Raw genomic sequence first — 60,948 nt, forward strand, 5'->3', positions numbered from 1 at the left:
TGTTATAGCTGTGACGTTTCTGGCAAAGGGGAGGTACCCGACAGGCACATGAGCTATGATGTACACCTACAGAGAGAAGGCACCAAATCCAGGTTTAAAGGCAGGTTCAATTCATAGAAAACATATTGAAACATGTGAGTTTTGAACCTTTTCCAGGCTCTGAGCAGCTTTCTCGAGCGTTTTCTGCAGCCACTTGTACTGCCCAGCAGGGTCGGTCATGTTACTTGTGACTTTATCAGGACCGTAGTAAAGGATGGTGTTCAGACTGATCACCCGCAAGCCAGGCTCTACCAGCTGAGTGTAGTACCCACCTGCAGGAACAGAGCAAAGCAGCTACTGGCAAAAAAACCTCAGTGGTAACTCTGACTTCTGTGATGTGTGTCATCATACCTTGTGAGAGCGTGGACAGAGCGTCCGGCTGCAGCCATGGTTTCCACAGCTGGGCCGCAGCCTGGTAGATGGCGTTAGTGGAAGTCGGCATCTGGTCCTGAGAACAACGACGGAAGCACACTCCTTTATATTTAGAATATGTGTACAGCAGACCTGGTGCAAACAGTTCCCTCTGAGGTACCTCTGACCTCCAGAAACGTATCTGTAATCCATCCCAGTACCTGTGGCCAGTAGTCGTGGTTTCCCAGAGCCGGGTAGACAGTGAGGTTGGGGAAGTGCTGCCTGATGGTCTGTGTCATGTTACTGATCACCTGGATCACTATGTCCGTGGAGAGCTCGTCCACTGGGACGTGAGGTGGACTGTCACTGTGAGAGACAGAAAATGTTTTAAAATGATTACTGTAGTTAAATTAATAAAACTACAGCCAGGGCTGGATTAAACTGAGAATCCTCTGATGATAAGAGATCGTAAATATTTGCAGCAATCAGGTCAACACTCTCTGGAGACATTCTGGATTCCCTTCACTGCATACCTACTCCATCAACATGTCACATCTACAAGCGCCCCACACTGGTTGCACTCCTTCGGGTCTTCATGACTCGTGTTCATTGGCAGTAAAAACCATGGACGAAGCTTTCATGACGTCACGTCGCCATGTTGGCACAGTCGCACTCCGCCAAAACTCCAAATAAGGAAAAACAGGGGGAGAGCAAGGTGGGCAGCTGCGGAAGCAGGAAGCTCGCGCTGTGATACGGCAACTTACCCGTCACTCAAAATGGATACACCCATAATTATGTGTCATTTTAAGTCAGACCCTAGCGGCGGTGATGGGCTTCCACATTGGCTTCAAGCCCGAGCTGTTTCACAGTTATTGTGACATGTTGGCCTTTGAGCATGGAGAGTGTTTCCATCATTGCTCTGAGGACCAGGCGCTGACCTGGACTAACGCCATCCACCCGGCTGCAGCACAGCTGTGGAAACCCTGCTTACAGACAGACACTATGTTCACACTCTCACAACTAAGAGTTGTAACCATAGTAACAAGACCCAAACCATGTTTTTTCTAATCCTGCAAACTTAATCTCGTAGCCTAATCATGGGGACACCTGACAACAATATAACAACTTTTCATGACACCTTCTACCAGTGCTGAGTGTTTAGAGGCCCTCAGGTCATCACTCTATGAAGACATTTTGGAAATAAAACCCTGGTTTTTACCGACTCCTCTCTGCATTACTTCATCACGTACTTTCTAAAACCGCCCTGTACAGTATTGCAGATGTCCTGTGAAGTCTGCTGGACTTCCCCTGGAAGTGAAAAGACAAACTCATGCAACAAAAACCCATGAAAAAGAGGAACAAAGCCCCAAAAAATCTGCTTGTACTGTATGTTACTTAATCCTCCACCGCAGGGAGCCGTTTTAGGTTTTAAGCGGCAAGCTGTTCTCTTCAGACAGTTTAATAAGCCTGTAAATTCCTGGATTAGCTGATTAGCTGCAGATTAATTGTGCGTCGTTATCACTGAACGTTGATGCAGAGCTCTCTTTAAGCTACTTTTCAGGGTGGATGGATGACTCTTACTTGTCTCTCCAAGCCTGGAGCATCAGCACCAGGATGTTGCGGTAACATATTATATTATTAGAGCACCATGCAGAAAGCAACACTCAAGAGGAGGCCAGACGTGTCTCTGTGTGTGTCTGACGAACAGTGTAACCACTTGGTGGTGCTAGTAAACCATCGTCGAGAACATTAATATTTCTCTAACCAAAAAAAACAGGTGTGAATCTTTGGGGTTTCATATTCAGCAAGCGCCAGACTGACTATACAGGAGGAAGTAAAACCTCTGTTTGGTGACACACATCAAAGCGCACAGGAAACCACACGACAATGACATATCCGGACTTTAACCCCTTCCCATTTATGCTGCTGTGCAATGTTTGTACATAATTCCTTTACATTACTGCACTATATCACATGACCATCTATGCTGGTGTGCAATGTTTGTAAATAATTCCTCTTATCTTTTATTTTTTTATTGCACTATATTCTATTTTATTTTATTCTATTTAACTCTTGCTCTGACTGTAGTCTGGCTGCTGGTACCCAAATTTCCCAGAGGGACATTCCCAAAGGGATTAATAAAGTATATTCTATTCTCTATTCTATTCTATTCCACCCCAAGCCATTACAACAGAATTATAACCACAGAAAAAAAAAGTAGAAACGTAATAAAAAAAAATCTTTAAATTGTATGTTTGGACATTAAATGAACAAATAAAATAAACATACTGAGAAATGCTGCCAAAGACAGACACACACACACACACACACTGTGGTGAAGGGACAGGAAGTGAAACCATCACAAAACCACATCTATTGTTTCTATGAGCTGAAAAAGGAGAAGAACAACAACAACAACAACTCCTCCTCATCAGCGCGCTCACCCGGTCCATATGATGAAGTCCTGCGGCTGTGTGAGCGTGGACATGTGACTGAACGCTGACTGGATCAGGCTGTAGGGAGAGTCACACAGGAAGTCTCCAAACAGGCCGGCGTGGGCTGCTGGGACTCCCTTAGAGGAGAAACACACCTTGGTAGGGTCTGGGGCCAGGTGGTAGGTGGGGTCCAGGTGGAGGTCTGTGATGTGCCAGAACCTGCCTGGACGGAGGAAGGTGAGAGAGTATGATTAAAGATAAAAGATTTTAATTTAAATTATGAACGTGTGATTTGGAGATGTCACTTTATGAGTTTCTATCCTTCACACAACACAAATCATCGAATGTTTAATCTAGATTGTCTGTGCACAAACTCGGCGGACATGGGTTCGGTCCAGAAACCCTACATTTAAGAACATTTCGATGTTTATTCTTGATCCAAAAAGCTCCGGACAGCTTCACCTCTCCGATAATAACACAGGCTTTTATTTCACTCTGTACATTCAGCCTGTGACTGCGGAGAGGAAACACACAACATGCACAAACCACCACAGCACGGTCCGTCCCGTGGTCCAGATCAGAGGGGGAGCCTCCACTCACCTGTGCCCGGCAGGTAGCTGCTTCCGGTCGGTGCTGCCGCGAGCGGAGCAGCGCTGAAACACATCAGCCCCAAAACAACAACAAAACAAACAAACAAAAGTCGAACCATGTTCAGAGGACGACGTCTCACACAGACACACACACACAGCGGTCCTTCTTCACAACACAGTCACTGTTCACGGAAGTAAACAGGAAGTGCACAGACCAGAGGAGCGGGTCACGTGACGCCCGCGTTTTTGGAGCCGGATCAGAGGGAGGAAGTGACGACAAAGCATTTGTCACAAAAAATAAATCAGAATACTTAAAAAAAACTGAGATTGATTTAATTTGATTTGATGATTCCAAAGGTGAGTGTGAAAATAATTAAAAGTGTAGTAGTAGTAGTAGTGTGTATTTATTTATTTGTTTATTTGTTTGTTTGTTTATTTTAATATGGAGGAATGTCACTTCACTTGTCACAGTGTTGTTCCTTTTTGAAATAATAATATTGATTTACATCCACTTAAATAAAGCAGAATGAACACAGACGCCTCTGAGAGCAGGTTTCTGTACATCTTTGGTGTAATGTAGAGACCTGCAGCTTATCCAGCCTTACAGAAACCCTGCTCTGCTTGCTAAAAAATCCTAAATCCTTTGGCAGCTGAAAGCACATATATTTGCATGGCTGGATTCCAGAAGAGCAGAGAGAGGAAGTAGGTTTGGCTGAACTAACCTTTAAGCCTGAGTAAATGCATGCTTGACTCGTGCAGCTGATTTACTTTCTCACTATCAGTTTCTTTTGTTCACTCCTTGTGCAGAAAGGTCAGAGGTCACTTGGATCTTCTTCTTTTTTTTTTTTACCGAATTTCAACACACCAAAGCAAAAGACAAAGATTTCATCTCTGTGTTTTTTTTTCTTTATTTCATGTTTCACACAGGTTTGCAAAGATCTATCCATCATGACAGAAATTTATTCATATAAAAAAAAATCTTACAAAACATGTGCAGCTTGCAGGCCTTACACACACGTGGAGGAAGACGAAGTGCAAAGAGAAGCAAACAGTCCACAATAATTAGAAATTCTTCTTGATTGGCCGGTTTAGAGGGGGGGGGGGGGGGGGCAGGCGGTCGGAGCGCTCATGCCTTCTCGTAGGTACGCACCGCATGGATGTCTTCAAAGGTCAGATTCTGCAGAGGGACAGGGATGGTTACCACGGTTACCAGAGTTTCCTCATTTTACCAACAAAACACAGTAAAAAAAAAATAACAGCTGATGTTTATTAAACTGAGTCCCAGTATATGTGTAAGTGTTATAACAATAGACTGCATTTCCCTGCAGAACCTATAGGGGGAGTGGTAGACTACACTATAATGCAATAATTTGCATTATACATTCTTATTTTATGTAATCAAAAGAGTCCCTGGATGTCTAAAAAGCTGTGCGCTGTCCACATAACCTGAGGAAAAAAAACATTTTCTGTATTTTTACGCAGGAAACAGACTGATATGTAAAAATGGCAAAAGCTAGGAGGAAAGAGAGGCTTTCTGTTTTATATTCAGAGTTTATCTATGATAGGAAATTGATCTGAAAAGTCATCTGCGCTTTACTCATCTTACCATGACCATCTTGCCATCCTTAATTTCTCTGACGAACTTGGTCTCTTTGCCGTCCCACTTCTGGACGTGGACCAGCTTGTCTCCATCCAGACTCACTGTGGACTGAGAAGAGGGGAATTTGTTTGACAAAGGAACGTTTAAAAAGAGACTGTGGTTTCTTTCCAGAGGAAACATAAGAACACAACGCCGCTCCAGTTTTTCTGTAAAGTTTCACTTTTGGACTTTTTGTATTAGTTTTATTTTCTGCTTACTTTGCAGTTCCTGTCATCAGCGGTGGATTCGTCAAACTCCTCTCCCAGCTTGAAGGAGATCTCTGTGTTCTTGAAGGTGCTCTGGGTGCGGATCACCACCTTGTCTCCCTCCTGGCTGATGATGACGGTCGGCTTGGTCACATTACCGACCTGCCTGGTGGCGAAGCCCACACCTGGGAGAGAGGGAACGACGGGAAATGTGGCAAAAATCTCTGAACATCCCTGCTTTGATTTGTAAAAGAAAGAAAAAAACAACAACAACAACAGAAAACAAGCAGCTACTCACCGAGAGCTTTCATGTACTCATCAAAATTCTCACTGTCAACCAGCTTCCAAGTGGCACAGAAGGCGTCGGCCATGGTGACGGTTTGCAGAGAAGTTATCCCCAGAAAGCACGGAGCAAAGCTGCAGCGTTTGCACGGTTAGCCCCTTGAGTTATTTTCCTGCCTCTTATTATTATGCACACAGGTGGGCGGCGCCGGGCGCCCCATTGGCTCAGGAGATGTTCCACTGAGTTGTGATTGGCTATTTAAATTGGGTCATGTTCTTAGAAAGAGAAAGGCCAAATTAGCTCATTTGTACACTTAATGATGTAATTACTCTCATTCACAGGTGTCAGCTCACACATCTGACACTTAGTTAGTCAAAGTCTCCTCTCATCGATAAGATGGATCATGTCTGAGACGCAGAGCCGATCCATCTGAAAGTCCTCCTGTGCGTCTGGAATGTGTCCCGTGTGGCAGCGCCACTGGAGCAGAATCAGTGTGCTTGACAGCCCTTTGTCCTTCACTGCATTAACGACCCCCCGCGACCCAAACTGCACATTTCTTCATGCTCAACACACACATTAATTACTGCCACTAAAGTGTGCAGCAGACATTGTGCGTTCCCACACTGTATAAACGTACGACAAAGTTCATTAAAGGAGGACACATGTTTTATTTATTTTGTCTCTACATCCTTTATCTTTAGGAAAACGTGACCCGCTCCTCTTTTAATAAATCTACTTAAATATCTGCTCTCCGTGTTGTTTTACTGTGAATTGTTGTTTTAGTTTAGATACACACTTATAACACACATAAAACTTCCTCCCTCCCTTTGTCCTGCTCCATCCTTTCATCGTTCCTTTCACTGCCATTACTCCAGTAGTTTGGGGAGTGAAGGATGACTGCTCACATTTGCAGGGGTGTCTGCAGACTTTTGGTTGTGTAGTGTGAACGTACAGAGACCATTAGCGCCACTCCCTGGTGACACACAGAACATCAGCTTTACCTTCTTGTCATCCATCCGGCTCCTCTGTTTTATGAGTGCAGGGGGTGGGCCTGATGGTGGTGATCATTTGACCTGTATGTATGTGTGGCTGTGATGTGTTGCTGTTGTTCAACATTGGATCTAAACACAACATGTTTAAAGCTCATTACCAGCTTAACATGATGCCTTTTTAATATTTTAAAGAGCAGTTATGATTTGTGTCACGAGTGTTTTGCTGCTGCACATCATTTCATGTCCTATTATACTATTTATGTACTATTTATTGCTCAGATTGAAAAGCTGCTCAGGTCTTACATGTGGATAGTGAACTGATGGTGTGTGTGTGTGTGTGTGTGTGTGTGTGTGTGTGTGTGTGTGCTCTTTTACTGCATGTTGGTTCTCTCTCTCTCTCCTTCATGTTCTCTGTCCTGTCTACCTCTAAACCTTTATTTTGAAAGGCTGACATCGGTCAAGCTCCTACTGTTGTTCATCACCTGGAATTAAATCAAGGCTTTTGTTCTGAAAGTCGGATGTCATTCATGCACCCAGACTTACTATGTGCAAAACAAGAAATACATTTAAATATAATATACAAAAAGAGACGTAATAGGAGAATAATTAACACAGAGTTCATTGTTTTTTATAATAAAAGTCTCTAACTTATAAAGAGACAATAATCTGTGGCTCCACAGTAACCAGGACCTTCAAAATAAAAGCCTCCATGTCATTACAGGACATTATTGATGGACACCACAGTAACTCAAAGTTTTAAAAGTCAAAGTCGTCAAAGTCAAACAGTGATTCATGAGAATGAGAATATTTTTAGCAGCTTAGTTATCTAAGATATCTATATCTATATATCTATAGATATATATAGATATAGATATATCTATATATATATTCTCAATTACCTGTTCTGTTTAAGTCATATTATATCCATAAACTCGGTTGAGCTACTTCCGGTGTTGTATATTATGGCAGAGTTTTTATCCAATCATATTTCAGCTAGCTTCTGTTGCCAGGTTGTATAAAATCTGCCTAACGCCTTCAGAGTCAACAGAGCAGGCTCCCGTGCGCGGTAAGTGAACGGACACAGCCAATAGCCAATCAGATCTCGAGTCAGCGACACCAAGGCCAATCAGAAGGCCTGACGCTGAATTGGACATGAACGAGCCCTGTGATTGGATAAGCACTCGCGAGCGCGGAAACGGCGGCACTTTGCAAAATGTCTGAACTAAACCCGGAGACCGGATCGATACCAACAGCTACAGATATGTTTTTAAATTCATAATAGCTGAGGGAGAAGAAGAAGAGAGAGAGAGAGCTGGTTACAGATATACTGGCGACGCCATTTTCAAGACGGACCTTTCACGAAAAGCTGGATGTTGTGAGAAGCGGTCGGCTAACCCCTGTGCTAGCTAGCTAACCTGTTCCAGCAGAGGAAAGGGCCGGACTGTGTGGCTGTGACTGTCCCTGTCTGTGGCTGTCTCTGTGTGGCTGTCCCTGTGTGGCTGTCCCTGTGTCCACTGCTTCTGCTGAGCGGTCCTTCTCTTCATTAAAGCGTATTAAAACTTATGCCGGAAACTCGACCGGGCAGACGCGGCCCTCAGCATGGGCCTCCATAAGCAGGGACTGTGGAGGAGCTCCGTGTTCGTGAGTGCAAGCATTTTATTTTAAGTTTACCTCTTAAAATCGCCTTTTATGTTGGACTCTGTCAGAGTCCATGATCTTAGCTGCCCACTCTTATTTGTTAATGTGTGCTTATTGGTTGTAAATGCTCAGGAAATCAAGCGTTGCTCGGCTAGCTTATATTCAGGTGATGTTATGTTTACATATGATTCTGTATGTATTCTACAGCCACGGTGTCATATTGATGTTATTATGAGGTGTATTAATTTAGGTAGGGACGTCATTGGAGGCCAAGGTGTGCGATGCACGGCCCGCCACTGTTAGTTACCGTCTATGAGCCTGAATGTGTCCGTTTATCCACCGATAAACTCTGCCTCCATAATAACGAACACAATCCTCCAAATACCGCAGTCAGCCGGTGTGTCGGATTAACTGGTGCCCAAATTAACTGGTGACCGAGTTGGTGCGATACAGATGTAACGTGGGCGTGTCTCTGTAGGACCCGTTTCTGTTCAAACCAGGAAGTAAACATCGGGAGTTCTTCTTCCATAAAATTCTATTTTTACTCGTTTTAGGAGCAACAATGAACGTGACGATGTCGGCCAGCATGTAACAGCATGTTCAGCGTCCTCAGCTGTGTGGAAAATAAATATATTATGAAGCCAAATTTAAAAAAGAAAACGCGGTCACATCTTGAACCGATGGAGGTTTGTTAACAGGGTCAATAGAGACCATACATAGAACCTGCTAGTTATGGTCGGGTAGATTTTCTATGGCCGTGATTGTTGATTCCTGACCCCCAGGAAAATAATCTTGCAATATACTTGAATAATAGTCCTGATTGTGTCTGTTATTAGAAGACAGAATCCACGCATCTTCTGTGGATGTGGGCTGTCACAGTTTAACCTGGCTGTGGAGGTGTGGACCACGGCGCTGCGTGGTATTCAGCCAACATTCATTGGGTCATATCAGTACTGTTTACTTTATGTGTAGGTTACACCACCAATCAACAGTGTCACTACACAAACGCTGCTGATAATGTTAACAATATATTTAACCATGAACCTGCATTCTAAGCAGTATTGTCTGTATCGGATTATTTGGTGCCGCAGTATTTTGAACAGGCAGATGCGCGGACACCAAACACCTCTGTTGACACCGCTAAACTTTTTGTTGTAATAAAAAACTCATATTGTTGTTTTGCTGGTCACGTTTAAACAGATGAACAGCAATAAATGAAAACGTTTATCAGCTGGGGCTACACTCATAATGCTCAGCTCAAGAAGCGATGACGTACGCAGCGATAATGTGCGAGCGTCTTCACCCAGGTTAACTGGTGACCCTCGCACCTGGCGTCTTGACGGGTGAGAAGCAGGTTGTGTTCCTACATGAACAGTGTGATCATTCAGTAACTCTCTGATAGCATTCACCAGTTATCTTAGAGTGTGTTTCTGAGGTCACCAATGAGTTCAATACTTTTACTAATAAACCATGTTTGTTTAGCCCTAAAATGGGCCCTGGAAGGAAAGTGCACTCCAATACAGCAGAAGAAGTTGGTTCTGAAGAAGGTGGGGCTTTGTTATCCGTACAAAGAAATACAGAAACACCCGAAAAATCCGGAGCACCTTGGAGCTGTTACCTGACCATCCCCTGCAGAGTTTAAAAATTGAAAAGTCTCACAGATCAGACCGAAACTCAAAAAAATGTGTTGACGTCACTTGACATGGTAAAGTTAAAATAAATAAGTAAATCAGATTTTGACTCTAGCCTAAATGCTAAATAAAAAGTTCCATGATATCATTTATTAGTGGGCCAATGCATTGCAATAGGACGTAATGCAAAGCCGCATGCGGCTCTTTCATCCCTCTGTGGCTCATGCAGCGAGCTCATGTTTGAAAAGAAGGAAAAAACAAAGAAAAATAACAATGTGAATAAATAATGGCCTCTAATTTAAATGTATTGTATTTATTAATGATGTTTTTGTCATAGTGTTGTTGTTTCTTTGGAGATTGAGATGCTCTCATGATATTAACATAAAACGTTTAATATTCTGTCAAACAGTTTTATCTGAGGGGTTTGTGGCTTTATTCGGTGAGAAAAGGCCCAATGGCTCTTTTCATGCTGAAGGTTTCTGACCCCTGCGTTCGGTGCTCGAGTCATCACAGCGGTCACAGCATGGACCTTCCTCCATTAACACACATGAAATACACACTTTAATGAGGACCATGTTTGTGTTTTATCAATGAAACAAATATGGACAGACACTACATGAGACTAAATCCCTATGAACATATGGATAATCAACATAATCACTGATTAATGTTCACAAACACAGAGCTGTGTGTGTGTGTGTTACAGGGTGGCAACTTTCTTCTGCAGGATTCAAACGTCGTCATTGGTCATATACACAAGTTAATAAGGAGGAGTTAAGAGTTATCTGCCGCTTTGAGCTACTTCATACAGAGTTGTTTGGACGCCAGGTGCCAGGGTCACCAGTTAACCTGGGTGAAGACGCTCGCACATTATCGCTGTGTACGTCATCGCTTCTTGAGCTGAGCATTATGAGTGTAGCCCCAGCTGATAAACGTTTTCATTTATTGCTGTTCATCTGTTTAAACGTGACCAGCAAAACAACAATATGAGTTTTTTATTACAACAAAAAGTTTAGCGGTGTCAACAGAGGTGTTTGGTGTCCGCGCATCTGCCTGTTCAAAATACTGCGGCACCAACTAATCCGATACAGACAATACTGCTTAGAATGCAGGTTCATGGTTAAATATATTGTTAACATTATCAGCAGCGTTTGTGTAGTGACACTGTTGATTTGTGGTGTAACCTACACATAAAGTAAACAGTACTGATATGACCCAATGAATGTTGGCTGAATACCACGCAGCGCCGTGGTCCACACCTCCACAGCCAGGTTAAACTGTGACAGCCCACATCCACAGAAGATGCGTGGATTCTGTCTTCTAATAACAGACACAATCAGGACTATTATTCAAGTATATTGCAAGATTATTTTCCTGGGGGTCAGGAATCAACAATCACGGCCATAGAAAATCTACCCGACCATAACTAGCAGGTTCTATGTATGGTCTGTATTGACCCTGTTAACAAACCTCCATCGGTTCAAGATGTGACCGCGTTTTCTTTTTTAAATTTGGCTTCATAATATATTTATTTTCCACACAGCTGAGGACGCTGAACATGCTGTTACATGCTGGCCGACATCGTCACGTTCATTGTTGCTCCTAAAACGAGTAAAAATAGAATTTTATGGAAGAAGAACTCCCGATGTTTACTTCCTGGTTTGAACAGAAACGGGTCCTACAGAGACACGCCCACGTTACATCTGTATCGCACCAACTCGGTCACCAGTTAATTTGGGCACCAGTTAATCCGACACACCGGCGCTAGTCCTCCACGGGGCTTCCACTACATATTCCAGGGGTTTCCGCATGTTAGCCCTCCTCTGATCCTGTGTGATTTGATTGACAGCTTGTCAATCAAATCCCCCCTCGCCCCCACGGGGCCCTGTGACAGCGCTGCTGGAAGCAGAGAGGAGCGGCTCGTTCAAAATAAAGGAGGAAGCACACACACTGCAGGCTGCAAGGGAAGACGGCAAAAGAAAGAAGAAGAAAGAACAGGCGAAACGGGAGAGAGGTAAGAGTCTGTGACACAGCTGAGCCTCATCTTACTCCACCACTGTCTTTTTCACATTGTATCACAAAACTCTTGTAGAGACGCAGGCTTCACGTCACTACAGCCTCCTTCATGCTGCAGCCTGAATGTTCACTGTGAGTCGCTCTGCGTACAAACGTCTGCTAAATGAGTTACAAACGTCAATATAATGACGTGATATACAACGTAAATGTATATACACAAACTTCTTACTGTGTAGAAGTGCTAACCACTGTACCACTGTTCCGCCCTTTTAACTGCACAGTGTGAACACATTTACTGTGACCTTCTAAAAGACGACAGACTGGTGTGAAGTTTAAATCTGATATTGATTTTAAAGAGTTCCTCATGTTCTCACCTGTTTTCTCACCTGAGGTCTGAGAGCTGAAGATAAACAGCTGAACTTCATCAGTGTAATGATTCTTCACTTTACACTTCAATGACTCATAAAACTTTGTCTTCTTCAGGTCAGATGTTGTAAATGTCACATTGGCAGAGCAGGAAGGTGATGATATCTGAATGTCTGAGGATATTTCCTCTTCATACAGCCACTCCACTGTGTGTGAACAGTCAAAATATGACCTCACAGAGCAGAACAAGCTGACTGTGTCACTGTCCTCATGTTCAGTCACTGGTGAAGACAACAAGAGTAAAATCAGCTTCATCACTGTAATCAGAGTTATTGTAATGTTTCAGTTTGTTGTTCTAACAGGACAGTTTGAACTGAAAATATTATGATGGAAATACTCACTGTGAACAACAGACAGATCATTCATTGAGTCTAAATATTGTCCTGATATGATCTGACTGCAGTAGTAACAACCAGCATCCTCCTCTGTGAGCTTCTCTATAACCAGAGAACAGTTCGCTGTAACACTCAGTCTGTCTGATTTATCTTTGACGTCTTTGTGAATCTTCCTGTTTTTAAACACAGTTACTGTTTCTGTGTTTGTTGGATTGTAGAACCAGGTAGTTCTGTCACAGTTATTCTGACCATCAGTCACATCTTCACAAGACAAAGTGACGTCATGTCCAACTCTGACAGTGAAGTATGACCACAGTTCTTCAGCTGCTGCTGTAGAGACAAACAGAGAAATGTGTAAAATTAGGGGTGGGCGATATGGCAAAATTATTATATCACGATTCTTTAATAGTAAAATCACGAGTTTATCACAATTTGTCTTTACATTGAGACTAATTTGCATGTTTCTGTGTAGATGACTTCTCAAAAATGATCAATTAAGGCAAACGACTCTGATAAAGTGCACTCAGTATTGGTATTTTCAAAAACATGAAAATAACAATTACAGAACAAAATAAAGTTTTATTTCAAATAGTTAACTTCCAGCGCGGCCTTGAGGTAGCAGCCAGCCAGAGAAGCTCCGCACACGGTGGGTGTATTAAGTTGTTTTTCGTAATTTATTTCTACTCTAAACACTCTACTTCGTACTAAATCGAAGTATAAGCGGTCAGGCACTGCAATAATGCGTCTTTTTTGGACATTCTTTGTGGTCTTCATTGCTTTTGGAGCACTTTTATCATGCCGCGTCTTGGCCGTGACGGAAACACGCCAGGACTCCATTGTTTACACCAGGGATCAGCTGATGAATCTCCAGCACAGCGGGATGTATGGCCAGCGACATGAAATCCCGAAAGAGCTAAGAAGGAAACAACATGGAAGCAGAGGGGGCAAAAGAAGACAGCTGAGGTGCTCATACTGCGTACTGTACTCTGACTGGATTATAGTGACACTTATACTCTTATACTCTGTACTTAACTGCATTTAATGTAACTTGATACCTCTGGCACAAGAATTTCCTTCGGGATTAATAAAGTTTTATCTTATCTTATCTTAATGCAGACTAATGTAATTCTGTAAAGTTTTAATGGGAATCATATCTGAGGAAAAACGGACCTGCTGCTGTCACTGTGTGCCTGTGTTATCATTGTTTTGGTGACGTCATCAGCTGTTGCCTCTGTCTGCATCTGATGTACACACACGTGCACGGAACTCCTCATACGGCCCCCCCACTGCACAGACACACACACACACACACAGGTGTAGAAGAGCTGCTGACTGCAGAAACAACAGCGAACCTGAATATAACGAGCTGGTAAAGTTCAGAGAGGTGGGCGCGTACGTGCTCGTAGCATGATAATACACACGTGTACACGCAGCCCTTCCACTACGACACGTCTCTCTCTCTCGCGCGCGCACACAGGCTTAGAAGACGCGTCGCTGCTGCCGGCAAAAACAGCACCGAACATAAAGGTGGAGTTCGTTTTAGGGACCAACTCTGTTCTCTTTTCGTTTTCAGCCGTAGCTTCTGTTGGGTGAAAGAATTTATTCTGCATGGTGTTAACATGCAGTGTGTTCAGATATATAAGTATTCATGTTTATATGTGTTTATCGCTTAATAATGTGATTTTCATAAGTGTTTATGTGTTAGGAAATTTTATAGAAAATCAAAGTAATTTGAGGATACTGAATGTATTAAGAAGTAATTTCATAGTATGTCATATAACGTTGTTTTCTGCAGTTCAGGCTGTGGCAGATGAGATCAGTTGTTTTTCTGCTCTCTGGAGCTCCGGTTGGTACGAGATGGTCATAAATTCAGACTAAGGACAGCAGCACCTTTGACCTGATAAAAGCCAGATTCTAAAGGAATGTGTTTTTCTCCTGAGTACCCAGTTTTATGGTCACCCCCAGATTGGACTCACAACCTATGAGATTTGAGGAATTGAAGTTTTACCTTATTTGGCAGTAAACACTAATGGTCTAGTTGCTGTATGAACCAGGGTCTGCAGGGGGGCGGTAGATGCCCCTGTGGGCCGGCAGGCAGGAACGCCCATGGGGTATATCAATGTGTGAATTCCATGTCCAGTTGTTGTTGCGTTGTTCGTTGTTGCTGTGTGGTTGTTTGTTCTTGTTGGTTGTCCTGTTCTTGTGTTGTTCTTGTTTGGTTCTTTGTGTGCAACAACCCAGAGCTCTGCGACTCAGAATTTGCCTCATTGTTTAATAAATTATAATTTTGAGACCAGAATTTATCCGCTCCTTCCTCACAAACTAATTCAGGGGGTGATCAGAAGGAAACAAGGGGATTTTCACCCCGACAATTTGGCGCCCAAACAGGGACACGAAAGGAGTGTGGGTCAAATGACATCTTGCCTGACGGAGTGACTACTGGCTGGCCAATAATAACAAGGTAAGCAGATACCTGTTTAATCAAAATTCTGCACATTGGACAATCTAAATTAAGTAGTCACTGGGATGGGTATGGTGTTTTAGAGTTCAAATTGTAAGAGGCAGATTGTAAGTCTTAATAAGTGAAGTAAAATGAGATGAAGTAAAAGAAAATGAGATGAAGTAAAAGAGAAAATGAGATGAAGTAAAAGAGAAAAAGGAAAAGTGACACTGAGAGAGATATTAACCAATTAAAAATAAAAAGAATAAAAAAAGGGTTAATACAATAACGTGAATGAGCGTTATGTCATTGGGAGTGGCATCCCCCACTATGTTTGGACGCGAGCATAGATAAGCTCGGTTGAGAGCCCGAGGGAATTTGATGACCCCTGAAAAGAAAGAATGGATTGGCAGTAATAAAAAAAGTGAAAAACTTGATGTAAAGATTGGGCGTAACCAGAACAAAAGCGGATTGGCAAAAATAACGATTGATTGGCAATAAGTTTAAAATGTTTTAAAACATTGGCAATAAGTTTCAAATATAGGCCTAGGTAAATTGAGAAAGCGCTGTATTGTTAAGGAAAAGATAAACCGGTGATTTGTTGTCTTGTCTTGTCGTGGTTGTTTTATGTACTCCGCGCTGTCGGAGAACTGTTGTGTTTGAAACTGATTCTGCGCTGGCAGAGAAGTGAGTTTGTACAGAGTGTTTGTTGTAAGTTGAATGAGTGACATGTATGTGTGAAAGTGTGTTTAAGTGAAGGTGTGTGACTCTGTTGCCAGAGTCACAGTGAGGGATAGAAGAAGGCACATATAGAAGGTACATTTTTAACATACAGCAGGTACGCAAGAAGGATTTGGTGAGTGGTAATCATGTCTACGTGGAAGACAATTGATGAACAGATGAGTAAGATGTTGAGCCATTGCTGCGGACAGGCAGGACCAGAGGGACAACAGAAGGCTGCAGCTAAGATGGAAGCAGCGGTGTGTACAGCAATGACAGAGCAGGGAGTGAAAGGAGATGATAAAAAGCCACTAAAAAGTGTGATTGCAACAGTGGAGAATAGAGTTAAACTAGAGAGAGAGAGGAGGAGATTATTAGATTATTAGTGTTAGAGACAGTTGAGTTGAAGGAGGCAGTGCAGGCTGATGAGAGATGTAAGATTCTATATCAGGCATATCTGTGCTGCATAGATGATGATTGTAAGGAGTCTGGTAGTACCACTGACATTAAACAGGAAGTAGAGAGCGAGGGAACTCAGGGGGCGGAGATACCGCCTGCCTATTCACCTGCCTCTGCTGTAGCTTCTGCTTCGCCTCAGACCCCACTTCCTGGGATGTACCCCATCATGACTGTCCCTGATGGGAGGGGGCGAGTAACAGACAGACAGACAGGAGTGAACTCTAGTCAACCTGGTGCCCAGCAGCACTGGTATAGAAAGGCAAAAGAGGGGGGGGGGCCTTCCCCTGTTGCTTCAGCAGGCCCAGAAAAATGACCCTGATTTACCAGGAAGTGATTCTGTTGCTTGGGAGAGACATGTTGTACACCATATGAATCTACACACAGACACAGAGACCATGGAGATGAAAGGGCTGCAGACACAATTATTAAAGCTGCAGTTAGCTCAAGCTAGAAAGGAAGCAGCATATCAGAGGAAAATGAAGAAATACACCCCTGCATCACAGAGGGTGGTTCAGCCTCAGCCTGCTCCCCCACCTCAGCCACAGTCCCCAGTTGTGGGAAATCTTGATATGTATTTAACCCCATCTTGGGTCACCCGCCCCCACTATCAAGGTGGGTGGGGTCAATATCATAGAGGAGGTAACTGGAGGGGAAAAGAGGGTGGCCGTAGGGGAGGGGGGCATGGAAAGGGTGGATACAGCGGTTTGAGTGGAGGTGACTGCTTCTATTGTGGAGAACCTGGCCACTGGGAAAGAGACTGTCACTACAAGCAGCCCCGTCAGTGACCTCAAGGGGCTCCCTGGTATCCTCCCCAGGGAAATGGCTGTCAAAGATCACACCGGCATCTCAAATCATTTCGTCGGTTGGCTTCTTTTGGGAAACCTTTGCCATTCACAGAACTTGTGAAACTGTGTTAGCAGCACCACAGACATTGTTTCATTCACTCCAGCTCATCACCAGTGAATCTGATGCCCAGAGACTGGAACCTCCATTATGTGCTCCCCAGATGGATTAATAGTGACTTTTCTTACTGGACAGACTTTTTATGCTTCCAGAGTGTTGGAGTAGCTGGACAGTGGCTGATGAGAACCACTATGATACAGATGTCTTGTGAAGATATTTGCTGGACTCGTTTTTACCTGAGTCTCCTTAAGGGGGCGGTCTCCTCAGTCTATTCCAGCTGTGGAAACCCTGGATAATGTCTTTCTGACCCTATAGGCTGTCCACTGATCCCTGTAGGTTATTCTCTTCTATGACAGGTGTGAGGATCTCTCCTATCAGGAGAGGTTCTACCTCCTAATGAGAGGGACTACATTGGTCCATCACAGCAGATAAATTGTTTGTGACTGAGGAGGGAGTAGCTGCTGACGTATAGTTAACACCAGAACAGTTTTAAATGGCTCAAAATGGCAGATGATAGTGTGCCACTTGTTTGCTTAGTCATTGTACCACACATAATATTAAAGAATTAAGCTCCATGGTTAGGAAATGTAAAGCTATTTCTAATAAATAGGCACAGAGGATAGGTGTTTAGAATTCTTCATCCTTTAAAGCTTATTAGGTTGCCATTCATACAGTAGAGGCATAATAAGGCTCAGGAGATGTTAGCCACACTACCACATAACATCTGGTCTTCATCATTTACTGATGTAGGTTTTGTGCCTCCTGTACTCTTGTCTCTTTCATTGTCTCAACTTCCATAATGATCTGGTTCTCCTAGATCACTTAGTTCCTTTATATCTTGATGTTTCTGAAACAGGTGGAGCTGTGAATGGTGTTCTGTTTCAGAAAAAAGAGGGTGAGACAGGTATTAATGTATTTGAGTTTTAAACCGGATGATAAACTGTTTGATTAACTATTACATTCCACAGCATGGATTCCTAGAATGGATCTCATTTTAAGAGTAGACCTGGAAAAGGTGGAGCAGACTTTAGGCCTAAAACATAGGTATGGTGCAGTGTATCACCCACAGTCACAGGGAAAAGTGGAAAGGATGAAACTACAACCTAAAACAAAAATTGGCTAAAATCTGTGCACAGACCAAATTTATATGGGTTCAAGTATTATCTATTGTATTGATGTTCTGTTAATAACGCCATATAATGTACACCCTATGAGCTTCTTACAGGTCGACAGTTTCCTGGACCAGCTGGCCGGCTGAGACTGAAGAAGTATGCAGTATGGTATTAATATAAACCATAATATAATGAATTTAAAGCTTTGGTGTTAGTATTTGTATTAAAGGAGAAAGGAGAGATGGAGAGTCCAGAAGGAGCCACACACAGCTGAGTGGGTCCTCCTGACGGTGATAACGAGAAAGTGGTCGGAGCCAAGGTGGACAGGTCCTTACCAGGTGGTGGAGCGCACCTCCCACGCGGTGCGGCTGAAAGGCAAAGGAGACACCTGGTATCACTGGAGCCAGTGCACCCCAGCTACAGAACCAGGGAGAACGCTGGCCGACATTAGAAGGAGCAGGAGGAGGATAAAATAAAAGGGGCAGAATAATCCCCTGAAACCAGGAGTGTGACCAGTAGGTAGTCTACCCTACTTGGTTGAAGAGGATGAGACGGTGAATACACATACATGAGCAATCATCAGGATCAGCGTGGGACTAAGAGTGATAGGCGAAGTTAAGCGCATCACCCCACCAGGAGACGAACCACAGTCATCAGTAAGGTCAGCTGTCGAGAGGAAGGTCTAAAGTTTCAGGAGCAGAGGTTCTAGTTCCTGTGTCAAGAAGACTCCGGCTGACAAGATGGGACTGTGGGGTAACTGGAGGGTGTTGGGAGCTTGTGTTTTCATGTCTGTAGTTAGTGTATCTTTGACTTTATTTTTGTGTGTACATAATTATTTTGTCAGTTTTCCAGGATCCAATGGTAAGTCAAATCCAGGGCCCAGCACACGCAGGGTGAGGAGAGCGCCAGGGACAGGAGGAGATGCATGTGTGAGAAACGGGGGAGGTATAGAGTTAGACTACTATAAGGGTTCAGAGTTCTCTTTTATCTTTGATTTGTGCGCAGTAATCAACTGCGGGGGATATAATGCGTCGTGGAGACAGTATGGCGTCTATGTTTGTGGATTGGGGTGGCAGCACACAAATTGGGCACCTAAAAAAGCTAAAACCACCTCAGGCGGGCGGATCTTGTTCAGTGGGTATTACCGTATACAAAGAGATTGGAGCTGCACACAGAATCCCATTATGCTATCAATTACTTAGGGTGCTGGGACCCTGGAAGGCGGTAGTATGGTATGTCACTAATCACTTCTTTTGCAGCATTTTTGGGTATTTTGACTACATGTGGTTGTTGTTGTTATATTCCCTGTGTGCACTGTTTAGGTTACAGGTTAATTGTGTCAGCAATTGAAAAGAAGGATTCAGGTTTTCATTCTCCTTCATATCAGATGCCTCTGCTGGCAGCAGAGGTGCCCGTGCCAGGTGACGACGAGGAAGATTTGTTGTGAGCTCTTATAAGAGCTCAAAAGAGGGAATTGTTGGGTGAAAGAATTTATTCTGCATGGTGTTAACATGCAGTGTGTTCAGATATATAAGTATTCATGTTTATATGTGTTTATCGCTTAATAATGTGATTTTCATAAGTGTTTATGTGTTAGGAAATTTTATAGAAAATCAAAGTAATTTGAGGATACTGAATGTATTAATAAGTAATTTCATAGTATGTCATATAACGTTGTTTTCTGCAGTTCAGGCTGTGGCAGATGAGATCAGTTGTTTTTCTGCTCTCTGGAGCTCCGGTTGGTACGAGATGGTCATAAATTCAGACTAAGGACAGCAGCACCTCTGACCTGATAAAAGCCAGATTCTAAAGGAATGTGTTTTTCTCCTGAGTACCCAGTTTTATGGTCACCCCCAGATTGGACTCACAACCTATGAGATTTGAGGAATTGAAGTTTTACCTTATTTGGCAGTAAACACTAATGGTCTAGTTGCTGTATGAACCAGGGTCTGCAGGGGGGCGGTAGATGCCCCTGTGGGCCGGCAGGCAGGAACGCCCATGGGGTATATCAATGTGTGAATTCCATGTCCAGTTGTTGTTGCGTTGTTCGTTGTTGCTGTGTGGTTGTTTGTTCTTGTTGGTTGTCCTGTTCTTGTGTTGTTCTTGTTTGGTTCTTTGTGTGCAACAACCCAGAGCTCTGCGACTCAGAATTTGCCTCATTGTTTAATAAATTATAATTTTGAGACCAGAATTTATCCACTCCTTCCTTACAAACTAATTCAGGGGGTGATCAGAAGGAAACAAGGGGATTTTCACCCCGACACTTCCTAACAGGGAGGCTGTCATTGGCTGCTCATGTTCACATTAAGCGCACTGAGAGTTGGCCGAGGAAAAAAGCTCATGCGTCTGCGCGAACATAGAACTGCATTTAATAGAAGGTGCTCTATGGACGATAAAACGACCTGTCTGCTCTGGCAGATCACGACACGTTCAAATCTTTCACCATCTTTTATCGTCAGATCGCACAGCCCTATGTAAAGTAAAGTGTAACATGGAAATGACTGTGATGGTCATAGTGATATTAATGTCATTGAATGTGTGTTATATGTATCCTTACCTGTAAACGGAAGCATCAGGATCAGGAAGAAAAACATCTGAATCCCTCTGAGTTCAAACATTGTTCCTCTCTGTGTCTCTTGTTCTTCTCAAATGAGTCTGTTTCTAAAAGTGTTTCTTCTTAAAGATGAACACTACGTCTTCTTCAGGAGGTGTTACTTCCTCGTAGTGACATCAGTCTTCCTCTTCTCACCTCTCTGAGTTTGATGTGAACATTTAAACTACAATTTAAATACATGAGAGAAACATGTTTTTAATGTTAGCTTTGATACTTTCTTCATTTTTCTGACTATCTACAGTGTTTCACAGTGAGTCTAACAGACATCGTCTTCATCAGTAACAGAACAGAGGAGGCTGAATGTGTGAAGATTGTTATCTGAGATAAATGTTTGCATCGATGCAGCTCTTCTTTTTTAGATTATTGTTAAAAAAGACTTCATTGGAACTTTTGACAGCATCTCACACCTGACTTGTTGTTCTCGGTAAATAAAGAGCATTGTGGGTGAAGTCGCTCTTCCCCTTTTGAATCTACTGTGAACCGGACGTTCAGCTCTCTGTGTGCGATGACCTCATGTTTCTAAAACAGATGCAGCAGGCTGCTCTGCCTCACTGATGTTTGATGTGCTGGTTGTGTGTTTGTGGTGAACAATAAGAACAACATGACATTTGTATGTTAGGATTTACTCATTAGTTTGGTTCATTGTTCAGCTCTGATACATGTGGACTGCAGGTACATGTTGGGTCAATGAGACTGACCAATAGGCTTTGAGGTCTGCTGTCATGTGATGTGAGCATGAGCCAATAGTGAGGTGTGACTTCCTGTTTGCAGTCACACAGCAGCAGTTGTTGGTTGGTGTGCTTTTTTTCATGTCAGCTGATACAAACAGTGAAATGATGTCACACATGGAAATAAATGATCAGAGAACAGAATCACATTTAATAAACACAAACTCAACAAATCATCTCAAAACAAGCATTAATGTCACAGCTGCTTCATTGTACAGTATGAAGAGTCTACAGTCTGTTTCACACTCTCCACCACTAGATGGAGCCTCAGCTCTGAACAACATCAGACCTTCTGTTTATAGTGACTGTTGTTAAGGAAGGACCTCAGTGCAGGACAGACTTTAAACAGATTAAGGTGAAATGTAATAATAAAGCTGAAAAAAATCCAAAAACAAAACAACACGTATCAAAATGTCAAAGACATTAGCCCACATGGACTAAATCCACCAGGTGAGGGTAATGACACAGGTTGTATCAATGAGGGTTTAGAAGCCAATCACAGAGCAGGAATAAACACATGTACAGGAATTAAAACAAACCAAGACACACAAGGAAAGAAGACTACCAAAATAAAACAGGAAGTGCAAGAAGGAACTCTAAATCAAAGGGCAACTGATGCAGTAAATGAAGCTAACACACAACTGATATTTCAAAATAAAACATCAAACCACAGATCATGACATGAAAAACTACCAAAATAACAGGAAGTACAACAGAAGTTTACATCACTATAAAACAAACCTTTTCAAAATAAAACAGCAAATGAGACATAATGAAACTGTGGATCATGGCAGTGACAGACATCAACTGTCAGCCAATCACAGAGCTTCGTTTGAATGGTTACCTTTAACATGAGCAACAGGTTATCTGATTGGTTTGTTGATGGTTGAATAGAGGACGCTGGGATCAGCAGAAACTGCCGCAGTAGAAGAGGAGGAAGCTCTCACAGTGCTGTAGGTCACAGCGTCACCTTCATCATCATCACTGAAGGCCTAAAACAAAACATTAGAACACACATTCACACACAATCAGAGCCTTTTCATCACTACAGTGTGTTCTGCAGCTTACCCGGGCTCCAGCTCTCCTGTTAAAGCTGATGGAGGCGTAGGACACTCCCTCCTCATCCTCACACTGTACATCAAACATTCTTCCTCTTCTCTCCTGAAGGACAACAGTAGATTTCAGAGAACAGACAGAAGTGTAACTTCACACTGGGTGTATAGTGTGTTTTCCTCATTGATAATAATGAACAAAAACACAGCTACACAAACATTTGCTGATCCCGTGTTTCCACTCACAGCGTCGTCTTCCTTCTGTGTCCTGTTTTCTGAAGAGACAAAACATCTGACCTCAGTTTCCACTTTAAAAACTCACTGTTTGGAAAGAAACCTGTGAACGTTCTCACCTTTAGATTTACTGCACCTGACGACCAGCTCAACAACTACAACAGTTACAAAGAGAGCAGCTACACCCACAGAGACAGTGATGTAGATCCATGACTGATCTGGAGACAGAATGCAGACATGTGGAGCTCAGTCAGTGGTGCTGTGATGGTGAACTTGGTGATCAGACTTCAACAGATGAGGCCAAAACAGACATGTTACTTCTGTACCAGGTGATGATGATGAGGGTGGTGGTGATTTGTTTGTTGTTGCTGTTGTTGGTGATGATGGTGATGATGATGATGATGATGATGATGGTGATGACGGTGATGGTATTTCTGCATCTTCACCTGAACAAATACAACAACATTAAACTGAACCCCACACACCATGTACATGTGTCTGTGGGTGTGGGTGGGTGATGGAGGAACTGGGAACCTTCTTACTGTGTAGAAGTGCTAACCACTGTACCACTGTTCCGCCCTTTTAACTGCACAGTGTGAACACATTTACTGTGACCTTCTAAAAGACGACAGACTGGTGTGAAGTTTAAATCTGATATTGATTTTAAAGAGTTCCTCATGTTCTCACCTGTTTTCTCACCTGAGGTCTGAGAGCTGAAGGTAAACAGCTGAACTTCATCAGTGTAATGATTCTTCACTTTACACTTCAATGACTCATAAAACTTTGTCTTCTTCAGGTCAGATGTTGTAAATGTCACATTGGCAGAGCAGGAAGGTGATGATATCTGAATGTCTGAGGATATTTCCTCTTCATACAGCCACTCCACTGTGTGTGGACAGCCATAATATGACCTCACAGAGCAGAACAAGCTGACTGTGTCACTGTCCTCATGTTCAGTCACTGGTGAAGACAACAAGAGTAAAATTAGCTTCATCACTGTAATCAGAGTTATTGTAATGTTTCAGTTTGTTGTTCTAACAGGACAGTTTGAACTGAAAATATTATGATGGAAATACTCACTGTGAACAACAGACAGATCATTCATTGAGACTGAATATTGTCCTGATATGATCTGACTGCAGTAGTAACGACCGGCATCCTCCTCTGTGAGCTTCTCTATAACCAGAGAACAGTTCGCTGTAACACTCAGTCTGTCTGATTTATCTTTGACGTCTTTGTGAATCTTCCTGTTTTTAAACACAGTTACTGTTTCTGTGTTTGTTGGATTGTAGAACCAGGTAATTCTGTCACAGTTATTCTGACCATCAGTCACATCTTTACAAGACAAAGTGACGTCATGTCCAACTCTGACAGTGAAGTATGACCACTGTTCTTCAGCTGCTGCTGTAGAGACAAACAGAGAAATGTGTAAAATTAGGGGTGGGCGATATGGCAAAAATATTATATCACGATTATTTAATAGTAAAATCACGATTTTATCACAATTTGTCTTTACATTGAGACTAATTTGCATGTTTCTGTGTAAACAGGTGTAGAAGAGCTGCTGACTGCAGAAACAACAGCGAACTTGAATATAACGAGCTGGTAAAGTTCAGAGAGGTGGGCACGTACGTGCTCGTAGCATGATAATACGTACGTGTGCACGCAGCCCTTCCACTACGACACGTCTCTCTCTCGCGCGCGCACACAGGCTTAGAAGACGCGTCGCTGCTGCCGGCAAAAACAGCACCGAACACAAAGGTGGAGTTCGTTTTAGGGACCAACTCTGTTCTCTTTTCGTTTCAGCCGTAGCTTCCTAACAGGGAGGCTGTCATTGGCTGCTCATGTTCACATTAAGCGCACTGAGAGTTGGCCGAGGAAAAAAGCTCATGCGTCTGCGCGAACATAGAACTGCATTTAATAGAAGGTGCTCTATGGACGATAAAACGACCTGTCTGCTCTGGCAGATCACGACACGTTCAAATCTTTCACCATCTTTTATCGTCAGATCGCACAGCCCTATGTAAAGTAAAGTGTAACATGGAAATGACTGTGATGGTCATAGTGATATTAATGTCATTGAATGTGTGTTATATGTATCCTTACCTGTAAACGGAAGCATCAGGATCAGGAAGAAAAACATCTGAATCCCTCTGAGTTCAAACATTGTTCCTCTCTGTGTCTCTTGTTCTTCTCGAATGAGTCTGTTTCTAAAAGTGTTTCTTCTTAAAGATGAACACTACGTCTTCTTCAGGAGGTGTTACTTCCTCGTAGTGACATCAGTCTTCCTCTTCTCACCTCTCTGAGTTTGATGTGAACATTTAAACTACAATTTAAATACATGAGAGAAACATGTTTTTAATGTTAGCTTTGATACTTTCTTCATTTTTCTGACTATCTACAGTGTTTCACAGTGAGTCTAACAGACATCGTCTTCATCGGTAGCAGAACAGAGGAGGCTGAATGTGTGAAGATTGTTATCTGAGATAAATGTTTGCATCGATGCAGCTCTTCTTTTTTAGATTATTGTTAAAAAGACGTCATTGGAACTTTTGACAGCATCTCACACCTGACTTGTTATTCTCGGTAAATAAAGAGCATTGTGGGTGAAGTCGCTCTTCGTCATTTGAATCTACTGTGAACCGGACGTTCAGCTCTCTGTGTGCGATGACCTCATGTTTCTAAAACAGATGCAGCAGGCTGCTCTGCCTCACTGATGTTTGATGTGCTGGTTGTGTGTTTGTGGTGAACAATAAGAACAACATGACATTTGTATGTTAGGATTTACTCATTAGTTTGGTTCATTGTTCAGCTCTGATACATGTGGACTGCAGGTACATGTTGGGTCAATGAGACTGACCAATAGGCTTTGAGGTCTGCTGTCATGTGATGTGAGCATGAGCGGATAGTGAGGTGTGACTTCCTGTTTGCAGGCACACAGCAGCAGTTGTTGGTTGGTGTGCTTTTTTTCATGTCAGCTGATACAAACAGTGAAATGATGTCACACATGGAAATAAATGACCAGAGAACAGAATCACATTTAATAAACACAAACTCAACAAATCATCTCAAAACAAGCATTAATGTCACAGCTACTTCATTGTACATTTTGAAGAGTCTACAGTCTGTTTCACACTCTCCACCACTAGATGGAGCCTCAGCTCTGAACAACATCAGACCTTCTGTATATAGTGACTGTTGTTAAGGAAGGACCTCAGTGCAGGACAGACTTTAAACAGATTAAGGTGAAATGTAATAATAAAGCTGAAAAAAATCCAAAAACAAAACAACACGCATCAAAATGTCAAAGACATTAGCCCACATGGACTAAATCCACCAGGTGAGGGTAATGACACAGGTTGTATCAATGAGGGTTTAGAAGCCAATTACAGAGGAGGAATAAACACAAGTACAGGAAGTAAAAACAAAGCAAGACACACAAGGAAAGAGGACTACCAAAATAAAATAAGGAAGTCCAAAAAGGAACTCTAAATCAAAGGGTTAGGGTTAGCAACTGATACAGTAAATGAAGCTAACAGTGTCAGGGTTGTGTTTCAGTGCGGACACAGATGCAGAGAGCAGAGCAGGTAAAGCAAACAGTCTTTTATTTTACACCCGCAGGGCAAAAACCAAAAACACCAACAAACTAAGGATCACACGAAGCGTGGCAAAAACAAAGTTCTTAGCATAGATTCGCAATAGTAAGAACCCAAAGCAAGGCTTAGTCACCAGGAGATCTCTGAGGTCAAGGCTGGCAAGGCACAGGCACAATCCCAACATCCCAAAGCGACGAGACGAACGGGCACCAAGTGAGGGGAAGACGTAGACTATATACACAGGGATCAGGGCAGACAAAGGGGAACAGGTGAGACACATTAGGGAGGAGCAGGTGATCACCAGGAGAAGAAGGGAGAACACGAGGAGGGGGCAGTCAAGACACCTGAAATGAGAGGGAAGTCAGTGATTTCAAAATAAGGCCGGAACTAAGGGCAGACATAATCAAACAAAATACAAAACAACCGCCCTGGCTCACGCTGGGACCCTGACACATGTTGGTTCTATGAGACTGACCAATAGGCTTTGAGGTCTGCTGTCATGTGATGTGGGCATGAACGTATAGTGAGGTGTGACTTCCTGTTTGCAGTCACACAGCAGCAGTTGTTCGTTGGTGTGCTTTTTTCATGGCAGGTAATAAACAAACTGTGAAATGATGTCACACATGGAAATAAATGATCAGAGAACAGAATCACATTTAATAAACACAAACTCAACAAATCATCAAAGAGACGCTGAACAACATCAGAGCTTCTGTACACAGTGACAGACATCAACTGTCAGCCAATCACAAAGCTTTGTTTGCATGTTTAGCTTTAAAATGAGCAATGTGTTATTTGTTTGGTTTGTTGATGGTAGAATAGAGGACGCTGCGATCAGAGGAAACTGCGGTTGTCAGAGATCTAATCGACTCCAGTCACAGTGTTAAGGCAGTGTGGTCGTCCGTGCGTGAGTCAGGTAATGAGAGGAAGTCCCACAAGCAAAGGAACGAATGTTAAGATGGAGCATCTGTCTTAACATTCTTGGACCCTGGTCTATACAAAATTGTGACTCTGAATCTCCCGAAAGCCCAACAAGCCTGCCGAGAGTTCAGTCAGCTTGGCCGACTGAATATAAGCTAGATGTTTGTGATCTGTCCAGATGATAAAGGGTGCTCTGCTCCCTCCAGCCAATGGCCAATGGAGGAAAAGTGGACCACAGTCTGCAGTTCTTACATCTTAGTTTCATGTACAAAGGTAAAGGAGGTTGACCAATAGGCTTTCAGGTATGATGTCATGTGATCCATCATGACCATCATCAAAAACCAACAACTACATGTTGAATCTAATGAAAAAAAAACAAAAACACAGCTGCTGCAGAAAAACTGAAAAAGAAGCAGAAGAGTCTCAAATGTTTTCATAGAGCTCTATACCATCCTCTTCACCTTCATCGTGAGGCTCCTGTGGAAAACGACACATTCTGTGTTCAGACTGAGGTCGACATTTGTGTCACGCACCAAAGTTCAGAAGTACACAAACTATTTGATGTAACCAAAAGTGAATGGACACCATGTGCAGCTTTAGCTGGTTCTGAATCCTGCAGTCTACCAGATCTGTAGATGAGGACTGTTTCAGTATTCACTGGTTGTCAATCAATCAAGTGCTGAATGTATTCTGACATGTTACAGACAAACCAGTGGAAAATGTCCTGCTGTTTCCAGAAGAACGGTTTCAAACGTCCATTCATGGACTCATTGTTGCAGCTTTAGAGCAGATCTCGAGGATCTACATGATAACTTTCTGTGTTTGTCGGCACAAAAAAGAACCATTTAGTTTTAGAACAACTTTCCTCTACAGACCTCAAGTACAGGCGGCATCACACAGTGCTTAATGAGCTGGGATTATTTTAATACGTCTGCACAGTGTATTTTCAAATGTTTGTTTTTTCTGCATAAATATATTCAGAGTTCAGACTCACAGTGTTTTCCTCCGTCTGTGTTTTGTTCCCTGAAAAGACAAAAAGACAAATGAGAGAGTCGACTTCAGCTCCAGCAGCCAAGCTGCAGCTTTATCAGAACCTTTAATGGAGAAAGTGTCATCTGTCGGTGTTCTCACCTTTAGCTTTGATCCACATGTTGACTGTAAGGACACTCATTAACAGCACTGCTGAACCCACAGACACAAAGATCCATCTCAGCACATGTGTAACACCTGAAAACAACACAAACAGTTTGGATCCACATTCTTGTTGTGGACTGCAGTAGCTTTGTTTGTCCATTCTGATGTGTGTGTTTCCTCTGGGGTTGTTAGCTTTTTGTGCTAGCTGGTGTTTCTTCATCCTCACCTGACCAACACGACAAAATACATGTAGATATACAACATGTGGTGCTGTGATGGTGAACTTGGTGATCAGACTTCAACAGATAAGATAAAAACAGACATGTTACTTCTGTACCAGGTGATGATGATGAAGGTGTTGTTGGTGGTGGTGGTGATGATGGTGATGATGATGATGATGATGATGATGATGATGATGGTGGCGGTGATGGTGATGGTATTTCTGCATCTTCACCTGAACAAATACAACAACATAAAACTGAACCCCACCCACCATGTACATGTGTCTGTGGGTGTGGGTGGGTGATGGAGGAACTGGGAACCTTCTTACTGTGTAGAAGTGCTAACCACTGTACCACTGTTCCGCCCTTTTAACTGCACAGTGTGAACACATTTACTGTGACCTTCTAAAAGACGACAGACTGGTGTGAAGTTTAAATCTGATATTGATTTTAAAGAGTTCCTCATGTTCTCACCTGTTTTCTCACCTGAGGTCTGAGAGCTGAAGGTAAACAGCTGAACTTCATCAGTGTAATGATTCTTCACTTTACACAATGACTCATAAAACTTTGTCTTCTTCAGGTCAGATGTTGTAAATGTCACAGAGGCAGAGCAGGAAGGTGATGATATCTGAATGTCTGAGGATATTTCCTCTTCATACAGCCACTCCACTGTGTGTGGACAGCCATAATATGACCTCACAGAGCAGAACAAGCTGACTGTGTCACTGTCCTCATGTTCAGTCACTGGTGAAGACAACAAGAGTAAAATTAGCTTCATCACTGTAATCAGAGTTATTGTAATGTTTCAGTTTGTTGTTCTAACAGGACAGTTTGAACTGAAAATATTATGATGGAAATACTCACTGTGAACAACAGACAGATCATTCATTGAGACTGAATATTGTCCTGATATGATCTGACTGCAGTAGTAACGACCGGCATCCTCCTCTGTGAGCTTCTCTATAACCAGAGAACAGTTCGCTGTAACACTCAGTCTGTCTGATTTATCTTTGACGTCTTTGTGAATCTTCCTGTTTTTAAACACAGTTACTGTTTCTGTGTTTGTTGGATTGTAGAACCAGGTAGTTCTGTCACAGTTATTCTGACCATCAGTCACATCTTCACAAGACAAAGTGACGTCATGTCCAACTCTGACAGTGAAGTATGACCACAGTTCTTCAGCTGCTGCTGTAGAGACAAACAGAGAAATGTGTAAAATTAGGGGTGGGCGATATGGCAAAAATATTATATCACGATTCTTTAATAGTAAAATCACGATTTTATCACAATTTGTCTTTACATTGAGACTAATTTGCATGTTTCTGTGTAAACAGGTGTAGAAGAGCTGCTGACTGCAGAAACAACAGCGAACCTGAATATAACGAGCTGGTAAAGTTCAGAGAGGTGGGCGCGTACGTGCTCGTAGCATGATAATACACACGTGTACACGCAGCCCTTCCACTACGACACGTCTCTCTCTCTCGCGCGCGCACACAGGCTTAGAAGACGCGTCGCTGCTGCCGGCAAAAACAGCACCGAACACAAAGGTGGAGTTCGTTTTAGGGACCAACTCTGTTCTCTTTTCGTTTCAGCCGTAGCTTCCTAACAGGGAGGCTGTCATTGGCTGCTCATGTTCACATTAAGCGCACTGAGAGTTGGCCGAGGAAAAAAGCTCATGCGTCTGCGCGAACATAGAACTGCATTTAATAGAAGGTGCTCTATGGACGATAAAACGACCTGTCTGCTCTGGCAGATCACGACACGTTCAAATCTTTCACCATCTTTTATCGTCAGATCGCACAGCCCTATGTAAAGTAAAGTGTAACATGGAAATGACTGTGATGGTCATAGTGATATTAATGTCATTGAATGTGTGTTATATGTATCCTTACCTGTAAACGGAAGCATCAGGATCAGGAAGAAAAACATCTGAATCCCTCTGAGTTCAAACATTGTTCCTCTCTGTGTCTCTTGTTCTTCTCAAATGAGTCTGTTTCTAAAAGTGTTTCTTCTTAAAGATGAACACTACGTCTTCTTCAGGAGGTGTTACTTCCTCGTAGTGACATCAGTCTTCCTCTTCTCACCTCTCTGAGTTTGATGTGAACATTTAAACTACAATTTAAATACATGAGAGAAACATGTTTTTAATATGTTAGCTTTGATACTTTCTTCATTTTTCTGACTATCTACAGTGTTTCACAGTGAGTCTAACAGACATCGTCTTCATCAGTAACAGAACAGAGGAGGCTGAATGTGTGAAGATTGTTATCTGAGATAAATGTTTGCATCGATGCAGCTCTTCTTTTTTAGATTATTGTTAAAAAGACGTCATTGGAACTTTTGACAGCATCTCACACCTGACTTGTTGTTCTCGTTAAATAAAGAGCATTGTGGGTGAAGTCGCTCTTCGTCATTTGAATCTACTGTGAACCGGACGTTCAGCTCTCTGTGTGCGATGACCTCATGTTTCTAAAACAGATGCAGCAGGCTGCTCTGCCTCACTGATGTTTGATGTGCTGGTTGTGTGTTTGTGGTGAACAATAAGAACAACATGACATTTGTATGTTAGGATTTACTCATTAGTTTGGTTCATTGTTCAGCTCTGATACATGTGGACTGCAGGTACATGTTGGTTCAATGAGACTGACCAATAGGCTTTGAGGTCTGCTGTCATGTGATGTGAGCATGAGCGGATAGTGAGGTGTGACTTCCTGTTTGCAGTCACACAGCAGCAGTTGTTGGTTGGTGTGCTTTTTTTCATGTCAGCTGATACAAACAGTGAAATGATGTCACACATGGAAATAAATGATCAGAGAACAGAATCACATTTAATAAACACAAACTCAACAAATCATCTCAAAACAAGCATTAATGTCACAGCTACTTCATTGTACAGTTTGAAGAGTCTACAGTCTGTTTCACACTCTCCACCACTAGATGGAGCCTCAGCTCTGAACAACATCAGACCTTCTGTATATAGTGACTGTTGTTAAGGAAGGACCTCAGTGCAGGACAGACTTTAAACAGATTAAGGTGAAATGTAATAATAAAGCTGAAAAAAATCCAAAAACAAAACAACACGCATCAAAATGTCAAAGACATTAGCCCACATGGACTAAATCCACCAGGTGAGGGTAATGACACAGGTTGTATCAATGAGGGTTTAGAAGCCAATTACAGAGCAGGAATAAACACAAGTACAGGAAGTAAAAACAAAGCAAGACACACAAGGAAAGAGGACTACCAAAATAAAATAAGGAAGTCCAAAAAGGAACTCTAAATCAAAGGGTTAGGGTTAGCAACTGATACAGTAAATGAAGCTAACAGTGTCAGGGTTGTGTTTCAGTGCGGACACAGATGCAGAGAGCAGAGCAGGTAAAGCAAACAGTCTTTTATTTTACACCCGCAGGGCAAAAACCAAAAACACCAACAAACTAAGGATCACACGAAGCGTGGCAAAAACAAAGTTCTTAGCATAGATTCGCAATAGTAAGAACCCAAAGCAAGGCTTAGTCACCAGGAGATCTCTGAGGTCAAGGCTGGCAAGGCACAGGCACAATCCCAACATCCCAAAGCGACGAGACGAACGGGCACCAAGTGAGGGGAAGACGTAGACTATATACACAGGGATCAGGGCAGACAAAGGGGCACAGGTGAGACACATTAGGGAGGAGCAGGTGATCACCAGGAGAAGGAGGGAGAACACGAGGAGGGGGCAGTCAAGACACCTGAAATGAGAGGGAAGTCAGTGATTTCAAAATAAGGCCGGAACTAAGGGCAGACATAATCAAACAAAATACAAAACAACCGCCCTGGCTCACGCTGGGACCCTGACACATGTTGGTTCTATGAGACTGACCAATAGGCTTTGAGGTCTGCTGTCATGTGATGTGGGCATGAACGTATAGTGAGGTGTGACTTCCTGTTTGCAGTCACACAGCAGCAGTTGTTCGTTGGTGTGCTTTTTTCATGGCAGGTAATAAACAAACTGTGAAATGATGTCACACATGGAAATAAATGATCAGAGAACAGAATCACATTTAATAAACACAAACTCAACAAATCATCAAAGAGACGCTGAACAACATCAGAGCTTCTGTACACAGTGACAGACATCAACTGTCAGCCAATCACAAAGCTTTGTTTGCATGTTTAGCTTTAAAATGAGCAATGTGTTATTTGTTTGGTTTGTTGATGGTAGAATAGAGGACGCTGCGATCAGAGGAAACTGCGGTTGTCAGAGATCTAATCGACTCCAGTCACAGTGTTAAGGCAGTGTCGTCGTCCGTGCGTGAGTCAGGTAATGAGAGGAAGTCCCACAAGCAAAGGAACGAATGTTAAGACGGAGCATCTGTCTTAATATTCTTGGACCCTGGTCTATACAAAATTGTGACTCTGAATCTCCCGAAAGCCCAACAAGCCTGCCGAGAGTTCAGTCAGCTTGGCCGACTGAATATAAGCTAGATGTTTGTGATCTGTCCAGATGATAAAGGGTGCTCTGCTCCCTCCAGCCAATGGCCAATGGAGGAAAAGTGGACCACAGTCTGCAGTTCTTACATCTTAGTTTCATGTACACAGGTAAAGGAGGCTGACCAATAGGCTTTCAGGTATGATGTCATGTGATCCATCATGACCATCATCAAAAACCAACAACTACATGTTGAATCTAATGAAAAAAAAAAACACAGCTGCTGCAGAAAAACTGAAAAAGAAGCAGAAGAGTCTCAAATGTTTTCATAGAGCTCTATACCATCCTCTTCACCTTCATCATGAGGCTCCTGTGGAAAACGACACATTCTGTGTTCAGACTGAGGTCGACATTTGTGTCACGCACCAAAGTTCAGAAGTACACAAACTATTTGATGTAACCAAAAGTGAATGGACACCATGTGCAGCTTTAGCTGGTTCTGAATCCTGCAGTCTACCAGATCTGTAGATGAGGACTGTTTCAGTATTCACTGGTTGTCAATCAATCAAGTGCTGAATGTATTCTGACATGTTACAGACAAACCAGTGGAAAATGTCCTGCTGTTTCCAGAAGAACGGTTTCAAACGTCCATTCATGGACTCATTGTTGCAGCTTTAGAGCAGATCTCGAGGATCTACATGATAACTTTCTGTGTTTGTCGGCACAAAAAAGAACCATTTAGTTTTAGAACAACTTTCCTCTACAGACCTTAAGTACAGGCGGCATCACACAGTGCTTAATGAGCTGGGATTATTTTAATACATCTGCACAGTCTATCTTCACTGTTCACCCATAGACAGTCACAAATGTTTGTTTTTTCTGCATAAATATATTCAGAGTTCAGACTCACAGTGTTTTCCTCCGTCTGTGTTTTGTTCCCTGAAAAGACAAAAAGACAAATGAGAGAGTCGACTTCAGCTCCAGCAGCCAAGCTGCAGCTTTATCAGAGCCTTTAATGGAGAAAGTGTCATCTGTCGGTGTTCTCACCTTTAGCTTTGATCCACATGTTGACTGTAAGGACACTCATTAACAGCACTGCTGAACCCACAGACACAAAGATCCATCTCAGCACATGTGTAACACCTGAAAACAACACAAACAGTTTGGATCCACATTCTTGTTGTGGACTGCAGTAGCTTTGTTTGTCCATTCTGATGTGTGTGTTTCCTCTGGGGTTGTTAGCTTTTTGTGCTAGCTGGTGTTTCTTCATCCTCACCTGACCAACACGACAAAATACATGTAGATATACAACATGTGGTGCTGTGATGGTGAACTTGGTGATCAGACTTCAACAGATAAGATAAAAACAGACATGTTACTTCTGTACCAGGTGATGATGATGATGATGATGGTGGTGGTTTGTTTGTTGTTGTTGGTGATGATGATGATGATGATGATGGTGGTGGCGGTGATGGTGATGGTATTTCTGCATCTTCACCTGAACAAATACAACAACATAAAACTGAACCCCACCCACCATGTACATGTGTCTGTGGGTGTGGGTGGGTGATGGAGGAACTGGGAACCTTCTTACTGTGTAGAAGTGCTAACCACTGTACCACTGTTCCGCCCTTTTAACTGCACAGTGTGAACACATTTACTGTGACCTTCTAAAAGACGACAGACTGGTGTGAAGTTTAAATCTGATATTGATTTTAAAGAGTTCCTCATGTTCTCACCTGTTTTCTCACGTGAGGTCTGAGAGCTGAAGGTAAACAGCTGAACTTCATCAGCGTGACGACTCTTCACTTTACACTTCAATGACTCATAAAACTTCGTCTTCTTCAGGTCAGATGTTGTAAATGTCACAGAGGCAGAGCAGGAAGGTGATGATATCTGAATGTCTGAGGATATTTCCTCTTCATACAGCCACTCCACTGTGTGTGGACAGTCATCATATGACCTCACAGAGCAGAACAAGCTGACTGTGTCACTGTCCTCATGTTCAGTCACTGGTGAAGACAACAAGAGTAAAATTAGCTTCATCACTGTAATCAGAGTTATTGTAATGTTTCAGTTTGTTGTTCTAACAGGACAGTTTGAACTGAAAATATTATGATGGAAATACTCACTGTGAACAACAGACAGATCATTCATTGAGTCTAAATATTGTCCTGATATGATCTGTCTGCAGTAGTAACGACCAGCATCCTCCTCTGTGAGCTTCTCTATAACCAGAGAACAGTTCGCTGTAACACTCAGTCTGTCTGATTTATCTTTGACGTCTTTGTGAATCTTCCTGTTTTCAAACACAGTTACTGTCGTTGTGTTTGTTGGATTGTAGAACCAGGTAATTCCATCACAGTTATTCTGACCATCAGTCACATCTTCACAAGACAAAGTGACGTCATGTCCAACTCTGACAGTGAAGAATGACCACAGTTCTTCAGCTGCTGCTGTAGAGACAAACAGAGAAATGTGTAAAATTAGGGGTGGGCGATATGGCAAAATTATTATATCACGATTCTTTAATAGTAAAATCACAATTTTATCACAATTTGTCTTTACATTGAGACTAATTTGCATGTTTCTGTGTAAACGACTTCTCAAAAATGATCAATTAAGGCAAACGACTCTGATAAAGTGCACTCAGTATTGTTATATTTTCAAAAACATGAAAATAACAATTACAGAACAAAATAAAGTTTTATTTCAAACAGCTTAACTAATGCAGACTAATGTAATTCTGTAAAGTTTTAATGGGAATCATATCTGAGGAAAAACGGACCTGCTGCTGTCACTGTGCCTGTGTTATCATTGTTTTGGTGACGTCATCAGCTGTTGCCTCTGTCTGCATCTGATGTACACACGCGTGCACAGAACTCCTCATAAGGCCCCCCCACTGCACGCGACGTGCACACACACACACACACAGGTGTAGAAGAGCTGCTGACTGCAGAAACAACAGCGAACCTGAATATAACGAGCTGGTAAAGTTCAGAGAGGTGGGCGCGTACGTGCTCGTAGCATGATAATACACACGTGTGCACGCAGCCCTTCCACTACGACACGTCTCTCTCTCTCGCGCGCGCACACAGGCTTAGAAGACGCGTCGCTGCTGCCGGCAAAAACAGCACCGAACATAAAGGTGGAGTTCGTTTTAGGGACCAACTCTGTTCTCTTTTCGTTTCAGCCGTAGCTTCCTAACAGGGAGGCTGTCATTGGCTGCTCATGTTCACATTAAGCGCACTGAGAGTTGGCCGAGGAAAAAAGCTCATGCGTCTGCGCGAACATAGAACTGCATTTAATAGAAGGTGCTCTATGGACGATAAAACGACCTGTCTGCTCTGGCAGATCACGACACGTTCAAATCTTTCACCATCTTTTATCGTCAGATCGCACAGCCCTATGTAAAGTAAAGTGTAACATGGAAATGACTGTGATGGTCATAGTGATATTAATGTCATTGAATGTGTGTTATATGTATCCTTACCTGTAAACGGAAGCATCAGGATCAGGAAGAAAAACATCTGAATCCCTCTGAGTTCAAACATTGTTCCTCTCTGTGTCTCTTGTTCTTCTCAAATGAGTCTGTTTCTAAAAGTGTTTCTTCTTAAAGATGAACACTACGTCTTCTTCAGGAGGTGTTACTTCCTCGTAGTGACATCAGTCTTCCTCTTCTCACCTCTCTGAGTTTGATGTGAACATTTAAACTACAATTTAAATACATGAGAGAAACATGTTTTTAATATGTTAGCTTTGATACTTTCTTCATTTTTCTGACTATCTACAGTGTTTCACAGTGAGTCTAACAGACATCGTCTTCATCAGTAACAGAACAGAGGAGGCTGAATGTGTGAAGATTGTTATCTGAGATAAATGTTTGCATCGATGCAGCTCTTCTTTTTTAGATTATTGTTAAAAAAGACTTCATTGGAACTTTTGACAGCATCTCACACCTGACTTGTTGTTCTCGGTAAATAAAGAGCATTGTGGGTGAAGTCGCTCTTCGTCATTTGAATCTACTGTGAACCGGACGTTCAGCTCTCTGTGTGCGATGACCTCATGTTTCTAAAACAGATGCAGCAGGCTGCTCTGCCTCACTGATGGTTGATGTGCTGGTTGTGTGTTTGTGGTGAACAATAAGAACAACATGACATTTGTATGTTAGGATTTACTCATTAGTTTGGTTCATTGTTCAGCTCTGATACATGTGGACTGCAGGTACATGTTGGTTCAATGAGACTGACCAATAGGCTTTGAGGTCTGCTGTCATGTGATGTGAGCATGAGCGGATAGTGAGGTGTGACTTCCTGTTTGCAGTCACACAGCAGCAGTTGTCTGTTGGTGTGCTTTTTTTCATGTCAGCTGATACAAACAGTGTGATGATGTCACACATGGAAATAAATGATCAGAGAACAGAATCACATTTAATAAACACAAACTCAACAAATCATCTCAAAACAAGCATTAATGTCACAGCTGCTTCATTGTACAGTATGGAGAGTCTACAGTCTGTTTCACACTCTCCACCACTAGATGGAGCCTCAGCTCTCTGAGTGACTCAAAGACACTGTGTCAGGATTCATGGTGAATCGGGATCAAAAGCAGCACACAGGAGCAAGTGGAGAAGAATAATAACTGAAGCAATGCAATAAAAACCAAAGAAAACAACAAAATCAAACAATAAGACATATAAAACCATTAAAAGCTAAAAGATAAGCTAAACACTGATATTCCGTCCCCTAATCAATGCAGTAATGTAGAATCAAGATAAAATCGTTGTTTTATTTTGTAAATATTTTTATATATGATTAATTCGGTATGAAATCATCCCCAAACAAAGCTTTATAACAGATCTGATGAAGATGAACCATGGAGGTGTAAAGGTGTCGCCGCTCTCACATCCTCCTCTTCATATTCATCTGTTGAACCAAATGAAACATAATATTTACCGTCAGCTGCTTCTTCTGATCAAAGACTCTGCATCTGGATACTGTCTGGAGAAATCCTCACAGATTGTGTTGCCTGGCTTCAGAGCAACAGTTCATCAGTAGTTACTGTGTGTTGTGTTCAAGTTGTCAGAAATCTGTGAGTCAGTTTAGTAAACAGTGTCCAGTGAGATTGAATGCAGATGAACAGCTGTTAATCTACAGTTTATATCACTGCATGGTGTGACGTTAGAGAGGACAGGGTGTCACAGAGGTGTGTGCTCTGCTCTGTGTGTCACGACCTGGTGTTTATTCATGGTTTTGTTTTCCTTGTTTTGGGTTTTTAGTTTAATCTGTGCCTTTTTGTGATAGTCCAGGTAGTTGTCAGGCTTGTGTTTTGTTCTTGGGTTTTTGTTTAGTTCTTTGTGTGGTGTTCGCCTTGTCTTGTGCTTCCTGTTTTTAATAGTCCTGTCCTCCTTGTGTATTGTCCTGAGTTTTACTTCCTGTGTTTTCCCTCCTTGTGTGATTACCTGCCCTGCACTGATGTGTGCCACCCGTGTCTCGTCTTGTGTATATAGTCTTTGTCCTCCCTGCACTCGGAGCTAGTTCGTTTCGTCTCTCGTAGAGTTAGTGTCTCGTCCCTGTGGGAATGTCTTTGTGTCTCGCCTGCCTTGACCACGTGAACCTTTTGGTAACTCGCTATGTTTTGAACTTCGAACTCTAGAGTCTATGCTAAGCCATGCTACGTGTGATCTTTTGTTTGCATTTTTGTATTTTTTGCCCTCCTGGCCTTGAATAAAGAACTGCCTTTTGATTTTACACCACTCTGTGCCTCTGCAACTGTGTCCTCATCCACCACAACTCCTGACAGTACGAACTAGCCAACATGGACGCAACAGATGCAGATGTGGTCTTATCGGCTGCTTCTAGCCGGAGCCGTGAGGTGACCCCTCACGAGTACCAGCTCAGATGAACCAGCTCAGGAGGAAGCTCCAGGCCAAGCTGGACCTGGTTGACCACTTGCCATCACCTCCCATGGACAGGGGGGAGGTGTGGCGATGGACTAATCACCGGGTCTCCATGCTCCAGATGCTGAGGAGACTGTGGAACGCCAAGCAGGAACTCAGAGCAAGGATGGACAGAGCATTGAATGCAGATCCTTGGCTCCATCTCCATTACTTGAGGGCATTTCAGGATATGGAGGAGTTCGTTGCTCCCTTGGCCCCCATGCTGCCCTCCTGGTTTCCCCAGCCAGCTCTCGACCCTGCGGGAGATCTCCTGGAAGACTTAGGACCGGCCGAGACCCCAGAGATCCCCAAGCAGCTGTCGGAGACGACGCAGTCCTCCCCGGGGCTGCCTGGGGGCGGGCTCCAGATGACGTCGCTCCTCCCGTCACGGCCAGACACCATCACTGACGGCCTTCTTCCCGGACCCCGGGGGACCCTCAGCCCTGTCCATGCTGGGCTTCAGCCCGGACCCTGGAGAGTCCCTGACCCCAGACTCAGTTGTTTCACTGGGATTCTGTCAAGCTCAATTTTGCGCCTAAAACAGAAATACATCTACTCTTGACATTAGATTACAGCTCTCCCGTGGCCTAAAGGGAGAGGAGATGAAAACTGTTGTTGAACATGCAGTTTAGCTCTGAGTGTAGATTGAAGTGTGTTTTATTTCTCTGTCGGTGGAGGGTGCTCCACGGTGTAAGGCTGGGTATCCTCCAGGAAGGTTCCTGTGCAGTTATCCACAACAAGCTCCAAATGACAAAACTGTCAGTTCACTGGGTCCTTCACCGAGTTCTCAAGGTTTCACCCAGGGTCCTCTGTTATTCATTCTCTCTGCTACCCTTTGGTCATATCTTCTAGAAGAAAGTCTACCTCTCCACCAAACCTCATTCAACTCTTCCACTGCTTACTTAAAATCCTAGCTAGTTTTCCGCTGTATTTTCACATAAGTTTTGCATCATGGTTTCACAAGCCAAAGTCACGTCAAATCCCATCTTTCATGACAGAAGAGGAAAACCTTATTGATGCAGCTAAAGGAAAAAAAAAGAATAATCTGACTGAACCAAATGAATGGATTCTTTGAATGAAGCAGCGTGACAGACGCATGAAGCCTGCGGACATGTATGTCTCACTGTCTGTGAGTGTTTCTGGAGTTATACCTTCTATTGTGAGAACATGAAGGTGTCACTTGCTGTTGCTAGTGAGAGAGAGAGTGTCACAGGCTTCATTAGCAGACATGATAGTGGCAGTGTGTTCTGAGCTGCCACATCCTCTGTGTGTTTTTATCTATATGGAAGTCTACATGTGTCCCATTGTCTTCAGCCCTGGAGTCTCTGTGTAACATAGCAGTTCTGGGTCATCTCATGTGCTACACCACTTCCTTTTCATGCAGTATATATACAGATGTATGGATCTATGGAAGCCCACAAGTGTCACTTTCTCATCCAGGAAACAGAAGAATTGAGGACTTTTTGAGGGCGATTCAATCCTGGGACCTCCTGCTAAAGAAGAGTGTGAGTGTTTATGTTTTGTTTTCATTTTATTTTTAGATATGTTTGTTTTATTTTATTTTTTTAGGAATTTGTAAATCCACACTTGTCATGTTGTCCTCAGGGTTTCTGTGGGAACGTCTTGGATTTGAACCTATTCCAATTCTCCAGGACACAGGACACTTGGGGGTTCATCCTGGATTTAAAACTGGGATACTGCACTAAGAAGAGAGTGTCATCATCTCTTTTTGTATTTGTCCCCCGGACTCTCTGGGTAATGTAAATCGTTTGGGATTTGAACCTGAGACCTCTCACTAACTGTATCCAGAGACAAAACCTCTATGCTGATTTGATGTCAGCATGATAGCTTGCTGCATTGCTATTCTCAGCATGGTAAATGGCTGTTTCCACTGCAAAACTTGATTTAAGCCCTTTTCACTGTGGCCCTTGAGCTCTGTTTGTTTCCTCTGTTGTTAGGTTACGCTGCCTGACAGCTCTTCATGGGGAATGTTAAGTGATGCTCTGCAGCTCCCAGAAATATTACGGCGTATATTCTTGGCCCAGAGATACTACAAGAGCTGACGGATGGCCTTTGGTGTGGAAGGAGGAGAAGAAATATAATTACAATTCAAATATTACCCCAATTACTGACTGTACTTTTCTATAGATTTACGTTTTTTTGTAGGATTAAATGGAAGTTATTACAAGGCAGGTTTGAATGTCTGTGGATTGTCTCCTTCCTTTAACATCATTCACATTCCTGCAGACCCTTTCTTCGAACAACAGAAGCCCTCAGACCATGGCCCAGACCTTTCCACCTGTTTCCCTCCACTTCATCAGTGTGTCTTCATGTGCTTGCCTGCACTTTCTGTCTGCTCTGTTTCTTTAAAGAACAAAAAGCAGATATTCAGGCAGAAATTTGTGCCAGTTAAACTTTCTCTGTCAGACGAGCTGCGGCAAACACACAGAAACAGCTTGAGCAAAGATGGAAACAGTGGCTGTCCTTCTTTTGAAGTGTTGGTCTGGAATGCTCTCATCTCAGAATAAACACCTCCAGTTCCAGGCTGGATCTGAATGTTGGATCTCATGAAGCGCAGCTTCTGTCTGTTTAACCTCTGACAACTGACAATTCATGTTGTAATAATTACTCCATTACAAGCATTTACACCATCTTCTTGGCTACCATGGTAACGAGTCCTGCACCAAAAGCAGATATTTGGCAGGACTGTACATATAATATATAAAAAATATAGACACATTGGCAGTCCTATAAACTATAATATTCCAAATTTTACAGTGATTTGTCATAACATTCATACACTAAAGTGTATTTTGATCCATAATTAAATGCATTTTAATAAAAGGAGAAAAGGGCATTTCCTGAAGAAAATGAAATGGTAAATCTGTAGCTTGAAAGAGATACATTTGGCAGATGACCCTCGTTGAAGGGCTCTCTCATAGACTCCCATGTTAAAAAATGACACCGAAATTCCTTAATATTTGAAAAATTTGAATTTTTTGAAAAAATGTGAATGTCCCATGTGAGATGAACATTTTGATAATTGAATCGATCAATGTATGCTGAAGATACGCTGCACCAAAAATGTACGGAAGAATAAAAAGAAGAAAGAGGGTGAAGAACAAGAGTTTGATTGTTGATGAAGATTCTCAGTCATCCAGGTCATCATACGTAGAGAAGATTGAAGCAAGCTTCATCAGTTCTAACTGTTTGGTGAAGCTGCTTGGATGAGCAGCGAAACGTCTTCTAGAAAACTCTACAAGTCCAGACGCCTTGCTTCAATCTTCTCTAAGAGTTTGATTGTTGCCTAGCAACAGCAATCAAACAAAAAACTTTACTGGGAGTTCTTACATGAAATGAAAAAGATGACAGCTTCACTGCTCATCCACTGCGGCTGCGTGGACGGCGCTGCATGACGTCACCGCTAAGGGCGGAGTTACAGCGAAAGAAAAGAAGCAGAGGGTGGATGTGAGCCGCTCCCATCATCCTCAGCATCCCCAGAGGTGTGTCTGCGCCGCCGGAGCTGCAGACTGCGGTCAGACGGAGGCACAGCCCGCACCTGGACCGAGCCGTACCAGCACCCCCCCACCCCCCGGCTCTCCTCTCCTCACTCCGTTCGCACCGATTATGGCGTCAAAGTGTCCGAAATGCGAGAAGACGGTGTATTTCGGTGAGTGAATGCTGGCGTCTCGCTACCGTGAGCTCTTTGAAAGGCTGCGGGGTGGGAGTGTGAACATCTGTATGTTACAGCTGCCTCTCATTTATGCTGGATTATGTTTGTTTAAGGGGGCACAGCTACATCCTTCAGGATCAGGAACGATGTGCATCTGTTTCATTATCAGGCCTATTTATAATGACAATAACATTAATGCAAGACTATGTTGATTCATTGTGATCACAGTAGAGAGTAACATAAGGTGATTATAGGCTCATTTAAAACATCTGAACAGACTTTTTAATGAAGAATTTTGTAATGACCATGAAGGTGTGGAGCCATTTTTCAGTGAGCTGACCCTCACCCACTCACACCCATTCACTAAAGATCCCCCCTGTGACATGGGTCTGGAATCCCTCCCCTTCACAGCCAGATCCACTCAGTAAGACCTCCTTCGCACCACTCATGAAGTGAAATGGGGCGGCCCCTCTGTGATGCTTGCCTCCTTCAGAAAATATTTGCAGAGTTGCTAATAACAACTTTCACATTTCACCGGTGTGTCTGCTCCACTGGACGCAGCTTCGGATGTCTTTTATTGATACTGTTGTCTGTTTGGAGCTCCACAAAGACCGGACTGAGAAAAAGATTTGATCAGCTGTCAATGGAAGTCCATCAGTAGGAGGTGGCAGATGTGACAGATATGTTTCAGGCTGCCAGTGGTAACCATGGTAACCATGATGCTGTTTTTTTTGTTTCTCTTCAACCTAAACGTCCTGTGAGGTGGTGTGTCCAACACACTGACTGTAAATATTCATGGAAAACATGATAGCTCCCTAAAAAAAAAAACGAGGCCAGAACACCTGGAGTGCCACCTGGTGGCTGGCTGCAGTATCATACATAAACCCCACCATGCTCCATGTTAGTGGGTGGGACAGGGTGACTTGCTGAGTTGGCAGTCCACTCTTGTGATGGACTGGTGACCTGTCCAGTGTACTACAGGACAAAGAGGGTTCAGAAGATGGATGGATGTTGGTCCACCGGAAGAGGCGGGACCTTGCTTGACTCTGCATGAAGTCTTCTACAGAGCAGTTTCTTGTATCTTTGTTAAACTAATAATAACCCTTCAGTCAGGCCTGTGCACTGTAATTACATGGTGTCGTTTATATTCAGAGCCACGCTGTGAAAATGACACTATTGTTCTGTAGTTATTTTTATCTGTATGAACAGTTATGCTGTCGGACTGGATATGAAATGAAAATGAAAAAATGCTTCAGCTGGTCACTCCCAGACTCCAACTGCTGTGTATCAGGAAGTAACCGGATTACAGCGCGCCATTAACAGCTTAAGAAAAACCCCTCCTCTGTCATTTTAAGCATCTCTGGACTCTTATTATTCATCATTATGAGAGGCAGAGTAACGCCGTGCCTAACAGTGACCACACACCACAGTTTGTGCGCACCATCTGGTGTGGGTTAATAATTTATTGATCGCCCATTCATCACACGGATCGATTTTCTTTTTGTTTCACTGGAGAACAGCCGCCGGAGCCCCACCCTGCAGCCTCAACCAAACATGCTGCTCCACCTGCACTAACTCTGAGGCTGCCGACGCTGCACAGCAGTAGAAATATGCTTAATAATTGCTTAAAGAACACACAAAGGGGCAGAAAAATCACTTTAAATAGCATCAGACATTCTTCTCCTGACATGGAGACTGTTCTGTGTGTGTCTGTGTGTGTGTTACTGTGATCAGTTGTCGCATATCATGCTGACAGGCTGCCCAGCCGGTGAGCCTGAACAGGAAGTGTCATGTTGTATCAGGCTCAGTGTATCTGCTGGGATATTTTGGGAGGAGGACAAACAGATAAACTGACTGTCAGTGAACTTCTCGCTCCCTCTGTTCATCCGTCTGCCCCTCATACAGAAGTCTCTGAACAACAAAGGCTCTTTGTTCACAAACTATTTTCATTAACACCATCTCCCATTCTGTTTTAATTAGTTACTGGAGTCGGCTCTTGCTGTTTTTGGGGAGTAGTCTTGATTGAAACAGCTTAAAGCAGCCCTAACTCTTTCCTCAATGCTAAGCTAGCAGCCAGCTAGCTTAGCATTGTCTGTCACCACGTTAGTATAGTAGTATGTGTAACTCTCAGAAAGCTCGAGTGTAACCAAGGGGAACATGTTTGTTTCCACGTTGACATGTTCAGGGATCGACTCGGCTTTGGCGCCGGCCTCTAGTGGTCTCATCGTCCGGTGTGTGACAGGTTTGAATGATGAGCCCAGTGCTGTGAGGCAGGACCTCTGCTTTTTTACATGATGAAAGAGGCATCAACCAGCTGCAGTTTTAGGCGTCGTTCTGTGGTTTAAAGTTGCTGTGAGAACAAACAGCGACTCCGTTAAAAGGTTGAATTGATATAAAATCTGTGAGTCATCGTGCTGCCCTTCAGTGGAAAGAATGTGCTGCCGGCTGATACGAACCCCTAAGTGCCCATTAAGAGCTGTCTATCACTCAGACACTCTCACACCAGCGGCACACACTGTAATTCAGCATTGTTGCTCCTGCATTGTAAAGTACAAGAACAGGTTGTGTCACATAAAGTGCTGCACATCTCTCCATCACAAAGGCCTTAATAACAGGTTTATTTGAGCATAATTGAATGATTAAAATCAGCCTTAGAAGGTAAAACAGAGTTTCATCTGCACACTGAGGAACTGAAGAAAGCATGTTTGTGCATTTGTGTACGTCAAACCATCGTCCCCGCACAGCGCGACACCTCTCTGCTCTGTGATGACCTGAGTGGGAACATGCTCAGTGTATAAATCTGACAAGAACAGTTCGTCCTGATCTGCCCGGTGCAATGTTTCAGGTTGTGAAAGCATTTATGTGGGAATCATCCGGCTCCATGAACACTCTGATCATCGCTGCAGTTTTTATGACACAGTTTGATTTGTTTGAATGATTTTTTTTCTGTCCCCTCCACAGCGGAGAAGGTGTCCTCTTTGGGCAAAGACTGGCACAAGTTCTGTCTGAAATGTGAGCGCTGCAGCAAGACGCTGAATCCAGGAGGACATGCTGAGGTACTGCAGGGTTTAGTCTACTGTTGACCTGATCATCAGGAAAATCCCACTATGACTGTCATAACTTGGAAAGGGTCAAAGCAGCATTTTATTCCAGAGGTATAAATGCAGTAATATCAGCCCGAGGCTCTGAGCCGTGTGTGGTGAAGAGTTCCCTTTTTCTTCCTCCAGCAAACCTCAGCAGGAAGTCGTTGATTTTATTTGTGGTTGAGCAGATCCTGCAGAAAGTCTTTACCACAAAGAAATCACATCCACTTCCCTTATTATAGGAGGAAGTGCAGATTATGAAACTGTGTCTTTATTTTTCAGCCTCTGAGGTTTCTGACGCTGCCATTGCACTGTTTAAGGTCAGAACTAGAGTCACTGCGACACATGTAAATGTCTGAAACACCACCTGTGTGGATGAACACTGCTGGAAACCGTTAAAGGACACCACTGTCAGGACAAAGAGGGTCATCACTGAAGGTGTAGCAGTAGCAGTGGTGTATGTGTGTCTCTGTTTCTATAAACACACCGTTAGAAAAGAAGCATTTTAATAAAAAACCAGCGGGGATCATTTGTACCTCTGGTTCAGATCTGTACAGAAATTCTTGTTACCATTTGAGGTCTTTTCACTGTCACCTTCATGTTGTGCAGCATGACGGGAAGCCTTACTGCCACAAGCCGTGCTACGCCGCCCTGTTTGGACCCAAAGGTGCTGTTTTACTCTTTCATTTGAAACATTTGATCCGGATCGATCGCCATGTTTTCAGGTTTTGCTAAACACACTGTGTGTGTGTGTGTGTGTTTCAGGTGTGAACATCGGTGGAGCTGGCTCCTACGTGTACGACGCTCCTGTCAATGAAGCCCCTGCAGCCGTTTCCATGGAAACTGATGCCAAACCAGAAGAAGAGAAAAGAGCCCCCGCACGGGGACCGGTGAAGGGTGAGGAGAGAAATGTGGAGTAAAAATAGCAAACCTGTCATCACGTAGGAGAGAGGAGGACCGGGTTCAGAAAGGTTTATTCAAACTAATCGATTAATACAAATCACTCTTCCAGCTGCAAGTTTCTCATCCTTCTCTGGTGGACCCAACATCTGCCCCAGGTGCAACAAGACGGTGTACTTTGGTGAGCAGATCTGTGTCCTCATATCTGACATATCTCCGCATCTTTGAGTGTTTGAACGTGTCTGAGTCAGCTGGTTGCCGTGGTGACCGTCTCCATGGTGGTCTCTGTGTCTGTGTGCAGCTGAGAAGGTGTCGTCTCTGGGGAAGAACTGGCACCGGCCATGTCTGCGCTGCGAGAGGTGCAGCAAGACTCTGGCTGCTGGCAGCCATGCAGAGGTGAGCGGTGGAGGCTGTGCTGCTGTGCTGCACTCAGAGTTTCTTCTATTCAGAGATCACTGATGAGTTTGTGGCCTGGGGCGGAGGTCGGTGAGTCACAGCTCCTGTTGCCTGCACTTCGATCCTTTGAGTGATTATGCAGCAACGTTGGTAGGCAGGAGACCTGATGAGATCTATCTCTGTTATATAAAACAAACTCCAAGCTGTCAGCTTGCTGTGTCCTCAAACTCCATCAGTCAAATGTGGCACACGTCCGAGACCATCTGCTGTTTTTGAGGCCCATCCTGAGAGATTTGAGAACTGCAGAAACTGGTGTTCCTCAAAGTTTAGTCTTGGGCCCTGTGTTATTCATTATCAGCCACCGACCCCTTGGTTGCATCCTGCACTCTGTCATTTCTTGAGTTGAATCCTGAGAGATCTCTGCTGCAGTTTGTAACCATGGGTGAGACTTGGGTCCACCGCTTCCAACCAGAGACCAAAGAACAATCCAAACATTAGAACTAGCCTCCATATCATTAAGTTATGTCCTCTGTTTCTGAGTGCTGCAGGCGGACGGCCTGGAAAAGGGTCGTACTGTTACAGGGGCCGACTGCGCTAACATGTGAATCAGCTAACATTCAGACCACAATCACCATCAACCAACACGAGTTCACCTCAGACACCTGTTCTCACCCCCGAGGTGAAGAAGGGGCTCAGTGGGCTCATTATTTGGCCACATTCTGGAGGTCCAACATTCCAAATTAGGCCATGCACTTATCAATCAGCTCTTCTTCTTCTCTTTGTTGAGCTTGCATATAAATAGGCTGTTTAAGTAAAGAGTAAACAGTGCAACGATATAAGACGATTGTTTGTCTCTGCTGCAGCATGATGGACAGCCTTACTGCCACAAACCGTGCTACGCTGTGCTGTTTGGACCCAAAGGTATGAATCCACAGCAGAACAGGGCACTCACACATATATATGTGATTTCACTGAAGCTTCCTCGTTCTCTCTCTCAGGTGTAAACACTGGAGGCGTCGGCAGCTACATCTACGACGACCCAGAGGCCGAGGACCAGCCCTGAACCTGCAGACGCTGCTTCCACCTCCAGGACTGTCAGTGTCTCTCTGACCTGCCTTCGTTGTGACTAACGATATGTACCGCACTCACAGGGATGGATACATAGATGTTTATGTTGTATTTGTATATGGTTTATATATCTATTTTTTGTACTGAAACAAACCTTTAACGCGTCCTCCCGTGTGAGTTTCACACTGTTTTCTTGGTTCTCTTTGCCAAACACTTATTAGCCTGCTTAAGCAGTGAATTCACTATTTATTGGTAGTTTTTTAGACTTTTGTGCACTTACAACATGTACTGTATGAAAACAACAAACCAGCCTGCCTGTTTATTTCCAGTGTTATTCGATTCAGGCTCTTAAGATAAAGGACGACCGTAGATGTAGTGACGCACACAGACATTTTACTGAATGTTGTGAAGGTGAAATTGTTACACAAGTGCTCAGCTGTTCACGTTTTATACAGTAAAACTGTGTGATTGTGTGTATTAATAACCATTGCATTTAATAATTAGACAAGGTTCATTTCATTTATGAAGAGCAGCTCATTCAAAGGAGAAAAGAAGTGTTTTTAATTCATTAAAATCATAAAAAAAATCAACATGTTCTGTATTTTTTGTTGTTAATATCAAAACAATCATCATTTTAGGTGTGTGTGTTTAAATTGTCAATTCATAACAAAACAATAAAATTAATAATCCAATTATTGATACAAAAAAATATATATATACTTTTATTTTGTGGTCAAAACTGCAGAACTTCACAAAGAGCTCCTCTGTGGTTCAGTCTCATGGTGAAAACAGACGCTGCATCGTCAACATCAACATCCTGTTCAGTGTTTACAGTTAAGCTCCGCCTTTAAAAAACTGCAGCCAATTAAAACGCTCCAACGTCACCAACAGGATGAAGATGGCTCCGCCTCTTACTGGAAACAGGAACCCCGGAAGTGGAGACGAGTCAAGTTAAACAAAATAAGACAGTACGGACAGTTTGAAGACAAAATGATTTTAATAATAAACATATAATTGATAATGATCAATATGTAGTAATCGGCGGAACAAAAGGAATTTTTCACTGTCACTATTTTTTTATTGTTGTGAAGAATACAAACAAATGTATTTATATAAAATAAATACATGTCACACATAAACAGTTGTCGCAGAATGGTTTTATTTTGAAAGGCGGAACCGGAAACGTTGTTCTGGCTAAGTTAGCATTTCTGCTATTTCTGCGTTTGCAATCGCACTAGCAGCGAAGCGCCGTCTCTGGACGAGGCGTCCGTCGATTTGTTTTTAGCAGCAGCAATAATTCAAAACACGCAAATTTACGTCCGAAGAGCCGCCGAGTCGACGATATAAACGTTAAAAAACGTTTTCTGCGCGAGAACAACTCGAAAAGAAAGCGCTTTGTCTACTTAGCTAATTGTTAGCTAACTGTTAGCTTGTGACGTTGTTAGCTAAAACAACTCCGCTGCAGAGGAATTTCACTGCCTGTTTATGTTTCCGCCGCTAAACAACAATGCTAGACGGATCTCCGGCTCATATCGATGAAGCCAACGGCAACGTCGAAAACAACAACCCGATATCGGTGATTTCCAGCAGCGATGGGCTGAACGCGGCTAACAAGGCGAAGCAGGCGCTGTTGAAGAAAGGAGGGAGGAAGCTGCGGACCGCGGCGCCCGCCCTGCATCACCAGAAACCCCCGAGAAACAGCCCGAGCATCCGCCTGTCGGACCACAACAACAACAACACCCTGACTGCCTCGTCTGTAAAGAAACCCGCAGCCCTGCCCGGTACCGAGCTCCCAGCCGGTACTCTCACCGTGCAAAGCCCCCATCACGTCAAACAAGGAGCCAAGAAGGAGGTAATTGTTCGGTGTTGCAGCTTTGGTCTGAGGTGTAGGTGAGGCTGAGATCTTAGTCTGTTTGGTGGTTTGGTTTCAGTTTAAGGTAGAAAGTTGGAGATTTATGAGGTTTGAATCATAAAGAAGACACATTGGATTGTCTGTGGATTGTTTTCATGTCACAGAGAAAAATAAAATAAACAGTAATGCCACATTTCCATAATGTTTTTGAAGGTAAGACAACACACTAGTGTTCAGTTATTTATTAAATCATTTAGATGTTGATGTATAATGTCATCAAACTTAAGGCTTTTAACGTGACGCAGTACAGTAGACCTGTGATGAACAAGCCTCTCTTCCTCTTCCTGTCAGCTGAGTCAGCCTGAAAAAATGTCCCAGGTGGTGTAACACCTAAAACGAAACTCATCATCAATGTTGTGTGGTGAAGGAAGTGGCTGGCCAGGTTCTCTCTGTGGTCTAAATGCCGAGCAACTGGTTGTAAAAGTCTGTGTGTGTCGATAGATCCGACAACAACAACAACATTTGGGAGTGAAGCTTGACGGGAGCGAGGTTCGGGTTTAAAGATTCAAGGTTTTTGTCTCGTGTAGTGTAGATGTTTCATCAATCTTTGCAAACAACAGTTCACATTAGGCCTGTCACAACAACAGATTTTGCTGGGCGATTAATTGCCAAGAGAAATTATTGTGATAAGCGATAATATTGTCGTTTTGAGACCATGTTCAACTGATATAATGATAACGACACATAATGCAGGTACACCTCAAAGATCAATAAACTTTCATTTGTAAAGAACATTTAACACTTAAAGGCCCCCAATCATCAACATTATTATTATTATTATAATGTTGATGTTAATATTATTATTGTGAGTAGTGGTAGGCCCTATTACCATAGCTTAGCTTAGCATAGTCAATGTCTTTGGACAACGTCATAGAAGGTGAAGAAACCACTTAGAGGGCTGCAGGCCTCAGCTGTGTTGCAGGAAATAATGAACCCTGAAATGCCATTAAGAATACCTGAACTACAGTTTTGTGATTGTGAAGTTAAACAAAATAAGACAGAAGAAGAAGACAAAGTGATTAATAATGATTTTAATAATAAACATATAATTGATAATTATCAATATGTAGTAATCGGCGGAACAAAAGGAATTTTTCACTGTCACTGTTTTTTATTGTTGTGAAGAATACAAACAAATGTATTTATATAAAAAAACAAAAACAAGTAACAGGATGTGATTAACAAAATAAGTCAAACAGAAATTTTACTTAAGGTTATATTAAAATATGCCGTTTAATGTGTATATATATATATGTTTTAATATACATTAATAAATGTCACACGTATGTACGGTTGTCGCAAAATGGTTTTATTTTGAAAGGCGGAACCGGGAACGTTGTTCTGGCTAAGTTAGCATTTCTGCTATTTCTGCGTTTACAATCGCACTAGCAGCGTCGATTTTTTTTTTTTAGCAGCAGCAATAATTCAAAACACAAACCCCCTCGGAAAGATTCATTACCCCGGAAATTTCTTTAAATTTGCTGACTTTTGAAATGCACTTGGGAAAATGGCTCTATAGCGCCCCCTAAGGTGTGGCCCTTTGATTTAGTTACGTTGCCATGTCAACAGTCCAGTGATGTCATCAAAGGAGACAAGACAACATAACGCATTCCAAAACTCTTTCAACTCTTTACGGTGTGGCGTCACACTTTGAACAGACATGTATGCTAATAGCATGATACCGTCACAGCGCTTGTTGTACGTCTCTGGAAATGAGAGGAGAGGAGACAGCGATGGCCCCGCGGATCGCAAGGTGTGCGAGGGCCCGCCATGCTGCTTGCAGCTTTAATTTATGTTTATTGATGCATAATGATGTCCTGTGATATTTGTGTTTTAATTGGGTTAAATAAATGTGTCTGTTTTGTAGCTGCTGAAATCCAAAGGTGGCAGATTGGAGCGAGGAGCTGCACAGCCAGGAGGCCAGTCGGCCCGCAGCCTCCCACGACATGATCAGCTCACCCAGACTGTGAATGCCAGGAGCCACACGGCCAAGCAGAGCCACGCCGCCGCCGCTTCTCACTCCACCAAGAGGAAGGATAACAGAAGCCCCAGTAAGGCCGCCGCTGTCCCCCAGTCTTCACCCAGAGAGCAGAAGAAACCGCTCCATGCCTCAAACAACGTCAAGATCACAAACGCGGGGCCCGAAAACCTCAAAGATGGCGAGAAGGTCTACGCTGGACCCAAGTTCAGCGAGCCGCCATCACCCAGTGTCTTACCCAAACCACCCAGTCACTGGGTGGGAGAGAACGAGCCTCTGCGGAGCGACCAAAGCCGCGAACAAATGACTGTTCACCTGAAGTCGCTGCTGAAGGTTCAAGGCACATCGTGACCACAATCTAGAAAATCCAGATCAGAGCCGACCTACCCGACATGCGATTAATACCCACAATTGGAAAGTTTATGACGACGTAAACAAGTATAGCTTTTAACACACTGCAATATAAAGGAGGGAGTTTTTATTCACTGTAGTACAATTTCCATTTAACCAACATGCTGCCTGCATGTGTTAACATCTCACACACGTTGTGTTGTTGCTGGACATCAGACTGACATGCTGCATATGTCAGGGGTTAACAAGGTATTTCCTGACTTCCTGTTGAACATTTTCGTTACTATATATGTGAGATTTAAACAACAACACAGTGTGTGTTTGATGTTTACATTATGCAAAGTGACGACGGCACGTTCTTTGTGAACACTTTTGAAAAGGCAGACATGTGTTTTGACTTTTTTAAAGCGCTTGTGTTAATGTACATAATATATTGTAAGCATATATTTGTGTATATTTTCATGTTATTTTAACTGAGATTCTAGTTTTGTTACTGAGGATTTTCCAAAAAAGAAAATAAGAAAAAAAAAAAAAACCAGTCCCCCGCGAACTGACGCACTTTGTTACAGCTCCTTCGGACGTGGTGGATGTAAGAAGGACTTCTCTTACTGATTTGCACTGGAACTGAAAGTGGGAAGAGCCTAACTTTGTTGTTCCAAAGCTTGACCAGACACTTTGATTAGATCCACCAGCCAGCTGAGAGGACGTTCAGGTCCAGGCTGGGGACCTTTCAGAACGGCACGGATAGCGGACAGATCAAAAAGCCATGGCCAAACATGCTTCCCCTGAACACGGGTCCAGCCGGCCGAGAGTCGGATCAGGGACGATGAAGCCTCAGCGGACTGAAGAGAAGGCGATGATGTTAAAAGTCTCACAGCCAGCTGCTGCACAAAGCCAGTATCAGCATCCACACACAGTGCTGTTTGTTTTTTTTAACTGTGTTGCACTGACTCCACGTTAAGCTGCAGTTATTTTTGTCATGAGTCCACACTGTGAAAAGGTGGAAAAATATTTGAAGTCGATGCTACAGGACCAGAGGAAAGCGGCTGCTCTGTTATTTTACTCCAACACACACAGAGTGCGCTGGTTTGATTTCTGCTACAAATCAGAGGCATTAATGTGAGTTCACACTCTGGCGAGAGCAGTGAGAGAATGTACAAGGTATGAAAACGCTGTGGCTCTCACTCTGTGCTGACGTCTGTTCAGTCGTTACTTTTATCGTTAACCCTGCATCGTGTGGCCTAAAGCTTTCCTGGAGAACGTGTGTGGCCGCTGCAGACTGCAGCTCCAAACAAGCTGCGTGGAGGGAGGGCGGATGTTCATGTGCACAGACGACACGCTACGGCCCGGTTACTTCGTCAGAAGAAAGCTGTAAGAACGAAACGGGATGCTTCAGTGTGTCGTCCATGTGCGCGTCTGTGTCTGATAATGATTGACTTGTTGGTTGTCAGTACGTGTTGCGGCCGGTGACGGAGTGAAAAGTGAAAGTGATGAAGCTGTTTCAGTATCTGTTTATAGCTGACAGCGGCCTCATGTGGGCGCAGCTGGACTTTCTGTATTTTAACATGTTTTAAGGGGACTTCACAAACCGCCTCTGTTTTTCCTCCCCATTCCTCCGAGTGTTTACCTGCAGAACATGATGTGTTTGATACCGATAATCTTGTGACCACCTGTGTTTTTTCCTTTTTTACTTTGTATTTGTCTGGATGCAGCTGCTGGATCTTGTTTTTTTTTGAGCTCTGACGTCACTTGAATGGAAAATTGTATTCATGTAGCGAAGACTGCCCATTTTATTGCAGTGTTTTAAAACTTCATTCCAGCCATGAGGCTATATGCAGACCTCCGTAATTTGGGAAACAAAAACATTTATTTTACAAAGTGTTTCATATCTAAATTAAAAATTAAATTAAAATATTGGTAACCCCTGTAAAGTGTTGACAGTGTCTTCTGTTTCCTCCATCGAAGATTGGAACAGGATCTGTACAAAGGGTTAATGTTTGGCTAACCAACAGTATTGTTCATTTTATTGATTTTAGGTAGCTGGGATTGGCTCCACCCCCCCTTGACCCTGCACTGCAGTAGCAGCGGGTTCAGTGGGTGGATGGTGGGTGGTGGGTGGTGGCAGCAACATCAACATGCACATTTTATGCAACCTGTTACAAACCGGTTCTGCTTTTTTAGGCAGCTTGGGGAGAAAATTCAACGTGTGTGTGTGTTGAGCATGCAGACAGCAGGGAGGAGAACGATGCACGTGAAGCCACGTGCTCAGATTAGAAAATTGATTTGGATACACCAGCAGAAATAATCTAAGCTCACTCTGCACATTTCCCACTCGCATTGTGTTCATTATTTTATCGTTTTGTTTTCCTGAATGTTGCATGTTAGGGGCAGCAGAGGCTCAGTGGTAGAGCAGGGTTGTCCAATAACCAGAAGGTTGGTGGTTCGATCCCAGCTCCTCCCTAAGTCATTGTTGTTGTGTGTCCTTGGGCAAGGCACTTTACCCGCACTGCCTCCAGTGCACTCGCTGGTGTGGCGCTCCTTGCTGGTCATTGTATGACACTGCTTGCTTAAAGTATCTAAAATAAAAATGTGACGTTTATGATGCCATAAGCACGGGGTTAATTACTCCTTGTAGGGGCTGTAAGAAGGCTTTTTTTTATTTTAGATACTGTATTAAAAAAAAAATTCTTTACAGCTGCTGCCAAGCAGTGTCATACAATGACTAGCAAGGCGCGCCACAGGCTAGGGTGAAGTGTCTTGCCCAAGAACACACAACTGGGAGGAGTTGGGATCAAACCACCAACCTTCCGGTTACGGGACAACCGTGCTATACCACTGTGCCACTGCTGCCCGGAGCAGAATTATAGCTGCTTTTGTAAACACGTTGCACATATTTCAGCAGAAATGTCAAGAGCACCTGTGATGATGAGCTCATCAACAGCAGCAGGAACACCTTCACAACTTCCCCCTCTTTTTAAAGCAACGTTAGAAAGGCCAGATAAGAAAATGCACAGGAGGTTCTCATGTGGACAAAAAACAGCTATTTTAATCCAGCAGGGTTTGGTGAACGGACGTTGCTCATATGCCCTGAAGAGTGCATAAATATAAGCGACAAATAATCATAGAGAGAATGTATTAAACCTGCCTTCACTGCTATCCATTGACTTAGTTATACCCACATCATAGAAAACTCACCATGAATAATTAATAATGATTTTATTTGATTACCTCATCATTCGTTATGGAATATTAAGTCAAAGTTACATCATACAGCTGCATGTTTAGTCAGAGCTCTAAATGCCACCGTGAGGCTGCAGTGTGCAAAGCATTAGCACACATCTTTAGCTTGTTTTACAGTGGCATGAGGGAACTTAAGTCACTTCCTCTTTAGTACTTCAGAAACATCACATTCACCAGCACTTGTTCAACACTGCAGGCGAGGTTGTGAAATATTTTCCACATGTCTTTCGAAAGTCCGGAAGTCATCACATCGAGGTGACGTTGTGTTCAAGCAGCAGCAGCTCAGAGACTCTGACAGTCCACAGAGAGACGGAGAAGCAGAATGTTGGACTTCAGGTGGATTCAGATGTCTTCATGTCTCCTCCTGGTGCTTCACTTTACAGGTAAGGAGACATGTTACAGAAATACCATCATTATTTGGATCTGTTGGGTCCAAACTGGTCCTCAGTCATTTGTCATGTTTCTCTTCTCTTCAGTAACTGCAGGTCGAATGTCTGTTTTAAAGAGGGGTGGAGAGGACGTCACTCTGAGCTGTGAGAAAGTTATCAATGACCAGAATAACTGTGATGGTACTAACTGGATCTACAGTCCTTGGAGAGTCCTTCAAGCCACAGGACTGATCAGACTGGGACAGATCAATGAAAACATCTCAAACAAAGACAGACTGAGTGTTACAGAGAACTGTTCTCTGATCATAAAGGAGGTCAGAGAGGAGGATGTTGGTCAGTATGTCTGTCTACAATACAAGAAAAAAGGACGCTCACACACTCTGGTTCATGTGTCTCAGCTTGATCTGTCTGTTGTTATCAGTGAGTATTTACATCATAACTGTCCTGTTCTAACAACAATAATTATTGATCACAGTGATGAAGTGATTTTGTCTAATTTGTGTTTTTCTCTCACATTATCTCCATCTTCACAGTGACTGAAAGTAAGAACACTGATCAGGTGGATTTATTCTGCTCTGTGGTTCCATATGATCGCTGCAATCACACAGTGAGGTGGCTGTTTAATGGTAAAGACCTGGATGGACAACCAGACATATTGATAACAAAGTCTGAGTGTTCCAGCACTGTGAAGATTCTGGATCAGATCAACTTTGTTTACGATTCACAAAACCTTTTGAAGTGTGAAGTTACTGATGATGAAACTGGAAAAGTGCAGCAGTTTGACTTCAACCATCAAACCTCAGGTGAGAAAACAGCTGAAATTATGATGATCTGCTCAAGAGAAATGAGAAACACAAAATGTTCTTTGATATATATACCAGAATAAACTAAACATGAAACGTTCTCTACAGGTGGCACAAAACCAACTGAACCTCCACCAACCACTGAAACCAAAGGACCAGACCAGAGTAAGTACGGGTTCACACTGAGATTCTGTCATGTCCCTGACATTAATGCCACATGTCTCTGATGGATGTTGTACTTTTTATATGTTTCCATGACAACAGTGGATCAATAACTGTCCGTTTACTTCATGCTGAGACAAAGTCTGGATTCATGTGGTCATTTCTAGAAAAACACAGAACATGACATCATGACCCCTGTGTGTGAACATGGAGACGTACTGAAGGCCAGGCTTCATGCGTCTGTCTCCATAGTAACCAATATGATGAACCGATGAGTTCAAAATGTATTTTTTATATGTGATTCTGTGAAATAATAGAAGACAGAAAAGAGGTTTGAATGTTTGTTTTGTGTTTGCAGGTTTGCTGAAGTCCATTATTGTCTCTGTGGGTTTAGCAGCACTCATCATAACTGCTGTGACAGTCTGTCTGTGGACCAGAGCTAAAGGTGATTGAACGACTCACTGAACAGTCACATCATAACAAAGTGAAACTGACTCTCTGCTCTTATTGTTTTAGGGACTCAAAGGCAGAAGGATGAAGGCAGAGTGAGTATCAAGTATTTACACATGAAGCTCTTCACAGAGCAAATCTGTGTGTTTTTTTATTATCTACTGTGATTTCAATGTGTGAAGCTCTTCTGGGTCTTTTCTGGTTGGAGGTTGTTGGTTTGAATCCCTTCAATCTGCTCTGAGAACATTTAAAGTGTGTGTTTTCACAGGTGTACAGTGATGAAGATGAAGGTGCAGTGAACAATGAAAACATCACAGAGTCTTCTGTTTGACTCCACTGATGATGTTTTATTTTGAAATCCTCCTCTTCAGTGTTTTCAGCTCTGTTGTTCTATCGAGTTATTTTGATTCTTTGTGAAGTTGTGTGTCTGAGTCTCATTTTGTTGGATTTATAAAATGAGTTTGAATATAATCTGTGACAGTCTGCTGTTTGCTGCTGCTGATGTAATCTACATACATAATGTGTTCATATTCAGGCTGATGGTGTGTTTTTAAGGTGGAATTCTCCTGCAGAACCAATAAATACATCATGTCAATAATTCAGCTGCTGTTTTTATTTTGTTCTTCAGCCTCTCTCTTGTCATGACTTCCTGTTTTCTCATCCATCCATCCATCTTCAACCGCTTATCCGGGGCCAGGTCGCGGGGGCAGCAGTCTAAGCAGGGACACCCAGACTTCCCTCTCACCAGACACTTCCTCCAGCTCCTCCGGGTGAATCCCGAGGCGTTCCCAGGCCAGCCGAGAGACATAGTCTCTCCACCGCGTCCTGGGTCTTCCCCGGGGCCTCCTCCCAGTGGGACATGCCCGGAACACCTCCCCAGGGAGCCGTCCAGGAGGCATCCGAACCAGATGCCCGAGCCACCTCAGCAGCGGCTCTACTCCGAGCTCCTCTCGGGTGACTGAGCTTCTCACCCTATCTCTAAGGGTGCGCCCAGCCACCCTTCGAAGGAAACTCATTTCGGCTGCCTGTATTCGCAATCTCATTCTTTCGGTCACTACCCAAAGCTCATGACCATAGGTGAGGGTAGGGACGTAGATTGACCGGTAAATCGAGAGCTTCGCCTTCCGGCTCAGCTCCTTCTTCACCACAACAGACCGGTACAGCGACCGCATTACTGCGGAAGATGCACCGATCCGTCTGTCAATCTCCCGCTCCATTTTTCCCTCACTCGTGAACGAGACCCCGAGATACACAAACTCCTCCACTTGGGGCAGGAGCTCTCCTCCCACCCAGAGAGGATAAACTACCTTTTTCCGGTCGAGAACCATGGCCTCAGACTTGGAGGTGCTGATTCTCATCCCAGCCGCTTCACACTCAGCTGCAAACCGTCCCAGTGCACACTGGAGGTCCCGGCTCGATGAAGCCAACAGGACAACATCATCTGCAAAAAGCAGAGATGAAATCCTATGGTTCCCGAACCAGATCCCCTCCGGTCCCTCGCTGCGCCTAGAAATTCTGTCCATAAAAATTATGAACAGAACCGGTGACAAAGGGCCCTGCCGGAGTCCAACATGCACTGGGAACAGGTTTGACTTACTGCCGGCAATGCGAACCAAACTCCTGCTCCGGTCATACAGGGACCTAACAGCCCTCAGCAGAGGGCCACAGACCCCATACTCCCAGAGCACCTCCCACAAGATGCCGCGAGGGACACGGTCGAACGGCTTCTCCAAGTCCACAAAACACATGTGGACTGGTTGGGCGAACTCCCATGAACCCTCCAGCACCCTGCGGAGGGTATAGAGCTGGTCCAGTGTTCCGCGGCCAGGACAAAAACCACATTGCTCTTCCTGAATCCGAGGTTCAACTATAGGCCTAATTCTCCTCTCCAGTACCCTGGCATAGACTTTCCCAGGGAGGCTGAGGAGTGTGATCCCCCTGTAGTTGGAGCACACCCTCCGGTCCCCCTTTTTAAAAAGAGGGACCACCACCCCGGTCTGCCAGTCCAGCGGCACTGCCCCCGATTGCCACGCGATGTTGCCCCACAACATCCAGAGACTTAAGGTACCCAGGGCGAATCTCATCCACCCCCGGTGCCTTGCCGCCGGGGAGCTGTTTGACTACCTCGGCAACTTCAGCACAGGTGATGAACGAGTCCACCACTGAGTCATCAGCCTCCGCTTCCATAACGGAAGGTGTGTTGGTGGGATTGAGGAGACCCTCAAAGTACTCTTTCCACCATCCAACCACCCCCTCAGACGAGGTCAGCAGCTCCCCACCTCTACTAATTACAGTGTTGGCAGAGTACTGCTTCCCCCTCCTGAGGTGCCGGACAGTTTGCCAGAATCTCTTTAAGGCTGTCCTCCTCCATGGCCTCCCCGAACTCCTCCCAGGCACGAGTTTTTGCCTCTACAACTGCCCTCGCTGCAGCACGCTTGGCCCGCCGATACCTATCAGCTGCTTCAGGAGTCCCACAAGCCAACCAGGCCCGATAGGACTCCTTCTTCAGCTTGACGACATCCCTGACCTGACCTCCCTGACCTCCGGTGTCCACCACCGGTTCCGGGGATTGCCGCCACGACAGGCACTGGCGGCTTTGCGGCCGCAGCTTTGGACGGCCGCATCGACAATGGAGGTGGAAAACATGGTCCACTCCGACTCAATGTTTCCAGCCTCCCTCGGAATCTGGGTGAAGCTCTCCCGGAGGTGGGAGTTGAAGATCTCCCTAGCGGAGGGTTCGGCCAAACACTCCCAACAGACCCGCACAGTGCGTTTGGGCCTGCCGGGCCTGTCCAGCCTCTTCCCCCGCCAACGGATCCAACTCACCACCAGGTAGTGATCAGTTGACAGCTCAGCCCCTCTCTTCACCCCAGTGTCCAAAACACAAGATCAAAGGTCAGATGACACAATTACAAAATCGATCATTGACCTCCGGCCTAGGGTGTCCTGGTGCCAGGTGCACCGATGGACAACCTTGTGCTCGAACATGGTGTTCGTTATGGACAAACCATGCCCAGCACAGAAGTCCAATAACAAAACACCACTCGGGTTCAGATCAGGGAGGCCGTTCCTCCCAATCACACCTCTCCAGGTGTTACTGTCACTGCCCACGTGGGCGTTGAAGTCTCCCAGCAAGATGACAGAGTCCCCGGTTGGGGCGCCATCCAGCACCCCTCCCAGAGACTGTAAGAAGGTCAAGTACTCTACACTGCTGTTCGGCGCATACGCCGAAACCACAGTGAGAGGCCTCTCCCCAACCCGAAGGCGCAGGGAGGCGACCCTCTCACATGCTGGGGAAAACTCCAACACATGGCAGCTAAGCTGTGGGGCTATAAGCAAGCCCACACCAGCCCGTTGCCTCTCACCATGGGCAACTCCAGAATAGAAGAGAGTCAACCCCTCTCAAGGAGTTGGGTTCCAGAACCCGAGCTGTGCGTGGAGGCGAGCCCGACTATATCTAGTCGGTACCGCTCGGCCTCCCG

At 43.7% G+C, this 60,948-nt stretch overlaps 5 protein-coding genes across 5 annotated transcripts in view; 3 read left to right on the forward strand and 2 right to left on the reverse strand.

Annotated features, from left to right (window-relative positions):
- The window catches only part of smpdl3a (sphingomyelin phosphodiesterase acid like 3A), a 6,493-nt gene extending 2,850 nt beyond the window's left edge, over positions 1 to 3,643 (reverse strand). The window contains exons 1-6 of the mRNA XM_028398110.1: positions 3,426 to 3,643; positions 2,835 to 3,048; positions 612 to 756; positions 391 to 487; positions 148 to 311; positions 1 to 66 (exon numbers count right to left, since the gene is read on the reverse strand). The exon at positions 1 to 66 is cut by the window's left edge and continues 115 nt beyond it. Of these exons, the coding sequence (XP_028253911.1) occupies positions 1 to 66; positions 148 to 311; positions 391 to 487; positions 612 to 756; positions 2,835 to 3,048; positions 3,426 to 3,534 (795 nt within the window). The 5' untranslated portion in view covers positions 3,535 to 3,643. The remainder of the gene's footprint in view (positions 67 to 147; positions 312 to 390; positions 488 to 611; positions 757 to 2,834; positions 3,049 to 3,425) is intronic.
- A 662-nt stretch (positions 3,644 to 4,305) lies between these two features.
- Positions 4,306 to 5,693, reverse strand: LOC114428509 (fatty acid-binding protein, brain). The gene is made up of 4 exons (XM_028396980.1): positions 5,559 to 5,693; positions 5,273 to 5,445; positions 5,022 to 5,123; positions 4,306 to 4,592 (listed from the first exon to the last, which is right to left on the reverse strand). Exons 1-4 carry the CDS (start codon positions 5,629 to 5,631, stop codon positions 4,542 to 4,544), a joined length of 399 nt encoding a protein of 132 aa, XP_028252781.1. The 5' UTR covers positions 5,632 to 5,693; the 3' UTR covers positions 4,306 to 4,541.
- A 36,860-nt stretch (positions 5,694 to 42,553) lies between these two features.
- Positions 42,554 to 48,722, forward strand: LOC114428646 (cysteine-rich protein 2-like). Its single transcript, XM_028397240.1, has 8 exons — positions 42,554 to 42,731; positions 45,696 to 45,790; positions 46,427 to 46,484; positions 46,583 to 46,714; positions 46,830 to 46,898; positions 47,019 to 47,113; positions 47,977 to 48,034; positions 48,112 to 48,722. The coding sequence occupies exons 1-8, from the start codon at positions 42,689 to 42,691 to the stop codon at positions 48,174 to 48,176; spliced, it is 615 nt and encodes a 204-aa protein (XP_028253041.1). The 5' UTR covers positions 42,554 to 42,688; the 3' UTR covers positions 48,177 to 48,722.
- Positions 48,723 to 49,385: 663 nt separating this feature from the next.
- Positions 49,386 to 52,984, forward strand: LOC114428980 (proline-rich nuclear receptor coactivator 1-like). Its single transcript, XM_028397796.1, has 2 exons — positions 49,386 to 50,033; positions 51,961 to 52,984. The coding sequence occupies exons 1-2, from the start codon at positions 49,689 to 49,691 to the stop codon at positions 52,420 to 52,422; spliced, it is 807 nt and encodes a 268-aa protein (XP_028253597.1). The 5' UTR covers positions 49,386 to 49,688; the 3' UTR covers positions 52,423 to 52,984.
- A 2,920-nt stretch (positions 52,985 to 55,904) lies between these two features.
- On the forward strand, positions 55,905 to 57,707 carry LOC114429111 (uncharacterized). The gene is made up of 7 exons (XM_028397959.1): positions 55,905 to 56,045; positions 56,139 to 56,471; positions 56,585 to 56,854; positions 56,963 to 57,019; positions 57,375 to 57,461; positions 57,533 to 57,561; positions 57,675 to 57,707. Exons 1-7 carry the CDS (start codon positions 55,985 to 55,987, stop codon positions 57,705 to 57,707), a joined length of 870 nt encoding a protein of 289 aa, XP_028253760.1. The 5' UTR covers positions 55,905 to 55,984.
- The last annotated feature ends 3,241 nt before the right edge of the window (positions 57,708 to 60,948 follow it).

Source organism: Parambassis ranga, chromosome 24 (genome assembly GCF_900634625.1).
Source record: "Parambassis ranga chromosome 24, fParRan2.1, whole genome shotgun sequence".
NCBI lineage: Eukaryota > Metazoa > Chordata > Actinopteri > Ambassidae > Parambassis > Parambassis ranga.

Excerpts from the sequence above, each read along its gene's own strand:
- LOC114429111 (XM_028397959.1), top strand. The coding sequence starts at position 55,985 with ATGTTGGACTTCAGGTGGATTCAGATGTCTTCATGTCTCCTCCTGGTG. Across the intron at positions 56,855-56,962 it reads CTTCAACCATCAAACCTCAG|GTGGCACAAAACCAACTGAA; the intron begins GTGAGAAAACAG and ends CGTTCTCTACAG. Across the intron at positions 57,462-57,532 it reads TCTGTGGACCAGAGCTAAAG|GGACTCAAAGGCAGAAGGAT; the intron begins GTGATTGAACGA and ends TTATTGTTTTAG.
- LOC114428980 (XM_028397796.1), top strand. The coding sequence starts at position 49,689 with ATGCTAGACGGATCTCCGGCTCATATCGATGAAGCCAACGGCAACGTC. Across the intron at positions 50,034-51,960 it reads AACAAGGAGCCAAGAAGGAG|CTGCTGAAATCCAAAGGTGG; the intron begins GTAATTGTTCGG and ends TCTGTTTTGTAG.
- LOC114428509 (XM_028396980.1), bottom strand. The coding sequence starts at position 5,631 with ATGGCCGACGCCTTCTGTGCCACTTGGAAGCTGGTTGACAGTGAGAAT. Across the intron at positions 5,124-5,272 it reads CTGATGACAGGAACTGCAAA|TCCACAGTGAGTCTGGATGG; the intron begins GTAAGCAGAAAA and ends CCCTCTTCTCAG. Across the intron at positions 4,593-5,021 it reads AGGATGGCAAGATGGTCATG|AATCTGACCTTTGAAGACAT; the intron begins GTAAGATGAGTA and ends GTCCCTCTGCAG.
- LOC114428646 (XM_028397240.1), top strand. The coding sequence starts at position 42,689 with ATGGCGTCAAAGTGTCCGAAATGCGAGAAGACGGTGTATTTCG. Across the intron at positions 46,715-46,829 it reads CGCACGGGGACCGGTGAAGG|CTGCAAGTTTCTCATCCTTC; the intron begins GTGAGGAGAGAA and ends TCACTCTTCCAG. Across the intron at positions 46,899-47,018 it reads CAACAAGACGGTGTACTTTG|CTGAGAAGGTGTCGTCTCTG; the intron begins GTGAGCAGATCT and ends GTCTGTGTGCAG.